The 60,652-nt window shown below is 26.7% G+C and overlaps 1 protein-coding gene across 1 annotated transcript; it reads right to left on the bottom strand.

The window, feature by feature from the left end:
* Positions 1–33,367: 33,367 nt before the first annotated feature.
* Positions 33,368–40,884, bottom strand: LOC111612432. The gene is made up of 2 exons (XM_023353642.1): positions 40,057–40,884; positions 33,368–33,964 (listed from the first exon to the last, which is right to left on the bottom strand). The coding sequence occupies exons 1-2, from the start codon at positions 40,882–40,884 to the stop codon at positions 33,368–33,370; spliced, it is 1,425 nt and encodes a 474-aa protein (XP_023209410.1).
* Positions 40,885–60,652: the final 19,768 nt, after the last annotated feature.

Here is a 60,652-nt window from a genome sequence, read left to right as displayed (position 1 = left end):
TCTCACATATACAACTGTATGTGGCCAGCTCACATGTCAGAAAACCTGATTTATTTGTGTACGCACCAGACGGAAAAACAAAAAATATCGTGTATCCACAAGCACTCCAATAAATAAATAGAATTGAAACGACACTTTGAAATGTTTTCCCGACGAAAATGAATAATAATAATATAATAATAATAATAAGTTTCAATAAAAATGATAAAATGTAAATTTAATTTTATCATAACGAGTTTGCTTGAATTTCGTTTCTTCTGAGATCACAGCAATGCGCGACGGGTAAGCTAGTTTGTAAATAAAAAAAAATCCTTAGAATCCTCAAAAATTTGTTTATTAGCTTCAGTGTTGTCCAGTTTACATTATGGAGTCAAATATTGTAAAGGATAATTATAAGATATCTGCATAATTAAACTTGAAGATTAAAATTGTGTAATGAATAATTGAAATTTAAATTTAAAACTGTTTAATTAAACTAAAATTTTCCTATCTGTGGTGCTACTCTAAAAGATAGAACCAGCTGACTTAATAATTAACAAAGTTCCAATTTTTGGCTTTTCATTTTAGCTTTGGAAAGACCCTATGATATAATGCAGTTATTTTAGTGGAAATCTAATATTCTAGTTTTAGACAATATTGTTTAATAAAATTGGATTACATTGTGTTGATTTAAAAATTTAGTGAAAATAAATCTGAATTATTTTCTAATATAATAGTGCAGCAATAAAAGTATTACTTTTTGTTGACATTTAACATAAAAGTTAATTTAAGAAATAGCCTGTTAGATGGCATCAAGCAAAACTCAAATTTTTCTTGGATTAAATGTTAAGCATTTGATGTAAAAAATATAAATGTAATACTGATATTTAAAAATTTTTTAAATATTTTAAATATCTTTCTCTAACTGCTGATCTCTATATGTGTAGATTGTGTAAAAATACATCAAATAAAAATTAGGAATATAATTTATATTTAAAAAAAAAATTATACTTTTCCTGATATTAGAATATATACCAATTTCTCCCAGGTTGGCTTTGACCCAATTTTATCCTTGNGTACGCACCAGACGGAAAAACAAAAAATATCGTGTATCCACAAGCACTCCAATAAATAAATAGAATTGAAACGACACTTTGAAATGTTTTCCCGACGAAAATGAATAATAATAATATAATAATAATAATAAGTTTCAATAAAAATGATAAAATGTAAATTTAATTTTATCATAACGAGTTTGCTTGAATTTCGTTTCTTCTGAGATCACAGCAATGCGCGACGGGTAAGCTAGTTTGTAAATAAAAAAAAATCCTTAGAATCCTCAAAAATTTGTTTATTAGCTTCAGTGTTGTCCAGTTTACATTATGGAGTCAAATATTGTAAAGGATAATTATAAGATATCTGCATAATTAAACTTGAAGATTAAAATTGTGTAATGAATAATTGAAATTTAAATTTAAAACTGTTTAATTAAACTAAAATTTTCCTATCTGTGGTGCTACTCTAAAAGATAGAACCAGCTGACTTAATAATTAACAAAGTTCCAATTTTTGGCTTTTCATTTTAGCTTTGGAAAGACCCTATGATATAATGCAGTTATTTTAGTGGAAATCTAATATTCTAGTTTTAGACAATATTGTTTAATAAAATTGGATTACATTGTGTTGATTTAAAAATTTAGTGAAAATAAATCTGAATTATTTTCTAATATAATAGTGCAGCAATAAAAGTATTACTTTTTGTTGACATTTAACATAAAAGTTAATTTAAGAAATAGCCTGTTAGATGGCATCAAGCAAAACTCAAATTTTTCTTGGATTAAATGTTAAGCATTTGATGTAAAAAATATAAATGTAATACTGATATTTAAAAATTTTTTAAATATTTTAAATATCTTTCTCTAACTGCTGATCTCTATATGTGTAGATTGTGTAAAAATACATCAAATAAAAATTAGGAATATAATTTATATTTAAAAAAAAAATTATACTTTTCCTGATATTAGAATATATACCAATTTCTCCCAGGTTGGCTTTGACCCAATTTTATCCTTGAAAGTATGCTAATCCTATGATTAGATTAATAATAATAACAAATAATAATAATTATTATTATAGTTAGCCCAATGAGAGAGATTTTTCAAAGGCATTTTTCATGAGCAGATAATCAGTCTCATTGATAGTGAAGACACAAGACACTATAATTATAATTGTCATTTGAATAATATTGTTATAAAGTAAATATTGACAACTAAAATAATTGTATAATATTTAAAATATTCCTGGCCTGACTAGAATATTTCATCATGTTTATATATAACAGCATTACTTTTTGCTATTTTGCATAGGGTGACCAGATATTGACATAGTCAAAGTAGGACATTTGAAGTTTTATAATGCTTCCTAGTAGGACATTTGACAACCCAGCTTAAAACAATAAAAATCGGTAGTAAAAAAAGCACAAAACACTAAAAATTGATAAGTAAATAATTTTAAATTGGTATACTACTCTTGTTGTTTAAACACTACTCTTTGTTGCAATTGTACCCATTATTTAATATAAAAATATGAAGAAAAAAAGTTTATTGTTATTATTAATGACTACCTATTGGCCCATAAGTAGCCTACCATCTGTGAAAGTAGGACATTTCTGTTAGGTGGTAGGACGTAGGACAAAAGGTTTAATTGTAGGACATGTCCTCCCACAGTAGGACGGGTGGTCATCCTAATTTTGCAACTAAAGATGACATCAACAGTATTTTGATTTATATGCTTTATTTTTTTAAACTCTCTTGTATAGAAATCTGTTTTATATCATTTAAAGTAACATTTGTATAAAATTAAAATTATTATTAAATAAATTTTGAGTTAGGAGTCCATTGTAAAATAAATTTTTGTATGTTTCCTAAACAATAATTGGATGGATAAAACAAAATTTCAGCATTCCTTTCACTGGCTTTATCATTAAGGCTGATTTTCACACTTAGAAAATGGAAAAATTACTTGATTTTGCTCCCCTTCATTTTCTGTTTAGTTCTATTTCTATAACTTCAAAATATTTTAAGCAGAAATAAGTCAATTGTTGCAGTAGATGCAAACAAATATGATTAATGTTTTTATTACCAAAAAATTAAAAACAAATCATGAATACAAATTTATGCTCCTTTTATCATAATCTGGCAAATATATTAAGACTTGTATTGACATGAACATAATAATGAACTATCCTAATTCCAGTTTAAAGATGGGCAGGGAAGAAGTTTTTGTTGAAGTTGATAATGAACAATTCATTTGTCAGTTATGAATATTCAGTACAAGGATAAACATTAAAACTATGCAACCCTGTATCAGTTTTAATGTTTATCAGGAATTGGCCATGTGTAAGCAATATATCAATGGTATAGAAAACTGCATTAGCAAATCTATGATTATACAACCCAAAATCTCTGTGCAGATCAAAAAACATTAATATGATGTAGTGTCTTTTGCTTTACTTATAACTTTAGCTGTCATGGCCATTCCTGAAAACATTTCCCACTTTGAAATCATACAACTCCTAAAAACTGCCAGGGACCATGGAAGAAGTATTGGAAAAATAACCAAATACATTGGAACCTCGCTTAACAAGTACCTTGCATAATGAGTGTTTCACATAACGAGCAAAACAAATTGTAAAAAATTTCCTTGCTTAACAAGTGATGTTTGGCATAATGAGTGACGAGGAGAGGGAAAGTCCTGAATTGTGTGCATGTTCCATTAGTCTGTGTTTAGCACTCATTCCACTAGCATCTTAGTATCGCTTGTGATCACACATTTTTCCAAACTTGTGTTCACACATATTACTTTTAAACATCAACAACCATAGCCCGTTATATAAACACGCCAAATGATAAGCCAAATTCTTGGACTATGTAAAGGCTATAATTAAATATTAGAAACTGATTAATGTGACTAGAGGTAGGCAGTTCTGCTGCCATCTTGTATTAAATTTAATGACCAATTCCAAATTAAATTTTAGGAATGTCTGAATTAAAAATTAACTATTTATAATTATTAAATTTTATGCAAGATGGAAGCATAACTGCCTATCTCTAGTCAAATTAATTAATTTCTATTATTTAATTATAGCCTTTACATAGCCCAAGAATTTGGCATATCTTTGGAGTGTTTATCAAACATATTATCTGATATTTTTTTTCCCTGCAAATCGAATTCTCATTCCAGGTTGGTTCATTCCGCACTAGAAGAAAAGACGATGATTCACACTCCTTAACAATGCACATTGTACAGTTTTCTTTGAATAAACATTATACATAAAATATTTGAGAGTTTTTTTCAGCATGGAATGCATTATTGTATTTTACATTAATTGCTATGGGAAAAATTGTTTCACTTAGCAAATGTTTTGCATTACGAATACGATTCTGGAACAAATTACTCTCATTAAATGAGGTTCCACTGTACAAACATACTGAAGAACTTATCTATTAACCATAAATATTCTGCTTGCCTGTCCATAGCTTGAAATACATTTAAAACTGATAGGTTGTTACTGACACATTGTACACTGTTAATCAAACTGTATTTTTGCTGCATTCTTTGATTCTGTTTTTATTTTGTTTCATTTCAGTTACCTATTCTCGTACCTAAGTTTTTTAATATCATTTTTCTCATTTATTAAAAACATGAAAGAATAATTATTTAAATACACTTTTTATTTCTTAATTTTTCATTTTAGTTTTCTGCTGTGCCATTTCTGTAGTTCATTTTTTGAAGCCATTATAAGAATTTGTAATTTCTGAAACTTTAAAATTGCATAAATTCTACAGTATTTTAACATTCCAATCCATTATTGGTTTGATTCTGAAGATTTCTGTTCAGTCAGCCAAAAATATCTTATTAATAAATATTTCTGCTGAATAAGGCTAGAACTGTTTTTCGTTTATTTGATACATCATTTACAAGTCTTTTTATTAATTTATAAAAAAAAATTTTTAGTAGTTTTCAAACAAATTTTAAATATTCAATACTCTCATATAGGCATTTTCTTGTTTAATATATTTTTTATATTGTACCTAGTTTTTTAATATTATTTTTCTCATTTATTAAAAACACTTTTTATTTCTGAATTTTTCATTTCAGTTTTCTGCTGTGCCATTTCTGTAGTTAGTTTATTTATATTTCAAAAGAAATACTTTTTTTTATATACTGTGGACAATGATTTATGATAGATAATTCAATGAATATTACATAGTTTTACATTAAGAAGTTAATTTTATACAGACACACAGTTTTTATTTTAAGTTTTTAAAAGTAAATTTATCATCATCCCTTTTTATAGAAATATCAAGATGATAATTTGTTCTATTCATTTCTTTCTCATGATTAAACAGAATCTTACCATTATATCTCTTGGTGTCTAATAATTCTTGACTATCAATTTTTTTTCATATCATTTACATAATGCATAATCAATATTACATTTTCTATTAAAGCAATTTTTTTCCCTCCCCTCAAATCTAATTCTGCAACTTTGGACTAATTATATTGCCTTGTTGACGTGTTCTTCTGTGTATAAGTTTTTATTTAATTTAAAGTAAACACTTTTATAAGCAAATTCTAGTTCTATTAAATCTTTTTTAAATTTTCTGATTTCAATGTAATTTTTATTTTTTCAAATTTAATAGACAAGTACATATTAACAATATCTAAACTTAAAAATAAAAGATAATTATAAAAAATTAGTTTAGTAACTGCTTCATCTATATGTTTTATTGACTATATAGAATTTTTTTTGATAAACTTAATTCTAGTTTTAAATATTTTTCTAAAATACATAAGATTGTATCTTGAAAGTCCATTAGAGGTCTATATTTTTCTCCTTTGTATGTTTTTAGTTTTAACTTTGTTGTTCTAATGTTACCATTATTTAATATAAATTTCTTGTTTTTCTGTAATTGATTTTTTAACTTGTTTAATTTGTTAATTTGTGTTTTTAATTCATTTTCTATTATCTTTAGGATCAATAGGCAATTTTCCAAAATTTTCATCTTTAACTAATTATGGGGTCCTGCATGTGTCTAGACCCTCACTTTAACACCTCTCCTTTCATTTTGTAAAATAATACATTTACATTTTTTTATTGAATTGTTTAAATCCTGTTAAATTTATGAATAACTTTGAACTTTACAACAATAACTGTCAAAGAGAAGTATACACATTGTCTGATTTAAGACACTGAGCGTCCTAAGATCAACAAACATCTCCGATTGGGATCAAATTAATTACCAGTGTTGATTTTTTTTCTCATGTTCCAAGAATGTCTCTTATTTTGCCTAGACAAGAGAGATCAATCAACTTTCAAGGAAGAATATTTGAGACCAATCAGAATGTGAGATTGAGGGACCAAATTGATAAAATCTCCACTCCTTTTGTTCAGTTATGAAAGAGTCACCTTTGTTCATTTCCATCAAATTCCTTCATTCAGTTTCTATTCAGCCTTTTGCATGCTCCTCTGGTTTATACCTGTCTGGCTCATTGAGTTCTGCCTTGCCACCAGTTCCTTTTTTTCCTTTGCAAAACTTTGCCTGAGACAAGTGTGTGTACTTCTCTAAAACCAGATTCAAGATTTCTTCTCTTTACCTGGCGATCTTCATGGATCCTGAATACATCATCTCTTCTTCTTGAGTGAATCTCTGAATTTTCTTCACGTGGACACTCTGCATATCAGCTACAAGCCAACTTGCTTGTGGACTTTGTGAATAACTGTTAAATCCAACAGGTATTGTACAGATGTCTCTTTCTCTCAATAAATGGGTTTTACTTCATACTAACAAGTCCCTTTTTATCCTGAGTTTATAAACCCACATACATGACTCTCTTTTTGCTCATGTTGTCCAGTCATGGCCTCTTTAAATCAAAACATCAAAAAATTATGATTTGTTTCAATATCCAATTGGTATTAAGATCTTGTGATCTTACTCTAATTCTGTTTCTCTATCCTCAAGCCTTTTATTTTTTTATAATAATATCTGCTTTAGTTTTATCACCTACTATTAATGTTAAATTATTTTTGTCTAGAAATGCTTTAACATATTTTAACTGATATGATAACTTATATTTCTAAAAAGAATTAACATTATTTGATTTATACCAATATTCTTCTACATTATTTATAATTTAATATTATCATCATCAAATCTTACTATTTTTAAATAGCTACATACATAGTCCTTATTAAAGTACTTTCTACTTTAAGTTTCTATGTAGATTTTGGTGAACAGGAAGTGACATTACTTTTCCATTTTTGTTTCTGGGGTATTTTCCAGAGATATTGAAACCAGCCTTTACAATCATCAGATCTTTACCATATTAGGAAGCTTACCTTTTAAATAAAGTATAGTGAGCCAGTTTTGACATCTGAATTTAATAAAATATTCTGTAAATACTTTATCAGGTGCAGAATATTTTTATTTATATATGATAACATTTATTGAGATAAATTACATAAGCATAATATACATATAAATTTTGAGTTTACATATACAATACAATACAATTTTATCTGTGTGTATTAATCTCTTGAAATGCATTGGCAACCATAATGAAGTTAAATATACACCATTGTTATAGTAAAAACCTAACACAAACCCTATTCCATCTACTGTGGTTCAACGTGTATATATATATATAAAATGATTCTTCTAATGAAATATTTAAATGCAGCATATCTAGTACATTGAACAACTAGCATTGAATTCTCATGTGTAGTTAGTTACATGTAAGAATTCAATGTTGTGTAATATGCAAACACACGAGTTATTAAGTCTGTATGTTAAGCATGCATCATTCAGTCATATTGTAGACAATAAATTATATATAATTTGGTTATTAGTAACTTTAATTCTTGTATATATTTGATTTTTAATTTTCTGATTTAATTTTAATTAGATTTTTGTATCTTAAAATAATATAACAATAAATTCTTCTTAATATTTAACTGAATCTTTTTATTTTAATTTATAGTAGAAAATTAGACTTATAAATTATAATCTTGAAAAATATTGAAATTGAATTTTAAAATCAGTATTTTTCAAAACTTGTAAAGTTACATTTATTAATTAATAAAATATAAAATAAATAAATCTAAAATTTACAAAGTATGGACATATTTAATCTGACAAATAATAATAGATTTTGAGATAGTTTCAACTTTTTACATTTTTAATTCTTATAAATTTATTACAATGCAAGTCCATTCTTAAATTTAATGATCCTTGTAATAAATGTAATTATGCAATCAATGCTGGATTAGTATATTATATTAATAGTGCTTTTAATTAAAAATGTTTAGCCACATCATCTGCTACAGATGATGTGGCTAAAATATTACTTAGGTAGATAGATTGTTAATTTTAACAATAAAGGCTTTACTCTGTTTTTATACTTTGATGAATTTAAATAAATGATTTGGATAATGATGTGTTCTAAATATCAATTCTCTATAGCATTTGTAATATATTCTTGGTGAATTGATATTTAAGCTTTAAAAAGTAGGTTTGAAAATTTTACCATTCTCTTTCACACAATTAAAATTTTATCAACATATGTCAGCTTTATTGAAGAAAAATATTAAGAAGATAAAACACTTTTCATTCAGCAATTAAATAAAAGCAGATTATAAAAGAAATGTGAATCAATCAATATGTTCTGTTTCTGAGGTATGATATTAAATTGGAAAAAAAAAACTATTCTGTATTATGAGTTCTGAAGTATTTCTATTAAGCATCTTGTTTTGCTTTTGTAATAGTGAATAATTTGTTCTTGTTTAATATTATATTTATCTCAGAAGCAGAATTTTCTGACTGATTTATCTACATTTTTATGATTATAATGAGAAATTTGAAATTCTTAATTTTCATTACATAAGATATATTAAAGGAAATAATGTTTTGAATTGAAATTTCTATAGAGCTGACAATGAAAAATAAATGTACATTTATAACAGACTTTTACTTTTAAATTTTACAGCTTAAGTGTATAGAAACAATAATTAAAATATTTTACTGGTGGTAGTTTGACATGTGTCTTAATTCTTAAAATAATTAGATTTAGAAAAAGAAAAATATTCAAATTCTTGGTTTTACTACTATTATGAAATTTAAAATACTTACAAAGGATTGCCTTTTTTTTTTTTTTTTTTTGTAATGTTTACTTTCCACTGGAATTTATACATAAAATAATTCTAATTTGTATTATTAAGATTAAATATTACAACATGAAATTTCATTAAAATTTCAGAAAACAAAAAATTTACATCCATTCATTTATTAATAGAATTGCAATGAAGTAAGTGAGAATTATAATTAAAATATCAAATTTATCTATTTAATAAAATGGTGAAGTTAGTAATTTCAAAATTATTAGCTTAGAAAAGAACTACTCACTCTATTATTATTTTCCATTATATGTCAAGTAAAATTAAGCTTTGTTTTTAAAAAAAATATATACTCCTTACACTTACAGAATATTAGCATTACATAAAGGTAGCTAACAAATATTTTCATTGTTAATAACAAGACTACATTAGATAACATTTGAATCTATAACAATTGGATATATTAATAAGAAGTAAATATTTGTTTTGTCAGTCATGATGTTGGATAATATAATTGATAGTCATGTTACTTAAATATATGTTAGGTATATTAAATACTTGGATTGGATGTCACGCCAACAGTTGTGTTAATTCAATTAGAAACTTCAGACTAGGAGGCGTTAGAATTAAAAGGAATATTTTAATCTTGCAAGCGCTTTCTATGTAAATATGTACGTCGTCCTCAGGCAATTCAAAATCGAAAAGAGAATTCAAACAGAACATTTAAATTTAAGCATTAACGAAAATATACTTAAATCTATGCTCTTTCCTTAGATCTATTTATTTCAAATATTTAAAGATTAGAATGTATTTGTTGCAGTGATTTAAAACAGTATTGTTTAGTTTTAACATTGTTGTCCTCTGAGTAAACATTGATTTTTACATATATTGTACAACTTTGTAATTGGATTTTTATCACCACTGAACAATAAAATATACATTAGACATAAAACTAAAAATAATTATTTTAAAGTCCATCCAGTATATGGATTTGAGGCTTTTATTGAAAACAAAAAAATTACATTTTCTTGCTAAATTAATATTGATTGAATTAATAATTCTCACTTACTTATTTGCAGTTTCTGTAACTTTTAAAGTAATTATAAATTAATCTTTGTGATATAGTTAACCCTGCACTGCATAAAATATTTATTAAAATAATTTTGAAAGATTAATACAATGAATAATATACACAACAATTTGATAAATTTTATACAAAAGGCAAAAATTCTTCATTTAATAGTTATCTAAAAGTAATTTAATTTTTACCTGATATATTTGAATTCAACGACATCTAACTTTTTTAATAATAAAAAAAAAAGATATGGATGAAACAGTATCTGATTTATTTGGTTCTGTATACAAATTAAGAATAAAAGAATCAAGTTACATTTTAAAAAATAAATTTTTTCTATCTATATTGCATAGCAGCAAAGATCTACATTATGTTACACATTGAAAGAGATTACTTTAAGAGATTACAATTGACCATATTGACTATACAAAATATGAGAAATAGTCTGAAAAATTTTTTCAGTAGTAGATTTTAATATACAATAGACTTCAAAATAGTTAGCATTTAGTGATTTGTTTATAATAAAGTTTAGGCTTGGTTGTTTAATAGGAACATTATAAGTAAGCTTAAAACATTCAGTTTTTTTTCTATTGATTAATATAGTATTTATATAAAATTAATAAGTTCAGATTTTTGTAATTGGAAAAAAAATATGTTGTCATTAATTAAGATGATGATATAACTGGAATCAAAGTTCCTTGCATGACAATGAAGAATAAAAGAATTAATTGTTAATTTTGATTCTATTCACTGCTACAGTAAAGTTTGTTATTGAGAAAGAATCATAATTTCTGTGCACAATAGATCTCCTAGGTTGAGATGTGTTTTGCCTGCTAGTCCCCATCTGTACAATATATTATAATTTGTATAACTGTTGTGAATTTGACAACAGTATAATTAAACAGTTAAATGAAATTATATAAATCATTTTATTAAACAGTTTGGCATATATTTTAAATAAACTCTTCATTTAAAAACTAGCATCTTAAACTTTTCAATTTCTTAATTCAAAAGTGAAATAACTTTCATAAATGGATATCATTTTTGCTGATAAATGTATCCTTGAATTTCTTTAACTTTTCTGATTTTAAATTCTATTTATTTTGAATATCACTAATTATTCAATTATGCAGTGTAGGGTTAAATATTTTTTAATATTTTTGTTACTGTTTGAGGAAATACAGTAGAGCGTCGTTTATCCAAAAGTCGGTTATCCGAAATGTCAGTTATCCGAAAGAATTCCAGTTGGCCTAAAGTATAATTTTTATTTGTTTTTATATTTTTCAATAAATTTATTTTATTTGTAAAAAATAAAGAAATAATTTTTAACGATAAAATAGCCATGATTATTATTTTAAAAACTTTACGTTAGGCTTAACATCGACTAAAATTCAACGCAAAGCGACACACAACGGAGAAAAATTTCAAGACGGGATAGGTTAATATATTTTTTCGTACATAATCGGTTATCCGAAAAATAAGTTATCCGAACAACCCCAGTTCCCAATTGATTCGGATAAACGACGCTCTACTGTATTTAAACATTAATGAAATTTCATATAAAATATTATGTTAAATTTTTGCTGAATAAAAAACAAATTACACAACATATTTACAAAACTAATTCCTATTGACATTTTTCAAGCTAAATTTTAATTAGTGTTGTAAGATCATGTTTGACTTCATCATCAATACATATATAAAGAAATGGCTTGAAAATATTTTGAGATAATTAGATTTGACTATTTCAAAAGTTCATATATTACAAATTTATTTATATATTTTTCATGGTTCTTAATATTTCAAATAATGACCTTCTACTTTTATAAATTCAAGTATATTTCAACTAATTTGAAATGCATTTATTGAATGACTAAATTATTTTTAATAGTAACTAGATAAATAATCTTAATACAATAACAACATTAAAAGTAATGTTCAACTTGAATATAATCCAAATTATTTTTATTATTAATTTTTACAGATATATTTGTTATATTAGATATTTGTGCAAATACTTAAGTAACATTTGTCTCTTTGACTGACTCATTTGATCACTCCTTACTGTTGTGAAATGTTTGAGCCAAAGCAGAATTCTTAAGATACAAGTAATAAAACAATCAAAAATGAATGTATTAATGTGTAAAATTGAAGAATAATTGTTTACTTTTTGCAATTAATGAATTCATCACAGTCAAATATGGAGAACTTTTGTTGGAAACACTGAACATGATAATGTGTAGCACTTTATCAGTGTATTCACACAAGTATAATCCTATTTGATATCATTACAGAAAATAATGTTTATCAAAACTAATTTTAAGATGGAAATTTGGTTTAAATTTCATAAAATATCTATGTTTCAGAAAACAGAATTTAAAATTTGTTGTTATTTTTGTTGTTATCGAAACCGTGTTGTTGTTTATGTATTGTATACTGGCACGATGAAGTGATCGTTTAACCAACACTTGGCAAGTTTTCCATCTTTATTTAGTTAAATAAACTAAATAAAGATTTAGTTTATTTAACTAAATAAAGATGGAAAACTTGCCAAGTGTTGGTTAAACGGTCACTTCATTGTGCCAGTATACAATACAACAATAAAGAATTTAAAATTTCTTTAAAAAACTATTATAGTAGAAAAAGGTAAGATTTTTCTTATGAGTATAAAAATAGCCTATGTAATTAGACAGTATTAATGAAGAATAATACTGATTGATACTATAATCAAAACTACACAAAAAAAATTAATGATAGTTCAAATTAGGCTTGGATTTAGATTTTTTGGAAGAACGATATCACACAGAAAATGAATGCTGACATAGTTATCTGATACAGATTTTTTTTTTTGTAGTATCTTTCAAAAGTGAGGTTGGATGATTAGTTTGTAAATTAATAACTAATTTTATCTTAAAAAAAAATAGTAAAAAAGCTTCTTAATTTTTATCAACAATGTGCATTACTTTTAATGTTACTGTTATTGTATTATGATTTATCTTAGAATATTTGTCATAAAGGTATTTAAATTTAAAAAATTGATGCATTTTAATCACCAATAAGAAAAATATTTTCAAAATTGTAAACATTTGTATGATCAAAAAGTTTAAATTTTTTCTATGTAATTTCATATATAGTATACTATTATCCAAAACAATTTCAAAAAAGAATAAAATAAAATGTACAGCATTGTACTGTACATGCACAGATGTATAGTACATAGATCAAACTGTCCATGTAATTGGAAATCACTATATTCATTAATCAATTATAATGACATGAGATTACTACTTATATGTAACATTACATTATATTTTGAATAAATTAATTTATCTTCAAATATAGCATTTATTGTTTATTAAACTTTAAATGCACACTTTGTGATTCACCTAGAATACAAAAATAAACAAGTTTTTAGATTATCCAAAATTCCATTTATTGAAAAGACCCATGGTCCCATCAAGTTCAGCTAATTGAGTTTCTACTATGTGTATATATTTTTCCACTTAAAGGCAACCATAGCAAAAAAAAATGAAAAATAGTAAACATGATAAGAATATAAACAAAATTATATATAGGCATAAATGCCTAAGCATTTCTCTTTAAAACAGCTTTCACTGCATTAGTGAGATAGTCCATTTTATGTTTAACCATCTTTTCATATTTATGAAGAAGAAATAAAGTGAAAAATTATCTTCATCTATATACAAATTTCTTTATTCTAAAAATTTAATGGTTTATTACAATTGTTAAATTAAAAATGAACACATTTTAATATTTTCAAATGTGAGCCCATCTTTAAAGTCTAGTCAGTAAAACACTAGCATTAAAATTTTCTTTTTATAGGTAATTATAGAATTTTGTACCTGAAAATGTTTGAATTCATAATCCTTTTTGTGTGTTTCATTGAATATTTTGACCCATCTGTCAGCTGCATTGATTTTTCCTTCATTCCATTTCTCCAAGTGGTTGGTTATTATTGTCTTTATTAGCACTCATTGATTGAATTGTCATATTTCATCTGTTTCTGTTCATGTAATATGTTCCTTAAATTAAGGCCAAATGATCTGCTGGATTATATCATGCTATAATATTGCTACTACTTAATTATTAAATAGTAGTCATATTATAGCTCAATATAATCTGGAATATCATTCAGCGATAATCAAAAATTAGGTTAATGGAAATTTATATTTGTATATGTTCCTTAAATTAATTGAAATTATTCTGTAAGCTATAATTCATGCCATTTCTTCCTCAGTAGTATCCATTCAAATTTTTGACCTTATCAATGCATAATAAATATTTTCTAACAAATCACAAGGTTAGAATATAATATACAAATGTGTTTAATATAGAAACTATAGAGCTAAGTCTATTGATTTTTAAAAAATGGGACAAAAGTGAAAATTGTACTAAACTGATGGGACAGCTGTAACATAGGAAAAAATACAGTATTGTTGAAAACGGTGTTTATGGTCAGACTAGCTGTAGTAGCCTGGTTAAGCAATTTTTAGCTACTTATGACCTACCAGTAAATGATTCTTATTTTATTCCTTTATCTCTCATAATAGGTATTCTGCAAGACTCAATTTTAAGCTGTTTGTTTTTTATTTATTTAGATCGGTCTTTAATTCCCATACCTTGAAAAACCTTAATTTATGCTGATGTCATTAAAATAATATGTAATAATAATCCTATCCAACTACAAGATGATCTCAATTTGTTGAAATTTTTAAATATTTAAATTTTAATATAAAATAAATAAAACTTTGATGGTTTGCTTTTCCCTTTTACATAATCCTTTGTTTGTCTTTATATAATCCCTTTTTTTATTTAATGTTATAATTAATAATACAGGGTATGCTGAACAAATTACTGATTTTGAAAAAATTTTCAATCAGACGTGACGTCTGATTGAAAATTTCTCAAAACATGTTGATAAAATTGCAAAGGATTGAATACACATATAGGAATTTTTATGGCAATATTGCCAAAAGTTTCCAANACAAATATTTTCATTGTTAATAACAAGACTACATTAGATAACATTTGAATCTATAACAATTGGATATATTAATAAGAAGTAAATATTTGTTTTGTCAGTCATGATGTTGGATAATATAATTGATAGTCATGTTACTTAAATATATGTTAGGTATATTAAATACTTGGATTGGATGTCACGCCAACAGTTGTGTTAATTCAATTAGAAACTTCAGACTAGGAGGCGTTAGAATTAAAAGGAATATTTTAATCTTGCAAGCGCTTTCTATGTAAATATGTACGTCGTCCTCAGGCAATTCAAAATCGAAAAGAGAATTCAAACAGAACATTTAAATTTAAGCATTAACGAAAATATACTTAAATCTATGCTCTTTCCTTAGATCTATTTATTTCAAATATTTAAAGATTAGAATGTATTTGTTGCAGTGATTTAAAACAGTATTGTTTAGTTTTAACATTGTTGTCCTCTGAGTAAACATTGATTTTTACATATATTGTACAACTTTGTAATTGGATTTTTATCACCACTGAACAATAAAATATACATTAGACATAAAACTAAAAATAATTATTTTAAAGTCCATCCAGTATATGGATTTGAGGCTTTTATTGAAAACAAAAAAATTACATTTTCTTGCTAAATTAATATTGATTGAATTAATAATTCTCACTTACTTATTTGCAGTTTCTGTAACTTTTAAAGTAATTATAAATTAATCTTTGTGATATAGTTAACCCTGCACTGCATAAAATATTTATTAAAATAATTTTGAAAGATTAATACAATGAATAATATACACAACAATTTGATAAATTTTATACAAAAGGCAAAAATTCTTCATTTAATAGTTATCTAAAAGTAATTTAATTTTTACCTGATATATTTGAATTCAACGACATCTAACTTTTTTAATAATAAAAAAAAAAAGATATGGATGAAACAGTATCTGATTTATTTGGTTCTGTATACAAATTAAGAATAAAATTTTATTAAAATAAATCAAAGGAAATTTAATTTGTTCAACTTATTAAAAAATTTCATGAGGAAAAAATTTTGTTTTTGTATTTGGACATAGATGATCTGTTATCTAAATGTAGATAATCTAAATAAGATTTAGCTTTTTTTCATTTTGTTAAAATGAATATGTAAGCATTACATACATACAAAAATGTAATGTATATAAAATAGGGTTGCCAACCTATCTTTTGTAGTAAAGAGAGGACATTACAGATATCATACAACAGAAAAATATAAAAATTTTATTAAAAAAAGTGGTTACAAATATTTGTTGACTAACTGTAAATTATAAAACATTAAAGAGAAAAATAAATAGAATGTTAAACTTGATATTAGAATTATCACCAATTTCTGCACACAACTCTAATTGAATCCCTAAATTTTATTTACTTGTACAATTCTGATTAATTGTAGTGTCTTGCTCTTTCTGTTACTCTAGTGAGTGATAAAGACAAAATTATTGCTTTGGAGTAAGAAAATAAAATGTTGTAATGTTGTCTTCCAGTAACATTTCAGAAATAGTAAGGCAAAATTAAACAAAAACAAGTAGTTAAATTATATTCATAAGGACAGGAGGTCAATATAGTTTAGTGGAGGATGGTTGACAACCCTAATATAAATTTGGTAGAATGCATCATAGCTATCAGTAAACATATAGAAATTTGATTAGGTTTAAAGTAATGAAAAGAATTAGAAAAAAGAAATATAATAAGAAATTCCATTAATTTTAAATTTATATATCATGATTATTGAAGCCTTATTCTGAATATTTCTCTGAATATTTCCTTGACAAAACTACAATTATAATAGAAATAAAAAAAATTCAAATATTCTAATTTATTTTTTAAGAAAGAGGTAGGATCTTTCATGTAATTTTATGCTACCATGCTAGTATACATGAACAGACTTTTCTTGTCGTGTGAATAATTTCAAACAGCCATCAAGTGAAATCAAGCCAATTACAAGTTTCATAAATAAAAACACTTTCAATACAAGGTTCACATAATATAATTCACATTCAAATGTTTAAACTTAAAACATTTTAAAAACTCAAATTATTTTAAATAAGCATAAAATAATTTTTGTTTTTAAAATAATAATCATGAAAATCTATTAATAACATAATCATAAAGCTAAACTATATTTTTTGTAATAAGAAATGTAATTTTTTTAATATTTCATTCTATAAAATTTATCCTTTTTTACTATGCATGCTATAGTCTACAGTATTTTGTTGTTTATAGTAAAAGAGGATGTGTTTTTAATAGAAAATGTGGTGGTGGTTGATAAACTAATCTAAAATTTTTCACAAACAATTTTAACTTTTCCATAAAGATTCTCAGAGATGTGTGATAGAAGAAAAAATATTTTGTATTAGTAAAAGATCTGTGAGAATTTTTATGGCTTTTCTTTGTAAATTAAGATAATTGCTACTAGTATCTGATTTAGTTGCAGTTTTAGACTTTTATTTAAATTAAATAATAGGAATGGATATGCTTGCTTCCATATACCTTATTTATAATTATTTGGTTATATCTGATTAATTTAAAATACTTTTTATGATTCATTCTTTATATGTTTTAATTTAATCATATTGCATTAAAGTATTAGTTTTTCTTCAATGCATTTTGTGATGGTAAGTTCAGTTTTTCAATTTTTTATATACAAAATAATTTTATGTGTGTGAATATTTTTAAATGTATATTCTTTGAACACATTATGATGATTCTATTGGAGTGTTATTGTATTTCTACTCTGATGTGAAGAATCTTTTAGTTTTATAATTTACTTTTATATTTTTATTCAGGTTTGAATGCGCAAGCCATTAAGACATTTGATTTTTGCTTTTTTTTGTCTTTATTTAATATTGGCTATTTGAATAATCTGCATTTCACTTTTNAAATACTACAAATATTTTATTTTCTTTTTATTAAAAATAATTAGGTAATTAAAATTTTACTAAAACTTTCACTTTTTGTAACAATTAATATTACAGAACATTGTTTAATTATATATATAATATTTTTGCATATAAGTTAGTTAAATGCTGTTATTTCACTATCAAGATGTGTTGAAATAAGAATTCAGACTCTGAAAGCCCTGTATTTTAGTATGAGCATTCAGATTCTGAAAAGAGTATATCAATTTATTGCATTCTCAAATTAATTATTTAACTGTACTTTTTAACAAAAATTGTTAAAAATAGGCATTGATAAGTTGTAGTAATAAGTTTGAGTAAACAAGATAATTATGGATAATTATCTTGGGTAATTAAGGGTAATTATGAAATATTGTAAATAAAAAAAATTTTCATTGTAGTAAGTAATGCAAGTATTCAATAATAATGAAGTATGGAAATTAGTATGCAGTGTTATTGTCATTATTAACTCACAATTTTGCTATGAAAATTTTGAAAAAGTTTGCTTATCAAACTTAACAAGAGAGATTTTTATGAATCAAAAATTAAGATATGAATAAGATTTTATAATATAGTAAGATGGAATAATATAATCTAGTCCAAATTATAATTTTCTAGACATTTGTGAACGATTATTTTCTGAGTGAGTGGAAAAGCTTTGCCAGTTTGTTTTGCTTGTTGATTGATGTTTATAAAAGTATCTACATTATTAATTCAAAATTTGAAGAAATTGATTTTTATTTGTTTGCTGAATGATTGCCAATATATGAACATTGCATTCATATAAAATTCATAAAATTGTTTTTAATGGCATAGCCTAACATGAAAACAATCTTTAGCAGTAAAAATTGTTTATATTAATCTCAAATAACTGTTTAATGATAATCTTCTATAAAATAAATAAAATCAGTTTTAGAGTAAATTAGTTAAAAATTAATGTTATGTATATAACATTAATTTATAACTATTATTTATAACTATTATTAATTTATATATTGTTATGTATATAGTTTTCAATGTTATCGAAGTGTATGATACAATTTAATAAATCATATTTATGATAAAAATTTAAGGCAAAGAAAATTTTAAATAATAAATGAAGTAAGGATAAATTAAATATTTATAACTATTATTATTATTAATATTATAACATTTATTTTGTGCTTAAATAATTATATAAATTAAATTTAAAGTAAGATGATTTGAAAACAAGTTATTAAAATATACCAAAGTTTTTTTTAGATATTAATTTTTTATAATGTAAAATCTGATTTTGTGGCCTAAAAGAATATATATTCATGCACTAAATATGTGGAATAAACAAACAAATTTTATTATTACAACTTTCCAATAAATATTCTTTAATTGATAAATACATTTTTAACAAATGCTAAACAATTTTTGACTGCAGCTTTTAATGTCGATAATTATTATGTGCTAGTCAGTATTTAACATTATATTATAGTATATGTTGTAATTCAGTGGATAATCTTGACACACATCTTTACAAATATCAAATGATAAGCAATGCATCAAGAAAACTTTAATACTTCTAATATTTTATTATAATATAATAGTTCACCCATTATTTTGTGCTGCAGCTTAACATACACTGTGTCTTTTTAGTATTTTATCTAGGGTATAATCCATTCATAAAAATAAATGCAATATACATTTTCCAAGAACTTCCATTTTTATTGATGATATTGAAAGAACTCTTACATGGATCTTCATGAGAATGGCCTGTTTGGACTGTGTTTGGGCAGACCTCAAAATATAAAACAGTCTTCGTATAAACATGCCTGTTTCCTTCACTTAGTATATCCTAACGCACAGTCCTTTTTATCACAACCCACACCTCAATTAAAGTGTTCATAGAAAATAATAATAATAAACTTATTCAGTAAGCCAACCTTTGTATTCCTAACACTATTTTCATAACCTAAAAAATTCCTATGTCCTATGTTTATTCTTGTTTTTATGGCTGTTTATTTTTTGTTAGGATTATAACATCCTTTTGATTTATTATGAACTTGTTAAATGTTGATATGATACTATTGATTGCATGAAGAAATGTGGAATACTTCAGACTACAATTTTATAGTGCATTTGCATGATAAATTAAGTGTATTGTTTCTTGTACGCTTTTGTTACATTTCTCACAGAACAACCACAGATATTGTTTTCAGTCTTGTCTTTTTTTTTTTTCAGGTATACTGCCAAGTAGGGAGTCTTAATATTATTTGTCATAAAAATGTGTGGTTGTTCTGTGCAATATTATAGCCAATATTATGTGGCATTTCATCCTAGCACAATATAAACAGGGCATGTGTCTTTGCCTGCTCTAAGAGTGTTGTTTCTAAAGTCCTCTTACCTCCCTGACCATTTCCCTATGGATGAAGTAAGGATATCCTTATTGATGTAGGCATAAATTTTTTGAAAAAAAGGTAAAAGAAAGAAAAAACAAAAGACTTTGCCTGGAAACCTTTTAATCAGAAATATAAATNGTTATTAATAGTATGCAAAATCTTTTTGGTAATAATGCATAAACTTCTAATCCAGTATTTTCCTAAAGAAATGCACTATAGTAATAAATTTTAAAATTTTAAACATTTTGTTTGCCTTATAAGTTGTAAAGATAGTATTGCTTTCTAAAATATAAATTATGAATATTAAAAAATTAAATTTTATTAATCTACCTAACTAATATATATTTAAAATTCATTAATTAACTGTGTTCATTGCATTATTTTAATTTATACATCAAAATAATTCTAAATATCTACAGTCATATATTTTTATTGAAAATATACAGTAATCTCTCTTTAATCTGCATACTGAAGATTTAGTTGACTAGGAAAATCTTAACTTCTGGAAAGAAATCTAAACAATTTAATTTACATTAAATGATACTAATTCAGTTTATATCATATGTGAGTAATAAAAATAAATCATGTAAATCATGTTTAAATTTAAAATAATGGAAAAGCATTATGAATTAACAATTTATTCTCATTTAATTTTTCATTCAACTTGCATATAATTTTTTCACTTCAGTTTTATTTGAGCAAGAATTTGAAGATGTATTAAAAATTAACTGCTAAAATTAAGTCTTTTTTGTGTTAATTTAAATAAAATTGATTCATTTTTCTTATTTTAACTAAAATTAAACAATTTGAATTTACAATATTTTATTATAAACATTTTATAGATAGAATCAGTGTGTGTGTGTGTTTATGTAACTTTTATACATAATGTACTGTACATAGACGAGGTATATACATTACATAATAAATTTATTTTGTTTTTAATAATTGCTATCAGTTGTTTAAAATATTAATATTATAATTAAATGATATTTTGTAGCTTATTTATTTATAAATGATACTATTAAATTATAAAACTTGCTTTTTTTTTAAATTCAAAAATTTAAAACTTAGTTCAAAATAACTATCTTGTCAACTCATAATAGTTGCAAGTGATTGCAGTTATTATGAGCTGATAAAAAAAAAAAATGCTACATTATATCAGTTATCATTATATAATTTTAATAAATTATATTAAGTTTCTTTATATTATGAATATAAATATTATATTAATCATAAAAAATTGGGGATATAAATTGTAAGCTATTTTTACATATATTAAATAATTTTTCAATATTATTCATTAAATTAGCATTTTAAAAAAATTTTGAAAAGTTTTTGAACAGAATATAATGAAGTGCAGATCAAAGAGGAATCACTGTATTTGGAACCTTAATAATCATATTATAGTTAAAATATAAATAAAATTTTTAAAAAATTTATTATAATTTAATGTTTATCTCACTATTTTTAAGTTAATAAAGATATATTTGAATTTTGCATAGGAAAAAATCAGTAATATATATTTTCTGCATTGAATATCCACTATAATTATGCATTATATATATAAAAGTATTTATAATTTAATTTTTAAATGGAATAGGAAATAAAAACAAAGTGATATGATTTTTCCCCTTCTTTTGTGCTGCAGCTTAACATACACTGTGTCTTTTTAGTATTTTATCTAGGGTATAATCCATTCATAAAAATAAATGCAATATACATTTTCCAAGAACTTCCATTTTTATTGATGATATTGAAAGAACTCTTACATGGATCTTCATGAGAATGGCCTGTTTGGACTGTGTTTGGGCAGACCTCAAAATATAAAACAGTCTTCGTATAAACATGCCTGTTTCCTTCACTTAGTATATCCTAACGCACAGTCCTTTTTATCACAACCCACACCTCAATTAAAGTGTTCATAGAAAATAATAATAATAAACTTATTCAGTAAGCCAACCTTTGTATTCCTAACACTATTTTCATAACCTAAAAAATTCCTATGTCCTATGTTTATTCTTGTTTTTATGGCTGTTTATTTTTTGTTAGGATTATAACATCCTTTTGATTTATTATGAACTTGTTAAATGTTGATATGATACTATTGATTGCATGAAGAAATGTGGAATACTTCAGACTACAATTTTATAGTGCATTTGCATGATAAATTAAGTGTATTGTTTCTTGTACGCTTTTGTTACATTTCTCACAGAACAACCACAGATATTGTTTTCAGTCTTGTCTTTTTTTTTTTTCAGGTATACTGCCAAGTAGGGAGTCTTAATATTATTTGTCATAAAAATGTGTGGTTGTTCTGTGCAATATTATAGCCAATATTATGTGGCATTTCATCCTAGCACAATATAAACAGGGCATGTGTCTTTGCCTGCTCTAAGAGTGTTGTTTCTAAAGTCCTCTTACCTCCCTGACCATTTCCCTATGGATGAAGTAAGGATATCCTTATTGATGTAGGCATAAATTTTTTGAAAAAAAGGTAAAAGAAAGAAAAAACAAAAGACTTTGCCTGGAAACCTTTTAATCAGAAATATAAATTTGATAATATAAAAATTAAAATTTTAATCCTTTATTGTAATATTTTGAGGTGACTGCTCATTTTTTTCCAATTAAATGTTTTTTAATATATTCTAAGCAGTTACCTTGAAGTAAAATATGATGTACTTCATATAATTAATTAATCAGTTTAATTAACATAACAGTGTATGCATATTTATAGTTGCAGTACTTTTTATTATTAAATAATTTGTATTATAAATAGAAATTGATTAATAAAAATACTAAATTAAAATTAATGGAGTGATATAGAAAACATTAATGAATTATAATTATGAATTGCATGGAAACTATCTGTAGTGCATGCCTGTAGGAAAATACTGATTATTAAGATTATTTAAAAATAATAATAATCTATTTGGTGATCTGATAATGCTTTTAAAAACAATTAATGATGAAATAACAATAATGTTTTTTGTTTATTTACCTTTTGAAGAAAGGATAAAAAAGGAATTACTTTTTAATAAGAACAGTTGCATGGTCAATTAATAAACTTTTGAAATTTCAGTTCTAAAATTAATTAATAAAAATTGTTTTCTATATACTCACAATACTGAATTATAAGTTAATGCAACAAATACTACAAATATTTTATTTTCTTTTTATTAAAAATAATTAGGTAATTAAAATTTTACTAAAACTTTCACTTTTTGTAACAATTAATATTACAGAACATTGTTTAATTATATATATAATATTTTTGCATATAAGTTAGTTAAATGCTGTTATTTCACTATCAAGATGTGTTGAAATAAGAATTCAGACTCTGAAAGCCCTGTATTTTAGTATGAGCATTCAGATTCTGAAAAGAGTATATCAATTTATTGCATTCTCAAATTAATTATTTAACTGTACTTTTTAACAAAAATTGTTAAAAATAGGCATTGATAAGTTGTAGTAATAAGTTTGAGTAAACAAGATAATTATGGATAATTATCTTGGGTAATTAAGGGTAATTATGAAATATTGTAAATAAAAAAAATTTTCATTGTAGTAAGTAATGCAAGTATTCAATAATAATGAAGTATGGAAATTAGTATGCAGTGTTATTGTCATTATTAACTCACAATTTTGCTATGAAAATTTTGAAAAAGTTTGCTTATCAAACTTAACAAGAGAGATTTTTATGAATCAAAAATTAAGATATGAATAAGATTTTATAATATAGTAAGATGGAATAATATAATCTAGTCCAAATTATAATTTTCTAGACATTTGTGAACGATTATTTTCTGAGTGAGTGGAAAAGCTTTGCCAGTTTGTTTTGCTTGTTGATTGATGTTTATAAAAGTATCTACATTATTAATTCAAAATTTGAAGAAATTGATTTTTATTTGTTTGCTGAATGATTGCCAATATATGAACATTGCATTCATATAAAATTCATAAAATTGTTTTTAATGGCATAGCCTAACATGAAAACAATCTTTAGCAGTAAAAATTGTTTATATTAATCTCAAATAACTGTTTAATGATAATCTTCTATAAAATAAATAAAATCAGTTTTAGAGTAAATTAGTTAAAAATTAATGTTATGTATATAACATTAATTTATAACTATTATTTATAACTATTATTAATTTATATATTGTTATGTATATAGTTTTCAATGTTATCGAAGTGTATGATACAATTTAATAAATCATATTTATGATAAAAATTTAAGGCAAAGAAAATTTTAAATAATAAATGAAGTAAGGATAAATTAAATATTTATAACTATTATTATTATTAATATTATAACATTTATTTTGTGCTTAAATAATTATATAAATTAAATTTAAAGTAAGATGATTTGAAAACAAGTTATTAAAATATACCAAAGTTTTTTTTAGATATTAATTTTTTATAATGTAAAATCTGATTTTGTGGCCTAAAAGAATATATATTCATGCACTAAATATGTGGAATAAACAAACAAATTTTATTATTACAACTTTCCAATAAATATTCTTTAATTGATAAATACATTTTTAACAAATGCTAAACAATTTTTGACTGCAGCTTTTAATGTCGATAATTATTATGTGCTAGTCAGTATTTAACATTATATTATAGTATATGTTGTAATTCAGTGGATAATCTTGACACACATCTTTACAAATATCAAATGATAAGCAATGCATCAAGAAAACTTTAATACTTCTAATATTTTATTATAATATAATAGTTCAATAATTAATTAATAAAAAATAATCATAGGAACAATATTACTCGTAAATAAAAATAGGCAACAAAAATTTATTACAGTAAAACTGTGTTATTTTGAAACTCAAGGGACCAAAAAACATGACTTTGAATTATCCAAACTTTCTTCAAATTGAATTTGCTTTGTAATTCTCAAATATAATTATAACATTATCTTACATAATTTCACCTGTAGTTATAAATGCATTAATATTATGGCTTATTACTTTGTAATTTAAGCTACTTTGGAAAAAATCATCAGTCAGCTTATCCTTAATGAAAACATAACCAAACTACATTCAAAGCAGGACCCAAGAATAACATACAAAAGAAGCTTAAGTGCTTCAATAAGAATTACTCATGAATTTCGTCTAGAGGACCAATGGCTAGTTTTGTGGAGAATTTACCATCTTGAGTTTGAGATGATGAAAACAAGCTCTATTAATAACTAAAGCTATAAGTATGCATTCTAATGCAAATATGCACACGTATTTAATCGACTTTGGAATTATTGAAATAATAGATTTTTGTGAAGTGTCCAAAATTATTAAATGCAAAACAAATTTCCTCTATAAAAATAAAAATTCTCTCTTCAGTGGCAATGCTGTATGATGTCCAAATGACCTTGAATAGATGTCCAGTAAATAAATGTATAATTAGTAAAACCAAAAATGAAACTGCCAGTTGAGCATGGAAATCTTATAAGCATGTAATATGATGGAAGATTTTGAATTATTCAAACTAAAATATATGCAAAATTCTATTCTCTTGGCCAGGGACTAGACAACTTCGAATTACACAATACTTCAAATGATCCAATATTGAAATAATGAGGTTTTACTATATTAATTTAACATGAATATCATATTGCATATGTATTTAGCATGTGATATTAAATTACATCTGAATTATTAATCCATGCTTTAGATTACAAAATTTTTTGGCACCATAATTGTAAAAATATTTTGGTTTTTCTACATATAAAACCTTTGGCTACCTAAAAAAAACATATTTGGATTTCTATTTTTAAAATCATTTAGCTCATTAGGATAGATTCTTAGTTTATAATGACAGTGTGATAGCTGGTTGATTTCAGATTGCAATTACATTACAGGAAAATATTGTATAGACTCACCTTATAAATGAAATATACAGTGATCAGTCAAGACCCTAAGGTTGTGGCTAATAGGTTTCATTTGAACATTAAAAAATATCTGCATTATAAGCATGAACTGTCATTCAATGTGTATAATTCAACTGAAATGGACAAAGGCAAGGACCTAAGTGAGTTTGACAAAAAACAAATTGTGATAGCAAGATGGCTTAAAACAAGTATCTCTGAAATAATGAAGCTGATGGAATGTTTCTGTGTAGCTGTGCTGAGTATTCACCTTAGCTACATGTCAGCCTACTGCTCTGAGTGATGCAGGAACAAATCCAGAAATATATAGAGGGTGATCTGTCCTAGATATGCCTGGCCTTGTCCCTCATTTATCTAATGATCCTTGTTTTCAGAATCAAGGGATGTTATAGTTGGACTGAACTTTTTCATATCAAAAAAAAGCAACTGTCTAAATAAACAATTGCATGATAACCATTTCGCACACAATGCTTCTTCAGTCACTTTCGACTTTTCTTGGTGATGCACACAATGTACAGAACCTATCTTCTACATCCAGCAGGGTAAATTTTCTTACATGCACATTGTAGCACAAATAAAGCAGCATATAAGAAAATGTCAGAACACATGCCTTGGGACAAAAAAAAAAGTAGTGCAGAAACTTGAGTGTCAACTAGAGAAGACCTTAAAAGATATAAATTTGCAGTCAGAAATTACAGATTAATTACTATATGATGGACATTGTAGACTAAAGATAGCTTTAAAAAAAGGAGGTGTGTCTTAAGCAAAACTTGTTCAGTTAATGATTGAAGCAGTGTCATCCAAAGAAGAGCTAAAATGAAATAAATGTCTTGCACAATGAAACTAGGAAAAGAATATTATTATAACAAATTTCTTTTAAGAAAATCAAAATAAGATTAGAGATTGTAAACTACTGAAATAGTCTACCATACTAGAATAACATTAAAGTATTTAATTGTAACAATATAAAATTATAACTTATATTCTAGGTTATCTATTGAATGATAGCTATTAGCATTAAGAATTTAACTGTAGAAATAGCAAAGATTAATACTGGGAATAAACAATGAGTGTATGTTGCCATTGCTTGGATAAAGTCTTGTTATTGAATTGTTTTGTTATATATTTGAAAAAAAAATTATTATATAAATGTTCTATTTTCTTTCATAAGAAAATAGTAGCTTTTTCTAAAGTAACTATTTAAAAGATTGATTTTAACTAAGAATTTACAATATTTATTAGTTTATTGCCAGTGTTTAAGTACTGTCTTCTTTGGTTAATTTCAGTCTATCCAAATCTAGTCTGTGTTTCAGATTTTGCTTTAGTTTTTGTACAAAGCAACTTCAAAGTCTAATTGTTTTTGTTATGTGATTGTAACAGTCTTAACTTTTCAAAGCTAATAATTTTGTTTCACAAAATTTTGTTATTAAAAATATAAAATATTAAAAATAAAAAAGAAAATATTAAAATATTCAAACTGAAGTTGGTTTTACTCAACTGGCCATTTGGTTTGGGATTTAAAATACATAGCTTTGCTTAAAGTTTATTTATTTATGTCCCTAATAAATTTTCTTTTTTGACTAAAGACTAGTGTTGCCAACTTTCAGCATAACAAACTCTAAATGCAGTCTGAAAAAACATTAATTTGAAAACAGTAAAAGAAAACCTTCCTTCTCCAAACAAACTTGGGAATGTACAGTAGAGCATCGATTATCCAAAACAATTCAGGACTGGGGTTGTTTGGATAACTGATAACTTTCAGTTAACCGATGTTTCGGTTGATTGGTATTTGGATAATCAATGCTCTACTGTATTTTTTTTTTTTTTATGATGATGATGAGTCCCATTTGGCTGAGGTTGTTAAAGCATTAGCCTATTATTTTTAAGGACCCAGAATCAAATTCAGGTTTTGAAAAATCCCAGGAATTTTTAATGAACTGACCATCCTGCATATGTCAAACTCAGTCCCTTGTCACCTTGCTGCACCATTAGGGTCTGGCCAAACCACCATGTGCATGATTAAAACAGGTTCTTTTAGTGCCTACAGGGCAGAATTATAAGGAAAACATTTCAACATAACAGAAATGAAAAAAAAATGCAAATTACAATTGGGATGTGAACTTCTCATGAGGAAAAGGAATGAACTAAAACAAAAATATAACTCCTTATTTATTTTTCGAAACATTTCAAACAATTTTCGTTTCCTGAAGAATTTTAGAGAAACTGAAATTCTGAAAAGTTTTGTCCTTTTTTGAATTTCCATTTCATACCCCTAAATCCCTATTTTGTAAACAAATTTCTGTTGGGATCCTTGTATTGAATTACAAAATTAGAATTATAACCCAAGACACTGGTAATATTTGAGTTATGCTTGGATATATATTAAAATTATCCTGTTTTTGTTGTGTATGTTGAGTTTATGTCATCCTATTTGATGTATAGTTTAAAGTTATCAGATGTAAACAGTTATCCAGTCTAATTGCAAAGTCTGTGTTAATTTTTTCAAAAGTATATTTGGGATATCAGTAAGAATGGGCAATTGTTAGTAACTTTTTATTCAGTATTTGTCAAGCAGAGATGAGGTAGAGAAAATTTGTACAAGAAATATATTTAAAAGAAAATTTGCAACTTTTACTTTTAAAGTATTAGGAAATATATATTATATAATGCTTATCTTTGAATTTTTATAATTATTTTTATTAGGATTGATCTTTATATTGATGTATGTTGTCAGTCTGCCATTTTCAAGAAAAGTACCAATTGTACATATTTTACACTTTTTTTTATATTATAGCATTTAATTAATTTTTTTAGTTTTTGTTGAAATAGATATGACATCAACATCCTTATAGTAGAAATCATTTTATACAATATTACTTACTTTGTTAAGTTTAGCAAATAATAAAATTAATAAAAATAAAAATAAATAAATCTATTATATTGTAACTACATTAGAATTAAAATTTTAAAGAAAATTATGAATTAATAATGTTGATAGAGATGACTGTTCAGATGATGATGTATTTCCTTTGAATTTATCAGCAACAATTTGCATTAATTTTTTTATATTTGACTCATTGATAATGATTATTGAGAAACAGTATTTATAATATATGTAGGACTGTATTAAAACCTTTTGACATTGATGGTGTTGACCATAGGCAACTACATATATTTTGTAATAATTTTCCCACATCAAAAACAGTATAATCATTTTACTTTTTGTTATGAAATCTTGACAAAAAAAAACCCCATTAAAGTTTGTTCTAGTGACATATCCAGAAAGCTCTTATAGATATGATTTATATAAAAATCAATTCACAATAAACCTTTGACCAGTAAAATATTTATTTGAAAAACAAACGTTTTCGACCGTATTCTTTGGCCTCCTTCAAGTTAAACATTTCGAGATTCGAAAAGCCGTTGTGCTTACAGATTTAAAAGTTTTGGAACATATTCAACTCATAATCATAAGTGTCGACTTACGTAACGCGCGAATCATTAAACTTTCACACAGAAGGGAACACATAAGAACGCTAGAAACCTTGGAAATATATAAAGCGGGGTTACGGAATAACTGCATCAACTATAAAGATGCGAGTAATATTTCTACAGCTTGGAGGTTTGTCGTTGATGGGGAAGGCCCCCACAATTCTAGTTAGGATGTTGCTAACATCTCATGTGCGTGAAAAATAAGATTGTTTAGATAAGATTATTTAAATAAATTTTGCGTATGCAATGCTTGATACGCATGCTCATAATGAGTTGAGTATGTTCCAAAACTTTTAAATCTGTAAGCACAACAGCTTTTTGAATCTCAAAGTGTTTAACCTGAAGAAGGCCGAAGAATACGGTCGAAAACGTTTGTTTTTCAAATAAATATTTTACTGGTCAAAGGTTTATTGTGAATTGATTTTTATATATATTGATCCAGTACCTGGTGAGAAGAAACCTTTACATAAGATATGATTTAATTATATTTTCAAAACCAGTTCAAAAGAATTCAAAAAAATTATCTCAAAGTAGTATTAAAAACTTTATATAAAAATTAATTTATTATTAATCCATTTTAGATCTGAAATTAGAATTTGAGATTATAACAATATGAATGATTAGAGTGAATGAGATTAGAACAGGTCTTTCTTCTAATGGTAATCTGGTGGTGACGGTACAGTGCAACATTGTTGGCTACGGAGTTGGATTGGCAGTTGTGGTTGCAGTGATGATGACGTATGCCAAGAGGTCCCAAACAGATGCTTATTAGTCAGACTCAAACCTCAGAACACACATACTCTACTTTCTTATTTCTTGTTTTATTGCTAATTTTCATATTACATTCATGTTATCTTTCATGTTAATCCAAATTTCGGGAGAAAGTTTTTTCCAATGGCAACTCAAAGCACTGAATAACAAAATGTCGCCGGCATATATTTGATGAGTTGCTAATAAATAATATGACAGATATTCTGAGTGGAGGGTCCTTTATTTTTTTTGGAAGTAAGTTAANTATTTCATAAGTAAGACAACTACATGAACATTGAAAGTGAATCTATATTTTATAAATTTATAGATAAATAAATATATATGTTCAAATATTGAAAAGTGTAGATAATTTTATCCTTTCTGTATGTTTATTATATATTTTTTATTTATTCCTATTGCACAATATTAAAATTTTTAAATGTAAACTTAGCACCTGCCACTTTTCTTTGACGTGATTGCTTTTCAAGCTCTCCTTCCAAAATTAAATTTGGATTTTCTATTACCCGTAATAAACTTGGTACATGCATAATTCTTACTATCAAATACTGCATTTGCTCAAAAATCATGAATTTGCAATTATTAACAACAAGCCAACATAGCTGCCAAATGCAAACCAATTTTACAGCAAAAAATTTTAGACTTATGTTTTTAACATCAATATATGGAAATAAGTAAAAAAAGTGCTAAATGCTTGACAAGTACATATCATAATTTGGAATGGAGTAAATATTATATTTTACTTTTTCTAGGCAGTTTTTCACTTTGTAAAAAAAAAAAAATTTAATTTATTATTATTTTCCAGCATTATTAATAAAAAAAATGTATATACATTATGTACATGGTGTACAAAATTAAAGACTAAATCTGGGCAAATTCAGATAAAATTATAAATTTATTATTTTATATAATTAAAAATAGTACCTGATAATGTAGAACAGTATACAAACAATATTCTACTGAGAAAATTATATTAATTTAAAAAGAAAATTTGGATTAATATACATTTATATACATACATATCTTATAGATTTTGTAAATATGTAGTAATTAAAAGAATGAGATTAAATATTAAAAACACAAAGTGTGTTATATTTTGTTGTATTTTGTTTTGAATTAATGAATACAATATTGCAATAATATATAAAATTTGGAGCTGTTGTTCCTTAAAAATATAAATTCATCATGCATCTTATATAAATATGTGTATTTATGTTGATAAGTATATAATATATATACATATATTTATATGAAGTATTTATAATGTAATTTTTCTAGTATATTTTCTATGTATCATTCACTTTTTATAAAATTATAAATTCCAATTTTTTTTAGAAATTAATTAATTTAAATACTTCAAAATTTAACAAATTAAAAAAATAACAACATTATCATTTAATAAAAGTTATTTTTAAATAAATAAATTCTTTTATTTATACGAAATTAAAACAATCCAATTTTAAGATATTTAATGAGCTTAATCATATTATCATACTTATGATTTCTATTAAAATTTATTTATTTATTTTTGCATACAATTTCAAATGTTTATAAACAATTCTATTTCATGAATTAAAATTTTTAATTGGATAATTTCTGTGCATATAAAATATTTTAAGTACCAAAATTGTAGAATTTTATTCAATACTGATTTTAATATAGAATTTTCATTTTTAGTATCAATTTTCTTTTTAATAATTTTAAATTAATATCTAATCATTTTATGTCAATTTTTATCAAACAAACAAAGAAGGGGGAAAACTAAGACTTTCTGAAACACTCTTTTATTAAACATTATTTTCAAAAATTCCCTGATAAATCAATTTATTAATTTGAAAAAACTGATTATTTAATATATGTATTCTTCATATTCTATTTGTATATGTTTAGTACTGATTATAATATACAACCAAACCCTGTATAAGTAAGTGATCATTGAAACTAAATGTGATAGTCTATACAACTATGAACAGTTCATATTAAATGTTCTTTGTTTCTTTTCTGTTTTTCAAAATACAACCACAGAACTGACAAAAGACATGTCAGTAATCTTTTCACAAATCTTCTTGATCGACAAACAGTCTTGTTATAAATTAAATATCGTTGTTTAACATTTCTCATTCTTATAATAATTTGAAACTATCCACAACAGTTCAAATTCTATACAAGAGTAACAAAAGATTTAAATATATTTATCTTGAATTGCTATGGATATAATAATAAGTTTCTTTCAAAATGAAATAAATTGTGTCATTTATATTAAATTCAATAGGATTAATATTTAAAAATTCAGGTAAGGAACTTTTATCTTTTAATGAACATTTAAATTTCAAGTATTTAACCAATACCAAAGATCTTTTTCATACTTGCTAATTTGTAACAATCTAACTATTGTCTTTCACAGTTAATTACAACAAGGCAGGGCATAGTATAACCACAATATAGGGAATGATAGTTGCCTAAAGGAAGATGCAGCAACCTATTTCATTATAGCTAACTTCAGAACTCATTAACATACCACTGTGACAATTCATGTCAGTTTTTTGACTTATTTTCAATGTTATTTAATAAAGATATGCCTTCATCAGTTATACTTCATCTGATCTGCTTCCATAATGACAGATTCTTAATGGTGTAAATCTACACAGATATAAACAGGAGATCATATGTATCAAATACTTGTTTCATGAACTTTAGTGGGCTCAGTAAGAAGATGATAGCCCTGGGCTAATGGACTATTGATATTGAAACCAGCTCTACTACTACTATTATTATAGGAGGCATTGGAGGAAGGCGAGGAAGAATTAACTGGAGTGATACTTGTAGTTGTGGTTGGTGAAATAGATGGTGTTCCCTGTTGGGTCTGGATAGGTGGTTGTGATGATATTGGTGATTGATGACATGAAGATCTTTCCATTAGAGGAGCAGTCTCTGCATGTGTATCAATTTCACTTGGAGCAGATGGTAGTTGAGAATTAAACTGGTTGATATTATTATGATGAATTTCTCTGTTATTCAAATTCTTAGCTCCGGCAGAATTAGATACAGAAGTTGGATTTGTATTTTTTAGCTGATCGGCTATTTCGTAGGGATAATCATTTGGCGATGGTGTTTTGAGATCTTCGTCAATGTAGCTAATATCAGAGAGCGGCCTCGGACCAGGGTGACTACGTGAACTACGCAAACTGTGTAAACTGTGTAAACTATGTACACTACGTCTTTCCTCCATATCTTCCAATGTGCTCTTAAATGCCCTGACTACTCGAAGCTGTGGAAAGGAAAAAGGAAACATACATACAACACACAAATAATTAAGGAGGAATTAGAAACATTAAATAACACAAAAACTAAATAATTCAGTCACATCACAAAATAAATATTATGCAAAGCATTCAATTATATCATTCAAGTGATTTTATATTTCTTACACCTGACCATTTCCCTGATGTCCAAAGATGTCTGGCAGTGATATATACACACGTTTTTATATCACTATATTCCTGAAATTATTTATTGAAAAAAATACCAAAGCTTATCATGCTATTCAATATATTGAATTATATATTCATAACATGCACATAATTTGGAACAATTTTGACACTTAATTGTCATTCATATTTGACAATTTTAATTCATCATTATTAAACAATATCACTACTTTTAATATTAAACTATAGCAATGGCAACAGTAATAGTTGTAATAACAATAAACAACAACAACATTAATAATAAAATAATAATGATTAATAATAATTATTATGTAATAAATTTTATTTATAAATATAAAAGTTACATGCAGCAAATTTTAAATACTGCAGCAAAGTTGTTAAAATAACATTTTTCTGCACAGAAAAAAAAAGCTTGATGGATGAAGTAGAATATCTTAAATTTTTCTTTATCAAAAACTGTACACACTTTTTTTTATAGAAAAGTTATATTAAGAATATATATACTTGAAATTCAATGATATAGTCTGTAAATATTATAGATAATATTAAAAATATAACTGGAAAAAATATCATTACTCATAAAAATAATCCAAATATAGATAAATGAAATATTTACTGATTATTTCTTCAATATTCACATACCAATATTTATATATTTTTACCAAAAATAGTTTAATAAATTGAGCAATACTTTCATTTTAATTAGTAAAATAGTTTTGAAAATGAAATTAATCTTACTGAATTATTAAAAATGTTTCAAATCTATGTAATTTAAAATCTTTAAAATGTTTGAGAAAAGTGCTTGGAGACAGATGCATAATTTTTATATCAGGAAGAAGAAAAAACTCATTGTGAATCAAAGTTTTTGAGCTAAATAATTACAATTAGTTGTTATTTTACATTAAAAAAGGTTCACTAAATTTGAAACAGTGTCTTATTATTTGCTTTATTTATTCAGCACTGTGCTGAATAAATAAATAAAAAATTTAAAAAAGGTTTTAAATAAAACTTTAGAATATAAATTTTATTTTCTATAGATTAGAAAGACAACAATGAACAAGATATATCTGAAATAAAAAATTTCCAAATAGTTATTTAGTTTCTTTTTTAAATTCTCCTCAATCTCTGAATTAATTTCTCAATCAGAAGTATTTAAATACATCCATAATTTGATGAAAATATATAATAAAATTTAAAAAGTTACTGAAGCATTACAATAACTTTGCTTTAAGAGGTTAAGAATTAATATGTGGAACTGGAGAAGTTTGTGATCTTTGTCCATGACTCTCTTGGCCAGTTCTGTGGTACACCTGTTATTTTGTATGTTTTCCTGGTGTTCTTGGATATGTGTCTGGAGCATTTTAGTAATAGCTCCAATATAATTGATTGCTGTCCCCAAAAGACAATGTTATAGAGATATGGCATATATTCCAAATTTTTCCAGCAAGTTGACTTCATCTCTGTCATTATTAAAAGCTGACACAACATAGATGGGGTCAGTGAGAAGATTAACCTGAATTTTCTGAATGTGTATGTGGTAGCTAATGACCGCAAATATAGTATTGTGGACTGTATGTAGCTAAGATGCACAGAGTGGTTAGCATAAAGTTATTTTTATGCAGTTAACAAAATATTTGAATTTTGCAGATGTATAGCCTGCCTTACATATCACAACTAATACTAACTGCAGCTTATTGCAGTTAGTATCAGTTGTGCAAGTCTAGCTTGACTAGTTCATAAACATAGCATTCTAGTCAAGCAGCGGTTAACAATAAGTTATCCAACTTATTGTCAATTGTTGCTTGACTAGAGGGGAAGAGAAATGCTCTGCTTATAATAGCTATTATGGAGGAATTTACATACTGAGTGGGGTTGGAAGGCCATTGATAGAATAATGTGTTGAATTTATGGAAGACAGAAAACATAATTTCTCCTGGGGATCTGTGTATATATATATAGAATAAGAATGATATTTTAGCATTGTCATCATATTCTTTCATGAAGAAAACAGAAGAGTAAATGGAGGACAATATTTCTATAAATAGTAGTAGTTCCTTCTCCAAGCCCTCCGAAGTGATAATGGTATAATTGTTGCTTCTCCTATGAAATAACAGGTAAATCACAGAACTGGCCAAAAGTGTCCTGGACCAAGATCACAAACCCTTCTGGTCTTGCACATTAATTATTAAACAATACAATGCTATCCTATAGAAAAGCATTCTACATTATCTCCTTCCTACTTTTTTAACAGTGCCACCTTAACATTCCCAAACTATAGATCACATTATTTAATCAATTTAAATCATAAAACTAGACTTAAAAAAACATTATTAAAAGTTAAAAAACAAAAAAACAATTTAAAACTTTTATCAAATTTAAAATTTTTGTACATTCCATGAGCATGCAGCTGGAACAATTTTAAAAGACAGTAGCCTATTATGTTCTTGTTCAAATATTATTTATTATTTTTATTAATGCTTTCAAGTTCAAATTCCTTCTAGATTTCTAAAAAAATTTTAACTTAAAAAGGAAATAATGTTTATTTTAGAAAAATAAATGAAGAATAGTAATAAAATAACCATATTTTGTCAATTTATGTATATAAGCAATTTTTGTTTCAAAATTTCACCTTTCATGTAACAAAATCTATTTACATGTCAATGTTTTTATATATAATATAAAGACATTAAATCATGATTGTATCAAAATCACTATTTTTTTAATAAATACTCAAAAATTTCCTTACTTTTCTCAACAGGGTTTTAATTAGCATTGTATAATTATAATAATAATAAAATACTTTTGCTATCTATCTGAATATTTTATTTTAAAATACTGTATATAACATACATTTATTTAGCACAGAACTAAAATTTAAATTGTTAACACTAAACAAAAATATCTATTTTAAACCTTTGTTTAATGTTAACAATTTAAATTAATTATGTTATATATATATATATATAAATTATATATATATAATTGTTATATATATATAACATAATTAATTAATGTTAACAATTTAAATTTTAGTTCTGTGCTAAATAAATGTATGTTATATACAGTATTTTAAAATAAAATATTCAGATAGATAGCAAAAGTATTTTATTATTATTATAATTATACAATGCTAATTAAAACCCTGTTGAGAAAAGTAAGGAAATTTTTGAGTATTTATTAAAAAAATAGTGATTTTGATACAATCATGATTTAATGTCTTTATATTATATATAAAAACATTGACATGTAAATAGATTTTGTTACATGAAAGGTGAAATTTTGAAACAAAAATTGCTTATATACATAAATTGACAAAATATGGTTATTTTATTACTATTCTTCATTTATTTTTCTAAAATAAACATTATTTCCTTTTTAAGTTAAAATTTTTTTAGAAATCTAGAAGGAATTTGAACTTGAAAGCATTAATAAAAATAATAAATAATATTTGAACAAGAACATAATAGGCTACTGTCTTTTAAAATTGTTCCAGCTGCATGCTCATGGAATGTACAAAAATTTTAAATTTGATAAAAGTTTTAAATTGTTTTTTTGTTTTTTAACTTTTAATAATGTTTTTTTAAGTCTAGTTTTATGATTTAAATTGATTAAATAATGTGATCTATAGTTTGGGAATGTTAAGGTGGCACTGTTAAAAAAGTAGGAAGGAGATAATGTAGAATGCTTTTCTATAGGATAGCATTGTATTGTTTAATAATTAATGTGCAAGACCAGAAGGGTTTGTGATCTTGGTCCAGGACACTTTTGGCCAGTTCTGTGATTTACCTGTTATTTCATAGGAGAAGCAACAATTATACCATTATCACTTCGGAGGGCTTGGAGAAGGAACTACTACTATTTATAGAAATATTGTCCTCCATTTACTCTTCTGTTTTCTTCATGAAAGAATATGATGACAATGCTAAAATATCATTCTTATTCTATATATATATACACAGATCCCCAGGAGAAATTATGTTTTCTGTCTTCCATAAATTCAACACATTATTCTATCAATGGCCTTCCAACCCCACTCAGTATGTAAATTCCTCCATAATAGCTATTATAAGCAGAGCATTTCTCTTCCCCTCTAGTCAAGCAACAATTGACAATAAGTTGGATAACTTATTGTTAACCGCTGCTTGACTAGAATGCTATGTTTATGAACTAGTCAAGCTAGACTTGCACAACTGATACTAACTGCAATAAGCTGCAGTTAGTATTAGTTGTGATATGTAAGGCAGGCTATACATCTGCAAAATTCAAATATTTTGTTAACTGCATAAAAATAACTTTATGCTAACCACTCTGTGCATCTTAGCTACATACAGTCCACAATACTATATTTGCGGTCATTAGCTACCACATACACATTCAGAAAATTCAGGTTAATCTTCTCACTGACCCCATCTATGTTGTGTCAGCTTTTAATAATGACAGAGATGAAGTCAACTTGCTGGAAAAATTTGGAATATATGCCATATCTCTATAACATTGTCTTTTGGGGACAGCAATCAATTATATTGGAGCTATTACTAAAATGCTCCAGACACATATCCAAGAACACCAGGAAAACATACAAAATAACAGGTGTACCACAGAACTGGCCAAGAGAGTCATGGACAAAGATCACAAACTTCTCCAGTTCCACATATTAATTCTTAACCTCTTAAAGCAAAGTTATTGTAATGCTTCAGTAACTTTTTAAATTTTATTATATATTTTCATCAAATTATGGATGTATTTAAATACTTCNGCTTCGTTTTAAATGTTTTCAATTAGCATTTTGACTTGATTAAAGCGATATCCAACACAAAAATGATAAATTAACACTCCTAAACCTTAAAAGTCCAGTAGTAAACATTTAATAGCAAACAAATGTTTTCAACCGTACCTTCGGTCTTCTTCAGGTTTAAAAACTAGTTAGATTCAAACAAGGGAAAGCATAGAACAACGATTATGAAAAAAATTTTAAAAATGGAACAGCACAAATGGATTTTAAAAGAATAAATAATTATGCGTATGCATTGCCATGGTGATGGAATGGTATATGTAATACATAAACTTAAATAAAAACATAAATACACCCAATGGGGATGTGTTTCCTAACTGCTAGAGTGAGCATTGCCCGTTCCTTCATAGCAGTACTTCCAAGCGTGCAACACATTGACCGCATCATTATAGTTAATGCACTTGGTGCGTAACCCGGCCTTGTAAATTTCAAGTGCCTCCAGGTTACGTATGTGTGTTCCACCCGGTGAGAAAGTTTGATCAGTTTGGCCTCATGTAGGCCCACTCTTATGCCAGGTTCAGTGGAGCATGTAGATAGGGCGGTGGTGTGCCTTTTATTAATGATGTCGTATTTGTGTTCCTGTAATCTTTTATTTAAAGAGCATTTTGTGGACCCACTATAAACTAATTCCCTTTGAAACCTGTTGTCCCATAGAGGAACCATGTAGACACCCGGTGCTTGTTTTTTATTGATTTTGTCTTTGCCACTGCAGAGTAGCTTATATACAGTGCTGGGCCTCTTATATGCAATCTTAGTATTAGTATGGGTGGCAATCTCCCTGTAAACGGAGTTGAGGTGGTGGTTGTACTCAACCACTGCATGAGACTGTGTTCTATTTATGTTGTGTGTTCCGCGGGCCTCTACTTGTGTGTTAGAAGTGTTGCGTGCGGCTGTTCGTGTGGAGTATGCGCGGGCAAGGTCGTGTATAAGGTTCTTGCTATATCCGTGCCGTACTGCTATGTTCTGAATGCATTTCAACTCCGTCTCTGTGTCTTCAGATCTAATGTGGTGTGTAAAAGCCCATTTTCTTAGGACTCAGAATGCCAAGATTTTATAAGAATATGGGTCTGCAGAGTTGGCTGGGATGAACAATGGCCTATAGCATGATTTGTAATGTACTTTTGTTACCACCCTAGTGCTGTCAAGTTGAAGGTGGATATCCATGAAATGTGCAGCTGTATTGCTCTTCTGATCCAATTTGATGGTGAGTCCGTAAGGATTGTCATTCATTGCACTTATGAAATTGTTTATGTTCGGTTCGGCTTTCCATAGAATAAAGATGTCATCAACATACCTCTTGTATATGAGAATGTTGGAAATGAACTGTGGTATGATCTTTCCTTCAATCTGCCTTATCACCAACTTGCATAAATTCCCTGAGAGCAGGCTGCCCATAGGTACACCATGCTTTTGTAAATACATATTATTGTTAAATCGAAAAAAGGAGGTGTAACATAGAATGTGCGCCAGCTCTAAAATGTGTTTATGATGTGCAGTGGCACTGGGTTCACTAAGAAATAGATCCCTAATCGCACAGAAGCACGGTTGTATTTTGATTGAGGTATATAGAGATACAAAGTCAAAGACGGTGATGCACGCATCCTCAGTTATGGTAACAGGTCGCAAGGTATCTATTAAATCAGTGGAGTTCTTGATTATCCACGGATAATTGCTCAAATGGTCATATATCCGTTTGTGTACAGCAGAATCTAACAAACGAGTCGGGGATCTGGCTTTATCCAGAACAGGTCTCAGGGATAGTGATTCTTTATGCGTTTTAGCGAATGCAAATAACCGTGGCGTGTCCGGTGAGGCAACCACTGCCCTGTTTAACTTCCACTCTCTAGCAAAGGGAGTTTGCATAAACCTTTTTACCCATGCTTGTAGCCTATTTACGTACAGTTCATCAATGGGTTCACAGTCGGTGTCTACTATGTATGTCTGCATTAACGAGTTATAAGTGTCCTCTTTCAATAAGACAAGGGCCCTGCTTTTATCAGCCTTGAGGACAATGATGTGTTGTTCTGCTAACCACTTCTTGGATCTTGAGATCAGATTCCAGAAACCGTGATCCTGGTTCTGGCTGTTGGATGCTTGGATCTTGAAGGCAGTTTTCCATCTATAATATTCCTTGTGGACCCGGTCATATTAGTGATGAGGTTATCAATTTCAGGCGTTACCTTTTCCAGTTGTATTATGGAATCACCCGGTGCGTACATAGGACCATGCATTAGAGTGAGGATGAGAAATCTCGGGGATGAAATGTTGTCCCAGCAAACTAAGGAGCAGCTGTGTAACGTGTTCTGAGGTTTTTGTTTACACAGAATCCACGCCAATTTCTTATGATACTTGTTGTTGAGGCTTCATTCTAGCATTTCCTGGAAGACAGTTACCCTCCTGTTGACTTCATAAAGTAATGCATGATTTCCATCATGCAGCTGGACTTTTAAGGTTTAGGAGTGTTAATTTATATGCTTTCCAGTATTTGCGTAAGAAGATATTAAACAAAAGTGATAGACACTATTTTTAAAAATTTAATTAATATAATGAAATGTCTTAAAATTTTTAACCAAAATTAATTAAAATGTAGAAAATGATTCAAAGTACATTTATTTAGGTTTATCTGTGTGTTCTTTTAGCACAGATAAACCTATATAAATTTACTTTCACAGAAGTTTGAGAATATGAAAGCAAGCATTACAACACATATTAGCAATATTCTTAATATCAAGAAGAAATACAGTATCAAGAAATCAACCCAGTCAAATTATCTTCTAAGCTGCTTACAGACTAGAAATAAGTTAATTTGTTGAAAATTTGGTCTAGAGATAAGTGAGCAAGTAATGAATTGATAACGTTGGAAAATTCTAAGGAGAGGTAAAATTGAATCAGTACAAGATCTGAATATCAGTGCAGTAAACTGGATAGTAACTGTAAATTTGAATGACATTTTCACAACTCTCAAGTTATGTTAGCAGTATTTACTTAGAATCACAGAACTATACAATTTTATGTTCTTGTTAGGTATATTAATTAATTGTATTGGATGTCATGCCAGCAGTTGTGTTAATTCAATTAGAAACTTCAGACTAGGAGGCGTTAAAGAGAATTAAAAGGAATATTTTAATCTTGCAAGCACCTTCAATGTAAATATGTATGTCGTCCTCAGGCAATTCAAAATTGAAAAGAGAGTTATGAGACCTTATGTTCTTGTTATGCCAACCAGAGAGACTTTTCTCTACAGGTTTCTATGGCATTCAGTTAGCTGTAAATTCAATTTCTAATGTAATTTATAATTGAAATTACTATCTGATTCAGTAAACAAAGTTTGTTTAATAAAATTAATTCTAATTATTAAAAATATTACAGAACAAACTTCATTTACTTCTGAATATGTTCAAATTTATATCTAATGTGTAAGTATCTTGAAGAAATCTAATAGTGATTAATTATTTGATTTGATATCAGTTCAAAATTAATCAAGTGAAATGTTTTTAGTCAATTAATTTCTGTAAATTATGTCGGAGAGTTTGCAGAATAAACTTACTGGCAAAGCAATGATTATATTGAAATCTTTAGTAACCAAAAATGGTTTTTTGAGGTAAAATTTTGTATATTTCTAAAGCTATAAAGTATAAATTATTTCAGAAGAAATTATTACATTGTTCAGGAATTTTTATCTGTTGATATAGAGAAATATAAATGTAAGGATAATTCATTTCCATTTATATAAATATGTAATGATAGTATTACAATCAATTTAAAGGTTTTGTTGGGAAAAACTCTCAAACATTTGTTTGAAAATAAGCTTCCTTTAGTTTGATATCTTCAAATGTCATCTTAATTTTTGATTCATAACATTAATCAGTCAAAAATCAAAAAGTTATTTAATATTTTATCAGAAATAATTTTATTCTATATCACATTTCAACATACTATTCATTATTTTGAATATACAAAACATTCTTATCATACACTGCTAGTTCTATGTGTACTGTATAAGATATTTACTTTTATTAATAAGGGAAAACTGGAAAGTTAATTCATATGTATAATTTTGAAACACTTTTTCAAAATTATCCACTTTATTTTTTAAAAAAAAAGTTAAAATTTTAACTTGTATAAGAATTATTAAATGTTTAGATGCTATATCAAGCATTGCGAAGCCTGATATGTATATAGAAACATAAGCAAATGGGTCGCCTTAAATAATTGGGATATCACTCTACTAATTTTAATGATTGATACTAAGTAATTTGCTACCAGAGGTAGACATTAGGTATCATCTCTTAACTAAATTAATAATTAGAATTTTAATAATTTATTAAATAATTTAGAACCACCTGGAAGAAAAGAACTTACCTGGGACTGGGCTTGAACCTGCAACTTCTGCTTGCTATGCAGTGTGCTTGCCAGTAGTCTGCCTCTAGTAGCAAATTACTTAGTATTAATTATTAAAATTAGCAGAGATATAGCATGTTTAGATTCTTTGCTTTTATTAATAACAGGAAAAAATTTATGTAATTACATAGTCTCAAATTATCCATTTTACTGGTACATTAGTATTATATATACTGTAATATATAGTACTAATTTTATGTTTATATAAAATTTCTTTTTGAATATTACTAGTATTAATATATTTGCATTATAGTTTGTTAAATTTACAAGANGAAAAGCATTCTATATTATCTCCTTCCTACTTTTTTAACAGTGCCACCTTAACATTCCCAAACTATAGATCACATTATTTAATCAATTTAAATCATAAAACTAGACTTAAAAAAACATTATTAAAAGTTAAAAAACAAAAAAACAATTTAAAACTTTTATCAAATTTAAAATTTTTGTACATTCCATGAGCATGCAGCTGGAACAATTTTAAAAGACAGTAGCCTATTATGTTCTTGTTCAAATATTATTTATTATTTTTATTAATGCTTTCAAGTTCAAATTCCTTCTAGATTTCTAAAAAAATTTTAACTTAAAAAGGAAATAATGTTTATTTTAGAAAAATAAATGAAGAATAGTAATAAAATAACCATATTTTGTCAATTTATGTATATAAGCAATTTTTGTTTCAAAATTTCACCTTTCATGTAACAAAATCTATTTACATGTCAATGTTTTTATATATAATATAAAGACATTAAATCATGATTGTATCAAAATCACTATTTTTTTAATAAATACTCAAAAATTTCCTTACTTTTCTCAACAGGGTTTTAATTAGCATTGTATAATTATAATAATAATAAAATACTTTTGCTATCTATCTGAATATTTTATTTTAAAATACTGTATATAACATACATTTATTTAGCACAGAACTAAAATTTAAATTGTTAACACTAAACAAAAATATCTATTTTAAACCTTTGTTTAATGTTAACAATTTAAATTAATTATGTTATATATATATATATATAAATTATATATATATAATTGTTATATATATATAACATAATTAATTAATGTTAACAATTTAAATTTTAGTTCTGTGCTAAATAAATGTATGTTATATACAGTATTTTAAAATAAAATATTCAGATAGATAGCAAAAGTATTTTATTATTATTATAATTATACAATGCTAATTAAAACCCTGTTGAGAAAAGTAAGGAAATTTTTGAGTATTTATTAAAAAAATAGTGATTTTGATACAATCATGATTTAATGTCTTTATATTATATATAAAAACATTGACATGTAAATAGATTTTGTTACATGAAAGGTGAAATTTTGAAACAAAAATTGCTTATATACATAAATTGACAAAATATGGTTATTTTATTACTATTCTTCATTTATTTTTCTAAAATAAACATTATTTCCTTTTTAAGTTAAAATTTTTTTAGAAATCTAGAAGGAATTTGAACTTGAAAGCATTAATAAAAATAATAAATAATATTTGAACAAGAACATAATAGGCTACTGTCTTTTAAAATTGTTCCAGCTGCATGCTCATGGAATGTACAAAAATTTTAAATTTGATAAAAGTTTTAAATTGTTTTTTTGTTTTTTAACTTTTAATAATGTTTTTTTAAGTCTAGTTTTATGATTTAAATTGATTAAATAATGTGATCTATAGTTTGGGAATGTTAAGGTGGCACTGTTAAAAAAGTAGGAAGGAGATAATGTAGAATGCTTTTCTATAGGATAGCATTGTATTGTTTAATAATTAATGTGCAAGACCAGAAGGGTTTGTGATCTTGGTCCAGGACACTTTTGGCCAGTTCTGTGATTTACCTGTTATTTCATAGGAGAAGCAACAATTATACCATTATCACTTCGGAGGGCTTGGAGAAGGAACTACTACTATTTATAGAAATATTGTCCTCCATTTACTCTTCTGTTTTCTTCATGAAAGAATATGATGACAATGCTAAAATATCATTCTTATTCTATATATATATACACAGATCCCCAGGAGAAATTATGTTTTCTGTCTTCCATAAATTCAACACATTATTCTATCAATGGCCTTCCAACCCCACTCAGTATGTAAATTCCTCCATAATAGCTATTATAAGCAGAGCATTTCTCTTCCCCTCTAGTCAAGCAACAATTGACAATAAGTTGGATAACTTATTGTTAACCGCTGCTTGACTAGAATGCTATGTTTATGAACTAGTCAAGCTAGACTTGCACAACTGATACTAACTGCAATAAGCTGCAGTTAGTATTAGTTGTGATATGTAAGGCAGGCTATACATCTGCAAAATTCAAATATTTTGTTAACTGCATAAAAATAACTTTATGCTAACCACTCTGTGCATCTTAGCTACATACAGTCCACAATACTATATTTGCGGTCATTAGCTACCACATACACATTCAGAAAATTCAGGTTAATCTTCTCACTGACCCCATCTATGTTGTGTCAGCTTTTAATAATGACAGAGATGAAGTCAACTTGCTGGAAAAATTTGGAATATATGCCATATCTCTATAACATTGTCTTTTGGGGACAGCAATCAATTATATTGGAGCTATTACTAAAATGCTCCAGACACATATCCAAGAACACCAGGAAAACATACAAAATAACAGGTGTACCACAGAACTGGCCAAGAGAGTCATGGACAAAGATCACAAACTTCTCCAGTTCCACATATTAATTCTTAACCTCTTAAAGCAAAGTTATTGTAATGCTTCAGTAACTTTTTAAATTTTATTATATATTTTCATCAAATTATGGATGTATTTAAATACTTCTGATTGAGAAATTAATTCAGAGATTGAGGAGAATTTAAAAAAGAAACTAAATAACTATTTGGAAATTTTTTATTTCAGATATATCTTGTTCATTGTTGTCTTTCTAATCTATAGAAAATAAAATTTATATTCTAAAGTTTTATTTAAAACCTTTTTTAAATTTTTTATTTATTTATTCAGCACAGTGCTGAATAAATAAAGCAAATAATAAGACACTGTTTCAAATTTAGTGAACCTTTTTTAATGTAAAATAACAACTAATTGTAATTATTTAGCTCAAAAACTTTGATTCACAATGAGTTTTTTCTTCTTCCTGATATAAAAATTATGCATCTGTCTCCAAGCACTTTTCTCAAACATTTTAAAGATTTTAAATTACATAGATTTGAAACATTTTTAATAATTCAGTAAGATTAATTTCATTTTCAAAACTATTTTACTAATTAAAATGAAAGTATTGCTCAATTTATTAAACTATTTTTGGTAAAAATATATAAATATTGGTATGTGAATATTGAAGAAATAATCAGTAAATATTTCATTTATCTATATTTGGATTATTTTTATGAGTAATGATATTTTTTCCAGTTATATTTTTAATATTATCTATAATATTTACAGACTATATCATTGAATTTCAAGTATATATATTCTTAATATAACTTTTCTATAAAAAAAAGTGTGTACAGTTTTTGATAAAGAAAAATTTAAGATATTCTACTTCATCCATCAAGCTTTTTTTTTCTGTGCAGAAAAATGTTATTTTAACAACTTTGCTGCAGTATTTAAAATTTGCTGCATGTAACTTTTATATTTATAAATAAAATTTATTACATAATAATTATTATTAATCATTATTATTTTATTATTAATGTTGTTGTTGTTTATTGTTATTACAACTATTACTGTTGCCATTGCTATAGTTTAATATTAAAAGTAGTGATATTGTTTAATAATGATGAATTAAAATTGTCAAATATGAATGACAATTAAGTGTCAAAATTGTTCCAAATTATGTGCATGTTATGAATATATAATTCAATATATTGAATAGCATGATAAGCTTTGGTATTTTTTTCAATAAATAATTTCAGGAATATAGTGATATAAAAACGTGTGTATATATCACTGCCAGACATCTTTGGACATCAGGGAAATGGTCAGGTGTAAGAAATATAAAATCACTTGAATGATATAATTGAATGCTTTGCATAATATTTATTTTGTGATGTGACTGAATTATTTAGTTTTTGTGTTATTTAATGTTTCTAATTCCTCCTTAATTATTTGTGTGTTGTATGTATGTTTCCTTTTTCCTTTCCACAGCTTCGAGTAGTCAGGGCATTTAAGAGCACATTGGAAGATATGGAGGAAAGACGTAGTGTACATAGTTTACACAGTTTACACAGTTTGCGTAGTTCACGTAGTCACCCTGGTCCGAGGCCGCTCTCTGATATTAGCTACATTGACGAAGATCTCAAAACACCATCGCCAAATGATTATCCCTACGAAATAGCCGATCAGCTAAAAAATACAAATCCAACTTCTGTATCTAATTCTGCCGGAGCTAAGAATTTGAATAACAGAGAAATTCATCATAATAATATCAACCAGTTTAATTCTCAACTACCATCTGCTCCAAGTGAAATTGATACACATGCAGAGACTGCTCCTCTAATGGAAAGATCTTCATGTCATCAATCACCAATATCATCACAACCACCTATCCAGACCCAACAGGGAACACCATCTATTTCACCAACCACAACTACAAGTATCACTCCAGTTAATTCTTCCTCGCCTTCCTCCAATGCCTCCTATAATAATAGTAGTAGTAGAGCTGGTTTCAATATCAATAGTCCATTAGCCCAGGGCTATCATCTTCTTACTGAGCCCACTAAAGTTCATGAAACAAGTATTTGATACATATGATCTCCTGTTTATATCTGTGTAGATTTACACCATTAAGAATCTGTCATTATGGAAGCAGATCAGATGAAGTATAACTGATGAAGGCATATCTTTATTAAATAACATTGAAAATAAGTCAAAAAACTGACATGAATTGTCACAGTGGTATGTTAATGAGTTCTGAAGTTAGCTATAATGAAATAGGTTGCTGCATCTTCCTTTAGGCAACTATCATTCCCTATATTGTGGTTATACTATGCCCTGCCTTGTTGTAATTAACTGTGAAAGACAATAGTTAGATTGTTACAAATTAGCAAGTATGAAAAAGATCTTTGGTATTGGTTAAATACTTGAAATTTAAATGTTCATTAAAAGATAAAAGTTCCTTACCTGAATTTTTAAATATTAATCCTATTGAATTTAATATAAATGACACAATTTATTTCATTTTGAAAGAAACTTATTATTATATCCATAGCAATTCAAGATAAATATATTTAAATCTTTTGTTACTCTTGTATAGAATTTGAACTGTTGTGGATAGTTTCAAATTATTATAAGAATGAGAAATGTTAAACAACGATATTTAATTTATAACAAGACTGTTTGTCGATCAAGAAGATTTGTGAAAAGATTACTGACATGTCTTTTGTCAGTTCTGTGGTTGTATTTTGAAAAACAGAAAAGAAACAAAGAACATTTAATATGAACTGTTCATAGTTGTATAGACTATCACATTTAGTTTCAATGATCACTTACTTATACAGGGTTTGGTTGTATATTATAATCAGTACTAAACATATACAAATAGAATATGAAGAATACATATATTAAATAATCAGTTTTTTCAAATTAATAAATTGATTTATCAGGGAATTTTTGAAAATAATGTTTAATAAAAGAGTGTTTCAGAANGATGATTTGAAAACAAGTTATTAAAATATACCAAAGTTTTTTTTAGATATTAATTTTTTATAATGTAAAATCTGATTTTGTGGCCTAAAAGAATATATATTCATGCACTAAATATGTGGAATAAACAAACAAATTTTATTATTACAACTTTCCAATAAATATTCTTTAATTGATAAATACATTTTTAACAAATGCTAAACAATTTTTGACTGCAGCTTTTAATGTCGATAATTATTATGTGCTAGTCAGTATTTAACATTATATTATAGTATATGTTGTAATTCAGTGGATAATCTTGACACACATCTTTACAAATATCAAATGATAAGCAATGCATCAAGAAAACTTTAATACTTCTAATATTTTATTATAATATAATAGTTCAATAATTAATTAATAAAAAATAATCATAGGAACAATATTACTCGTAAATAAAAATAGGCAACAAAAATTTATTACAGTAAAACTGTGTTATTTTGAAACTCAAGGGACCAAAAAACATGACTTTGAATTATCCAAACTTTCTTCAAATTGAATTTGCTTTGTAATTCTCAAATATAATTATAACATTATCTTACATAATTTCACCTGTAGTTATAAATGCATTAATATTATGGCTTATTACTTTGTAATTTAAGCTACTTTGGAAAAAATCATCAGTCAGCTTATCCTTAATGAAAACATAACCAAACTACATTCAAAGCAGGACCCAAGAATAACATACAAAAGAAGCTTAAGTGCTTCAATAAGAATTACTCATGAATTTCGTCTAGAGGACCAATGGCTAGTTTTGTGGAGAATTTACCATCTTGAGTTTGAGATGATGAAAACAAGCTCTATTAATAACTAAAGCTATAAGTATGCATTCTAATGCAAATATGCACACGTATTTAATCGACTTTGGAATTATTGAAATAATAGATTTTTGTGAAGTGTCCAAAATTATTAAATGCAAAACAAATTTCCTCTATAAAAATAAAAATTCTCTCTTCAGTGGCAATGCTGTATGATGTCCAAATGACCTTGAATAGATGTCCAGTAAATAAATGTATAATTAGTAAAACCAAAAATGAAACTGCCAGTTGAGCATGGAAATCTTATAAGCATGTAATATGATGGAAGATTTTGAATTATTCAAACTAAAATATATGCAAAATTCTATTCTCTTGGCCAGGGACTAGACAACTTCGAATTACACAATACTTCAAATGATCCAATATTGAAATAATGAGGTTTTACTATATTAATTTAACATGAATATCATATTGCATATGTATTTAGCATGTGATATTAAATTACATCTGAATTATTAATCCATGCTTTAGATTACAAAATTTTTTGGCACCATAATTGTAAAAATATTTTGGTTTTTCTACATATAAAACCTTTGGCTACCTAAAAAAAACATATTTGGATTTCTATTTTTAAAATCATTTAGCTCATTAGGATAGATTCTTAGTTTATAATGACAGTGTGATAGCTGGTTGATTTCAGATTGCAATTACATTACAGGAAAATATTGTATAGACTCACCTTATAAATGAAATATACAGTGATCAGTCAAGACCCTAAGGTTGTGGCTAATAGGTTTCATTTGAACATTAAAAAATATCTGCATTATAAGCATGAACTGTCATTCAATGTGTATAATTCAACTGAAATGGACAAAGGCAAGGACCTAAGTGAGTTTGACAAAAAACAAATTGTGATAGCAAGATGGCTTAAAACAAGTATCTCTGAAATAATGAAGCTGATGGAATGTTTCTGTGTAGCTGTGCTGAGTATTCACCTTAGCTACATGTCAGCCTACTGCTCTGAGTGATGCAGGAACAAATCCAGAAATATATAGAGGGTGATCTGTCCTAGATATGCCTGGCCTTGTCCCTCATTTATCTAATGATCCTTGTTTTCAGAATCAAGGGATGTTATAGTTGGACTGAACTTTTTCATATCAAAAAAAAGCAACTGTCTAAATAAACAATTGCATGATAACCATTTCGCACACAATGCTTCTTCAGTCACTTTCGACTTTTCTTGGTGATGCACACAATGTACAGAACCTATCTTCTACATCCAGCAGGGTAAATTTTCTTACATGCACATTGTAGCACAAATAAAGCAGCATATAAGAAAATGTCAGAACACATGCCTTGGGACAAAAAAAAAAGTAGTGCAGAAACTTGAGTGTCAACTAGAGAAGACCTTAAAAGATATAAATTTGCAGTCAGAAATTACAGATTAATTACTATATGATGGACATTGTAGACTAAAGATAGCTTTAAAAAAAGGAGGTGTGTCTTAAGCAAAACTTGTTCAGTTAATGATTGAAGCAGTGTCATCCAAAGAAGAGCTAAAATGAAATAAATGTCTTGCACAATGAAACTAGGAAAAGAATATTATTATAACAAATTTCTTTTAAGAAAATCAAAATAAGATTAGAGATTGTAAACTACTGAAATAGTCTACCATACTAGAATAACATTAAAGTATTTAATTGTAACAATATAAAATTATAACTTATATTCTAGGTTATCTATTGAATGATAGCTATTAGCATTAAGAATTTAACTGTAGAAATAGCAAAGATTAATACTGGGAATAAACAATGAGTGTATGTTGCCATTGCTTGGATAAAGTCTTGTTATTGAATTGTTTTGTTATATATTTGAAAAAAAAATTATTATATAAATGTTCTATTTTCTTTCATAAGAAAATAGTAGCTTTTTCTAAAGTAACTATTTAAAAGATTGATTTTAACTAAGAATTTACAATATTTATTAGTTTATTGCCAGTGTTTAAGTACTGTCTTCTTTGGTTAATTTCAGTCTATCCAAATCTAGTCTGTGTTTCAGATTTTGCTTTAGTTTTTGTACAAAGCAACTTCAAAGTCTAATTGTTTTTGTTATGTGATTGTAACAGTCTTAACTTTTCAAAGCTAATAATTTTGTTTCACAAAATTTTGTTATTAAAAATATAAAATATTAAAAATAAAAAAGAAAATATTAAAATATTCAAACTGAAGTTGGTTTTACTCAACTGGCCATTTGGTTTGGGATTTAAAATACATAGCTTTGCTTAAAGTTTATTTATTTATGTCCCTAATAAATTTTCTTTTTTGACTAAAGACTAGTGTTGCCAACTTTCAGCATAACAAACTCTAAATGCAGTCTGAAAAAACATTAATTTGAAAACAGTAAAAGAAAACCTTCCTTCTCCAAACAAACTTGGGAATGTACAGTAGAGCATCGATTATCCAAAACAATTCAGGACTGGGGTTGTTTGGATAACTGATAACTTTCAGTTAACCGATGTTTCGGTTGATTGGTATTTGGATAATCAATGCTCTACTGTATTTTTTTTTTTTTTATGATGATGATGAGTCCCATTTGGCTGAGGTTGTTAAAGCATTAGCCTATTATTTTTAAGGACCCAGAATCAAATTCAGGTTTTGAAAAATCCCAGGAATTTTTAATGAACTGACCATCCTGCATATGTCAAACTCAGTCCCTTGTCACCTTGCTGCACCATTAGGGTCTGGCCAAACCACCATGTGCATGATTAAAACAGGTTCTTTTAGTGCCTACAGGGCAGAATTATAAGGAAAACATTTCAACATAACAGAAATGAAAAAAAAATGCAAATTACAATTGGGATGTGAACTTCTCATGAGGAAAAGGAATGAACTAAAACAAAAATATAACTCCTTATTTATTTTTCGAAACATTTCAAACAATTTTCGTTTCCTGAAGAATTTTAGAGAAACTGAAATTCTGAAAAGTTTTGTCCTTTTTTGAATTTCCATTTCATACCCCTAAATCCCTATTTTGTAAACAAATTTCTGTTGGGATCCTTGTATTGAATTACAAAATTAGAATTATAACCCAAGACACTGGTAATATTTGAGTTATGCTTGGATATATATTAAAATTATCCTGTTTTTGTTGTGTATGTTGAGTTTATGTCATCCTATTTGATGTATAGTTTAAAGTTATCAGATGTAAACAGTTATCCAGTCTAATTGCAAAGTCTGTGTTAATTTTTTCAAAAGTATATTTGGGATATCAGTAAGAATGGGCAATTGTTAGTAACTTTTTATTCAGTATTTGTCAAGCAGAGATGAGGTAGAGAAAATTTGTACAAGAAATATATTTAAAAGAAAATTTGCAACTTTTACTTTTAAAGTATTAGGAAATATATATTATATAATGCTTATCTTTGAATTTTTATAATTATTTTTATTAGGATTGATCTTTATATTGATGTATGTTGTCAGTCTGCCATTTTCAAGAAAAGTACCAATTGTACATATTTTACACTTTTTTTTATATTATAGCATTTAATTAATTTTTTTAGTTTTTGTTGAAATAGATATGACATCAACATCCTTATAGTAGAAATCATTTTATACAATATTACTTACTTTGTTAAGTTTAGCAAATAATAAAATTAATAAAAATAAAAATAAATAAATCTATTATATTGTAACTACATTAGAATTAAAATTTTAAAGAAAATTATGAATTAATAATGTTGATAGAGATGACTGTTCAGATGATGATGTATTTCCTTTGAATTTATCAGCAACAATTTGCATTAATTTTTTTATATTTGACTCATTGATAATGATTATTGAGAAACAGTATTTATAATATATGTAGGACTGTATTAAAACCTTTTGACATTGATGGTGTTGACCATAGGCAACTACATATATTTTGTAATAATTTTCCCACATCAAAAACAGTATAATCATTTTACTTTTTGTTATGAAATCTTGACAAAAAAAAACCCCATTAAAGTTTGTTCTAGTGACATATCCAGAAAGCTCTTATAGATATGATTTATATAAAAATCAATTCACAATAAACCTTTGACCAGTAAAATATTTATTTGAAAAACAAACGTTTTCGACCGTATTCTTTGGCCTCCTTCAAGTTAAACATTTCGAGATTCGAAAAGCCGTTGTGCTTACAGATTTAAAAGTTTTGGAACATATTCAACTCATAATCATAAGTGTCGACTTACGTAACGCGCGAATCATTAAACTTTCACACAGAAGGGAACACATAAGAACGCTAGAAACCTTGGAAATATATAAAGCGGGGTTACGGAATAACTGCATCAACTATAAAGATGCGAGTAATATTTCTACAGCTTGGAGGTTTGTCGTTGATGGGGAAGGCCCCCACAATTCTAGTTAGGATGTTGCTAACATCTCATGTGCGTGAAAAATAAGATTGTTTAGATAAGATTATTTAAATAAATTTTGCGTATGCAATGCTTGATACGCATGCTCATAATGAGTTGAGTATGTTCCAAAACTTTTAAATCTGTAAGCACAACAGCTTTTTGAATCTCAAAGTGTTTAACCTGAAGAAGGCCGAAGAATACGGTCGAAAACGTTTGTTTTTCAAATAAATATTTTACTGGTCAAAGGTTTATTGTGAATTGATTTTTATATATATTGATCCAGTACCTGGTGAGAAGAAACCTTTACATAAGATATGATTTAATTATATTTTCAAAACCAGTTCAAAAGAATTCAAAAAAATTATCTCAAAGTAGTATTAAAAACTTTATATAAAAATTAATTTATTATTAATCCATTTTAGATCTGAAATTAGAATTTGAGATTATAACAATATGAATGATTAGAGTGAATGAGATTAGAACAGGTCTTTCTTCTAATGGTAATCTGGTGGTGACGGTACAGTGCAACATTGTTGGCTACGGAGTTGGATTGGCAGTTGTGGTTGCAGTGATGATGACGTATGCCAAGAGGTCCCAAACAGATGCTTATTAGTCAGACTCAAACCTCAGAACACACATACTCTACTTTCTTATTTCTTGTTTTATTGCTAATTTTCATATTACATTCATGTTATCTTTCATGTTAATCCAAATTTCGGGAGAAAGTTTTTTCCAATGGCAACTCAAAGCACTGAATAACAAAATGTCGCCGGCATATATTTGATGAGTTGCTAATAAATAATATGACAGATATTCTGAGTGGAGGGTCCTTTATTTTTTTTGGAAGTAAGTTAATAATAATTTTTTTTAAATAAAAATTTATAATTTTTGCAAATATTTTGGGCCCCACAACAATAATGCAAACTGGTATAAATTATATGGCAAACTTTTTGTCAGCAAAAAATTGCATATTATAGGCAGGAAACTTTGGAAATTATTTTTTTAAATGTGAAAATAGCTTGTGATTTAAAATTTATGGTTTAATAAATGTAGTAAAATTTTTAGTTTTATTTATTAGCTAATTATTCTATGGTTTACCTTTAATAATTGGATAATAGTCAACACAGTTACTTTTTTAAATATTAATAATTTAAGATAGTATTTTTCTTAAGTTTGTATAAGCTTTACACATACATAAAATGATAAGAAAAACAGATGAATGACAAATATTTTCTATAAAATAAATTGTATTTATGATATAATTTTTTTGGACTCTGAAATAAGATTTGTATGATTCTTAGATAAAATTCTCTATCATTTGTTTAATTAAAAGATATTATTATTTATGTTTGCTGTATTTTTTTGTCTATAGTTTACAAATTCATTATTTTAAAAAAGTAATGATTTGTATTGGTTAATATCTTCAAAAAATTATTACTTTTTTTTATTATTATTAATTTATTATTTGAGCACCAGTTTAGTGTGTATTTTATTTCAAATATAATTTTATAAAATAAAATAGAAAAAGCTTCGTTTTAAATGTTTTCAATTAGCATTTTGACTTGATTAAAGCGATATCCAACACAAAAATGATAAATTAACACTCCTAAACCTTAAAAGTCCAGTAGTAAACATTTAATAGCAAACAAATGTTTTCAACCGTACCTTCGGTCTTCTTCAGGTTTAAAAACTAGTTAGATTCAAACAAGGGAAAGCATAGAACAACGATTATGAAAAAAATTTTAAAAATGGAACAGCACAAATGGATTTTAAAAGAATAAATAATTATGCGTATGCATTGCCATGGTGATGGAATGGTATATGTAATACATAAACTTAAATAAAAACATAAATACACCCAATGGGGATGTGTTTCCTAACTGCTAGAGTGAGCATTGCCCGTTCCTTCATAGCAGTACTTCCAAGCGTGCAACACATTGACCGCATCATTATAGTTAATGCACTTGGTGCGTAACCCGGCCTTGTAAATTTCAAGTGCCTCCAGGTTACGTATGTGTGTTCCACCCGGTGAGAAAGTTTGATCAGTTTGGCCTCATGTAGGCCCACTCTTATGCCAGGTTCAGTGGAGCATGTAGATAGGGCGGTGGTGTGCCTTTTATTAATGATGTCGTATTTGTGTTCCTGTAATCTTTTATTTAAAGAGCATTTTGTGGACCCACTATAAACTAATTCCCTTTGAAACCTGTTGTCCCATAGAGGAACCATGTAGACACCCGGTGCTTGTTTTTTATTGATTTTGTCTTTGCCACTGCAGAGTAGCTTATATACAGTGCTGGGCCTCTTATATGCAATCTTAGTATTAGTATGGGTGGCAATCTCCCTGTAAACGGAGTTGAGGTGGTGGTTGTACTCAACCACTGCATGAGACTGTGTTCTATTTATGTTGTGTGTTCCGCGGGCCTCTACTTGTGTGTTAGAAGTGTTGCGTGCGGCTGTTCGTGTGGAGTATGCGCGGGCAAGGTCGTGTATAAGGTTCTTGCTATATCCGTGCCGTACTGCTATGTTCTGAATGCATTTCAACTCCGTCTCTGTGTCTTCAGATCTAATGTGGTGTGTAAAAGCCCATTTTCTTAGGACTCAGAATGCCAAGATTTTATAAGAATATGGGTCTGCAGAGTTGGCTGGGATGAACAATGGCCTATAGCATGATTTGTAATGTACTTTTGTTACCACCCTAGTGCTGTCAAGTTGAAGGTGGATATCCATGAAATGTGCAGCTGTATTGCTCTTCTGATCCAATTTGATGGTGAGTCCGTAAGGATTGTCATTCATTGCACTTATGAAATTGTTTATGTTCGGTTCGGCTTTCCATAGAATAAAGATGTCATCAACATACCTCTTGTATATGAGAATGTTGGAAATGAACTGTGGTATGATCTTTCCTTCAATCTGCCTTATCACCAACTTGCATAAATTCCCTGAGAGCAGGCTGCCCATAGGTACACCATGCTTTTGTAAATACATATTATTGTTAAATCGAAAAAAGGAGGTGTAACATAGAATGTGCGCCAGCTCTAAAATGTGTTTATGATGTGCAGTGGCACTGGGTTCACTAAGAAATAGATCCCTAATCGCACAGAAGCACGGTTGTATTTTGATTGAGGTATATAGAGATACAAAGTCAAAGACGGTGATGCACGCATCCTCAGTTATGGTAACAGGTCGCAAGGTATCTATTAAATCAGTGGAGTTCTTGATTATCCACGGATAATTGCTCAAATGGTCATATATCCGTTTGTGTACAGCAGAATCTAACAAACGAGTCGGGGATCTGGCTTTATCCAGAACAGGTCTCAGGGATAGTGATTCTTTATGCGTTTTAGCGAATGCAAATAACCGTGGCGTGTCCGGTGAGGCAACCACTGCCCTGTTTAACTTCCACTCTCTAGCAAAGGGAGTTTGCATAAACCTTTTTACCCATGCTTGTAGCCTATTTACGTACAGTTCATCAATGGGTTCACAGTCGGTGTCTACTATGTATGTCTGCATTAACGAGTTATAAGTGTCCTCTTTCAATAAGACAAGGGCCCTGCTTTTATCAGCCTTGAGGACAATGATGTGTTGTTCTGCTAACCACTTCTTGGATCTTGAGATCAGATTCCAGAAACCGTGATCCTGGTTCTGGCTGTTGGATGCTTGGATCTTGAAGGCAGTTTTCCATCTATAATATTCCTTGTGGACCCGGTCATATTAGTGATGAGGTTATCAATTTCAGGCGTTACCTTTTCCAGTTGTATTATGGAATCACCCGGTGCGTACATAGGACCATGCATTAGAGTGAGGATGAGAAATCTCGGGGATGAAATGTTGTCCCAGCAAACTAAGGAGCAGCTGTGTAACGTGTTCTGAGGTTTTTGTTTACACAGAATCCACGCCAATTTCTTATGATACTTGTTGTTGAGGCTTCATTCTAGCATTTCCTGGAAGACAGTTACCCTCCTGTTGACTTCATAAAGTAATGCATGATTTCCATCATGCAGCTGGACTTTTAAGGTTTAGGAGTGTTAATTTATATGCTTTCCAGTATTTGCGTAAGAAGATATTAAACAAAAGTGATAGACACTATTTTTAAAAATTTAATTAATATAATGAAATGTCTTAAAATTTTTAACCAAAATTAATTAAAATGTAGAAAATGATTCAAAGTACATTTATTTAGGTTTATCTGTGTGTTCTTTTAGCACAGATAAACCTATATAAATTTACTTTCACAGAAGTTTGAGAATATGAAAGCAAGCATTACAACACATATTAGCAATATTCTTAATATCAAGAAGAAATACAGTATCAAGAAATCAACCCAGTCAAATTATCTTCTAAGCTGCTTACAGACTAGAAATAAGTTAATTTGTTGAAAATTTGGTCTAGAGATAAGTGAGCAAGTAATGAATTGATAACGTTGGAAAATTCTAAGGAGAGGTAAAATTGAATCAGTACAAGATCTGAATATCAGTGCAGTAAACTGGATAGTAACTGTAAATTTGAATGACATTTTCACAACTCTCAAGTTATGTTAGCAGTATTTACTTAGAATCACAGAACTATACAATTTTATGTTCTTGTTAGGTATATTAATTAATTGTATTGGATGTCATGCCAGCAGTTGTGTTAATTCAATTAGAAACTTCAGACTAGGAGGCGTTAAAGAGAATTAAAAGGAATATTTTAATCTTGCAAGCACCTTCAATGTAAATATGTATGTCGTCCTCAGGCAATTCAAAATTGAAAAGAGAGTTATGAGACCTTATGTTCTTGTTATGCCAACCAGAGAGACTTTTCTCTACAGGTTTCTATGGCATTCAGTTAGCTGTAAATTCAATTTCTAATGTAATTTATAATTGAAATTACTATCTGATTCAGTAAACAAAGTTTGTTTAATAAAATTAATTCTAATTATTAAAAATATTACAGAACAAACTTCATTTACTTCTGAATATGTTCAAATTTATATCTAATGTGTAAGTATCTTGAAGAAATCTAATAGTGATTAATTATTTGATTTGATATCAGTTCAAAATTAATCAAGTGAAATGTTTTTAGTCAATTAATTTCTGTAAATTATGTCGGAGAGTTTGCAGAATAAACTTACTGGCAAAGCAATGATTATATTGAAATCTTTAGTAACCAAAAATGGTTTTTTGAGGTAAAATTTTGTATATTTCTAAAGCTATAAAGTATAAATTATTTCAGAAGAAATTATTACATTGTTCAGGAATTTTTATCTGTTGATATAGAGAAATATAAATGTAAGGATAATTCATTTCCATTTATATAAATATGTAATGATAGTATTACAATCAATTTAAAGGTTTTGTTGGGAAAAACTCTCAAACATTTGTTTGAAAATAAGCTTCCTTTAGTTTGATATCTTCAAATGTCATCTTAATTTTTGATTCATAACATTAATCAGTCAAAAATCAAAAAGTTATTTAATATTTTATCAGAAATAATTTTATTCTATATCACATTTCAACATACTATTCATTATTTTGAATATACAAAACATTCTTATCATACACTGCTAGTTCTATGTGTACTGTATAAGATATTTACTTTTATTAATAAGGGAAAACTGGAAAGTTAATTCATATGTATAATTTTGAAACACTTTTTCAAAATTATCCACTTTATTTTTTAAAAAAAAAGTTAAAATTTTAACTTGTATAAGAATTATTAAATGTTTAGATGCTATATCAAGCATTGCGAAGCCTGATATGTATATAGAAACATAAGCAAATGGGTCGCCTTAAATAATTGGGATATCACTCTACTAATTTTAATGATTGATACTAAGTAATTTGCTACCAGAGGTAGACATTAGGTATCATCTCTTAACTAAATTAATAATTAGAATTTTAATAATTTATTAAATAATTTAGAACCACCTGGAAGAAAAGAACTGACCTGGGACTGGGCTTGAACCTGCAACTTCTGCTTGCTATGCAGTGTGCTTGCCAGTAGTCTGCCTCTAGTAGCAAATTACTTAGTATTAATTATTAAAATTAGCAGAGATATAGCATGTTTAGATTCTTTGCTTTTATTAATAACAGGAAAAAATTTATGTAATTACATAGTCTCAAATTATCCATTTTACTGGTACATTAGTATTATATATACTGTAATATATAGTACTAATTTTATGTTTATATAAAATTTCTTTTTGAATATTACTAGTATTAATATATTTGCATTATAGTTTGTTAAATTTACAAGAATTGTTAAAAGAAATTTATATAAGTGCACAATTTTTATAATTACTTTGTATTAGTTTTGTGTTTTAAATTTACTTAAATTTTTCAATTTAAAAAAGTTCATATTCTTTGTTGTGTAAGATTGAGTATGTATTTAACAATTTTAAACCTAGGATAATGGAGACAGAATGCATATATAAGTTGTTTAAAATTGTAAATTTTAATACAAATTATATATATAATATGTATATATATATAACTATATAATT

This window comes from Centruroides sculpturatus, unplaced genomic scaffold, assembly GCF_000671375.1.
Source record: "Centruroides sculpturatus isolate CEXI.00-Female unplaced genomic scaffold, Cexi_2.0 scaffold1444, whole genome shotgun sequence".
Taxonomy (NCBI): domain Eukaryota; kingdom Metazoa; phylum Arthropoda; class Arachnida; order Scorpiones; family Buthidae; genus Centruroides; species Centruroides sculpturatus.
This window is presented reverse-complemented; position numbering and strand designations above follow the sequence as displayed.

Excerpts from the sequence above, each read along its gene's own strand:
- LOC111612432 (XM_023353642.1), bottom strand. The coding sequence starts at position 40,884 with ATGCAGACATACATAGTAGACACCGACTGTGAACCCATTGATGAACTG. Across the intron at positions 33,965-40,056 it reads GCACTAGGGTGGTAACAAAA|CTTCGAGTAGTCAGGGCATT; the intron begins GTACATTACAAA and ends TCCTTTCCACAG.